This window comes from Mesoplodon mirus (assembly GCF_964341445.2).
Source record: "Mesoplodon mirus genome assembly, chromosome: 14".
Classification (NCBI taxonomy): Eukaryota; Metazoa; Chordata; class Mammalia; order Artiodactyla; family Ziphiidae; genus Mesoplodon; species Mesoplodon mirus.
Window position 1 is genome coordinate 13,242,742 of NC_138990.1, and position 72,089 is coordinate 13,314,830.

At 43.5% G+C, this 72,089-nt stretch overlaps 1 long non-coding RNA gene across 1 annotated transcript; it reads left to right on the forward strand.

Moving 5' to 3' along the window:
- Positions 1 to 5,904: 5,904 nt before the first annotated feature.
- On the forward strand, positions 5,905 to 8,740 carry LOC309815562. The gene is made up of 3 exons (XR_014295892.1): positions 5,905 to 6,007; positions 7,396 to 7,515; positions 7,642 to 8,740. It is a non-coding gene; the product is annotated as an uncharacterized lncRNA (long non-coding RNA).
- The last annotated feature ends 63,349 nt before the right edge of the window (positions 8,741 to 72,089 follow it).

Here is a 72,089-nt window from a genome sequence, read left to right on the forward strand (position 1 = left end):
TGTGGGACCTTAGTTCCCTGACCAGGGATCGAACCCGGGCCCCCTGCAGTGGAAGCGTGGAGTCTTAACCACTGGACCACTGGGGAAGTCCCCTAAAATCCTTTAATATGCTCTCTAGGTGGGGAATTTTTTCCTCTGTTCTCAAGGTCACCTTGAGGGGAGGAAGCTTCCTCTCCCCTTCCCTGGAGGGTTGGGTTGAACACTTTGTTTTTCTCCACTCAACTTGCTGACCTGCCCCCAGAGAGGAGCTGTGTCACGTCTGACTGGGGAGACTGGTGAGAGCCTGACACACGTTGGGCCACATTTGCAAGGAATGTGGCCACCATGTTGTTTTTGATAATGGTCTCTCTTTCTCATCCCATCTCAGTCTCACCCACTGGAAAGAACAGCCAGGACCACTCTGTTTTCTTTCTGGAGGATATGCACAGCTTGGGGAGAACTGGTCTCTCTTGACAGCCCATTTCTCTCCTGTCACATGCGGGACTTAGTGGCCAATACTTAGCAGACCCAACTCTCCCCTTTGGCAGCTCTAAGGGCTTCACCTGGGCAGTGATACTGGGAGTCTCCAGTTTGGTCTCTGGGAGCAACCAGGTTCCCTAATCCAGCCTTTTCACAGAGCTATGAACTTTGTGAGTTTGGGGTCATTTAGTCTTTATTTTCGTCAAGTTTCTTTCATGGAACTTCAGGGAAATGCAAGTTTTCTTGAGCACTGACTACCCACAAATATTCTTAGAAGTGACAACACTCATTAATGAGTTTGCCCTCCATGTCCTTGTTGTAGTGACATCTCATGAGCTACATTGGCCCCATTGTCCAGTCTTTGCTCCTCGATGTCTGGGGCCTCAGCTGGGGAGACACAGAGGCTGAGACCAGGAATCATCCAAAGGCTTGCCTGTGTTTGTGGCGATTGACGCTGGCCATTAGCTGGGACTTAAGCTGGTGCTATCGGCCAGAACACCTACACATGACCTGAGTTTTCTCTCAGCATGGTGGCCTCAGAGAGGTCATACTTCTTACAGTAAGTCCCCTACATACAAACAAGTTCAGTTCTGAGAGCATGTTCGTAAGTCCAATTTGTTCGTAAGTCCAACAAAGTTAGCCTACATACCCAATTAACACAATCAGCCATATAGTACTGTACTGTAATAGGTTTATAATACTTTTCACACAGATAATAAATAAAAACCAAACAAACACAAAAAATAAAGAAGACATTTTTAATCTTATAGTACAGTCCCTTGAAAAGTCCAATAGCTGGCATACCAGGGCTGGCATCGAGTGAACAGGCAAGAAGAGTTACTGACTGGAGGAGGGAGAGGAGGTGGGAGATGGTAGAGCTGAAGGATCGCCAGCAACAGGAGACGGAGGGCAAGCTGCAGTTTCACTCACGCCTGACGTGATTGGGCATGCCACCTCACGTTTGCATCTCTGAAAGTTCGCAACTTGAAGGTTCGTATGTAGGGGACTTATTGTACATGAATCTCTGGATTCCAACTACTCGGTGGAAACTGCCTCAGCTTTGATTACCTAGCTTTGGAAACCAGGTGTGACACTTTTGCTACACTCTTGAATGTAAATAAGTTCCAAGCTTGTGTGGATCAGTTAGATCCCACCCCTTGGTGAAGAATGTCAGGTTCTGGGAGGGCAGGTACGATCAGAGGTGTTCTTGTGACCACTTTGGAAACAGAGTCTACCACAGAACAATCAGGAGATGCAAATGACAGATGCCTCCTCCTTTGTCTGTCCTGTTCTACGGGGGGACACAAGGTAGAGAACAGCAAAAGCTGGGGGGAGTGTTCTCAGGAACCGTCAGTCATGGAAAGAGTGATGGGTTTCTCATATATTTGACCAGGAAATACCCGTGGAAGGCAGGAGACTCAGGGACCCTTGCTTTGGAACACTGCTTGCTGGCTACACACCCTGATCTGGACTCTTGAATCTCAGCTCTTGCAACGTGTAGCTAACATTGGTCTCCTTGTCATTTTGGGCTAAAAATACTGCCATGAAGGGGTGGTGATATAGGTTTCCATCAAAGTGCTTTGTGCAGAGCCTGCAACTTAGTACGTGTTCAATAAAGAAGGCTGTGGTTACTATCGCCTGACTTCCTCATAATCTTTACTGAGGGTCCCACACAGGGGACTAATGTGTCCTTTCTCTTCTTCAGACCTATCTGAAGATGGTCTATGTACAGGAAGAAGGTTTCTACCTGACTCCCGCACTAAGGGTTTAAAAAGTCGACCCTCACCCTTTCCAACTCAAGTTCCTAAGAGGCAAGGAGGTTTGGGATAATAATTTGGATATTATAGTATTTGTTCAAATAGATAGGAAACTGCCTTATTATAGGATTGAAGTATAGTTGATTTACAATGCTGTAAATCACTGTACAGCAAAGTGATTCAGTTATAGATATACATTATATATATATATATATATATATATATATATTTTCAGATCTTTTCCATTATAGTTTATTACAAGATATTGAGTATAGTTTCCTGTGCTGTACAGTAGGACCTTGTCGTTTATCTAATTTATATATAGTATTGTGTATCTGCTAATCCCAAACTCCTAATATATCCCACCCACCCCTTTCCCCTTTAGTAGCCATAAATATGTTTTCTCTGTCTGCCAGCTTGAATGCCAACATCAAATAAGCAGATGGTCCCGGCAATGTTTGCAGCCATTAAAAATCATGTTTTCCAAGAATATGTAATGACAGAGGGAAATATGATCTAACGTTAAGTGAATTGCTTCAATATTCAAAACTGTGTACCCAGGATGGTCTGGTGAGTCAGCTGTAATAACCACAGGCAGGAAGTGGGGTCAGCCAAACCCTGCTTATTCATTCTCACGGATAGGGAGGTGGGGAGGAGGTCCCAGCAGAAGGCACAGAGCCCTGGGCGGGGGGGGGGGGGCGGTCAGTGAACACCTGGTTGACAGGGTCAGAGGGGAAGGAGGATCTTGCTGAGCAAGAAGGAGTCAAGGCTGCTGGACAGGGATTGGGCAGCACCATAGACAAGCCTCCTCGCTGTGGACCGTGTTCCCAGGAGCCAGTCCGGTTATGTCATCCCGAACCTGTCCTACCCCTTGGACTGGAGGCCATCGGTTGCTGCCCTCTTTTGTGGCAGGTCCTTTAGGGTCCCCTAAGGTCCTGTCTACATGGTTCTTATTTTTATTTTATTTAAAAAATTTTATTATTATTATTTTTTTGGCCTCTCCCCGAGGCTTGCAGGATCTTAGTTTCCCAACCAGGGATTGAACCCAGGCCCATGGCAGTGAAAGTGCCGAATCCTAACCATGGGACCTCCAGGGAATTCCCTTATTTTGATTTTAGAGTACTATTTGAAAGGCAATGTGTATGCAGTCTAGTCCCATAACTAGAGGATCAGCTTCAATGAATCTCTGTGGCTTCAAAAATAAATTGCACATGCATTTTTCAATTGTCACCACTAATGGTTATAAATAACTTGCTTTGGGAAAGGTTGATCATATCTGTGGGCTTATTACGGTCATATGAATGGAATTTATGAACACAGATTTGGGTGGCCTTTGCAGACAGTGGTGCTGCTTTATTTATAGCTGTTGGTTTAGACAGAAATGGAAAGAAAGGAAATTGTCTTAAAAAGGTGAGGAAATGGAAAAGAACAAATTCTGGTTCAGAGGGACTGCTTTTGATGGGCCATTGGCCTATCTCAGCAGCCCCTGCAAACCCAGGATCACTTAAGGAGAGAATAAGGAAGAGAGTGAGGGGTTCAGGCTTCAGGAGCCTGCCAGCTCGGGGTTTGGTCACCTCAGTGGCTTCTTGGTATTCAGGCAGAGGGCATCCTAACCTTTGCTTCCCTTTCCTGCTTCCTTCCTTAGGTATTATCAGGCATCACTGCATTCATTGGTGCCTGTCTAAATTCCTTCTGAGCGAAAAGTTTTGGACATTCTTGTAAAAAAAAAAAAAAAAAAAAAACAGGAAAAAGATTAAAAAAAGAAGCTTGTGTGATTTCAGAGGAATACTTGCTTACTTTTGAAAATATGCATGTTGACTCTTTGCTATAAATCCTTTTTTTAATAATTTTTTATTCTTAAAATGTTGTAGATTCATGGGAAGTTGCAAAGATGGTGCAGAGAAGCCCCATGTGTTCTCCATCAGTTAACCCCCCCGGTTACAACTTAAATAATTCTGGTACAATATCAAACGCAGGAAACTGACCTTGGCACAATGTGTGTGTATAGTTTTATGCCGCATTGTTACACGTGTAGATTCCTGAAACCACCACAGCAATCAAGGTACAGAACTGCTCCATCGCCATAGAAATCCCCCCCGTGTTTCCCGATAGTCACACCCTTCTCTCCCCACAAACACTAATCTGTTTTCCATGTCTGTATTTTGGTTATTTTGAAAATGCTATGTAAATTGAATCATACAGTATGTGACCTTTTGAGACTGCATTTTTTCATTCGGCAGAATTCCCCGGAGTTTCAACCTGCGATTCCTTTTTATCGCTGAGTAGTACTCCATTGTGATGTTAATTTTATGCGTTAACTTGGCTAGGTCATGGTTCCCAGATACTTGGTCAAACATTATTCTATTTGTTTCTGTGAAGATATTTTTAAAGATGAGATTAACATTTAAATCAGTAGAATCTGAATACAGCAGAGGCCCGTAATGTGAGTGGGCCTCATCCAATTCATTGAAGGACTTAATGGAAAAAAGATTGACTTCTCCCAAGGAAGAAGGAAATTGCCAACAGACTGTCTTCAGATTTGAGCTACAACATCATCTCTTCTCTGGGTCTCCAGCCTGCCAGGTTATTCTGCAGATTCTAGGCTTGACAGTCTCCACAATTATACAAGCCAATTCCTTAAAATCTATCTATCTATCTATCTATCTATCTATTATCTATCTATCTTCTATCTAGCTCTAGAGAATGCTTACTAATACATTCATAGTATGGTTGTACCAGTACATTTAACCATTCATCCGTTCATTGAAGGACATTTTGGTTATTTCCAGTTTCGGGCTATTATAAAAGAAATAAGGTAACAATATAAATTTGTGTAAAAGTTTTTGTGTGGACATAAGTTTTTACTTATCTGGGATAAACACCCAGGACTGCAGTGGCTGTACTATTTTACATTCCCGCCAACAATGGAGGAGAGATCCAGTTCCTCCAAATCCTCATCAGCATTTGGTTTTGTCACTATTTTCATTTTAGCAATTCTGATAGGTGTGTAGTGATATCTCATTGTAATCTTAATTTGCATTTCTCTAATGACTAGTGTTGTTGACCATCTTTTTATGTGCTTATTTGCCATTCGTGTATCCTCTCCAGTGAAATGCTGTTCATCTCTTTGCCCATTTTCTAGATATGAGTCAGATATATGGTTTTGCAAAGAATTTCTCCAAGTCTGTGGTAAGCAAAATCTCAAAGATTTCCCTCCAAGATTCCTGTTCCCTGATTATTCAGTCAAACATTAATCTAGGTACTGCTGTGAAGGGAGTTTTCAGATGCAATTAAAATTAGTAAGTGAGGGACTTCCCTGGTGGTCCAGTGGTCCACAGCTCCCAATGCAGGGGGCCCGGGTTTGGTCCCTGGTTGGGGAACTAGATCCTGCATGAATGCTGCAACAAGAGTTCACATGCCACAGCTAAGACTTGTTGCGGCCTAAATAAATAAATATTTAAAAAAACATTAGTAAGTGAGTGATTTTGAAATAGGGAAATTATGAATTATCTGGCTCAATGTAAGTATGTGAGACCTTAAAGGTAGAAGAGGAAGCAAGCAGGGGACAGAGAGAGAGGGGGGAGGGAAAGAAGAAGAAGAAAAGAAGAAGAAGAAGAAGGAGGAGGAGGAGGAGGAGGAGGGGGAGGGGGAGGGGGAAGGGGGAGGAGGTCAGCATGATTTGAAGTGTGAGAAGGATTCAACCCACCATTGCTGACTTTGAAGACGGAGGAAGTGGATCACTAGCAAAGGAATGCAGGAGATGTCTAGAAGCTAAGAATGACCCCAGCAAGGTAATGGCAACATTAATCCTACAAATGAGTGAAACTGAACTCTGCCACCAACCAGAATGAGTCTGGAAGATTAATCACCTGGGTCTGTAAAGGAGCACAGCCCTCCTGCTAAAGGAGACCTAGAGCAGAGAAACTAGCCTAGCCTACCAGACTTCTGACCTACATAACTGTAAGAAAATGAATAGGTGTTGTTTTAAGCTGTTAAATTTGTGGTAATTTGCTATGGAAGAAATAGAGAACTAATATCCAGTCTGTAGTTTTTCTTTTCATTCTCTTAACAGGTCTTTTGAAGAGCAATAGTTTTTAATTTTGATGAAGTCCACTTTATCTATTGTTTCCTTTCATGAGTTGTGCTTTTTGTGTCAAGTTTAACAGTTCTTTACCAAGCCCTAGATGCTGAAGATTTCCCCCTATGTATTCTTTAAAAAGTTTTATAGTTTACATTTGAAATTTAAATATATGACCTATTTACAGTTAATTTTGTACAAAATTTGAGATGTGGTTGAGGTTCTTTTTTTTTTTTGCCTTTGGATATCCAGTGACTCCAGCACGATTTGTTGAAAACTCTACCCTTCCTCCATAGAACTGCTTTTACACGTTTGTCAAAAGTCAGTTGGTTGTTCTTGTGTGGGGCCATGTTTTGGTTTTCTATTCTGTTCCATTGGTTTATGTGTCTATTCTTCTGACAATACCTCACAGTCTTGATTACCATAGTTACATAATGTCTTAAAATTGGGTTGAGTGACTTCTATTTTATTCTTCTTCCTTGAAATTATTTTACCTATTCTAATTCCTTTGTCTCTTCATACAAATTTTTGAATAATCTTGCTTATATTTACAAATATTTTGCTGAGATTTTGATAGGAATTACTTTAAACCTGTACATCAATTTAAGGAGAATTGATATCTTTACTATGTTGAGTATTACAGTCCATGAACATAGGGTGTCTCTCTATATGTTTATGTTTTTAAATTTCTTTCATCAGCAGTTTCTAGATCTTAGCATACAAGTCTTATACTTATTTTGTTAGATTTATACCTAAATATTTCATTTTTTAAAGGGATTGTAAATGGTATTTTACGTTTAGTTTTGGTTTCCATGTATTCATGTGAAGATATAGAAATACAATTAATTTTTGTATGTTAATTTTTTACCTTGAGACCTTGGTGAACTCCCTTGTTAGTTCTAGGAGGTTTTTTTTTTGGTAGATTCCATAGAATTTTCTATGGAAACCATCACGTCATTTGCAAAGAGCAACACTTTACTTCCCTTCTGATCTGTAAGCCTTTTATTTACTTTTCTTGCCTTATTGCCTTAGCTAGAACTTCCAATACTATGTTGTTAATAGTGGTGCGAGCAGACATCCTTCTCTTGTTCTTGATCTTAGGTGGAAAGCAGTCAGTCTTTCATCATTAAGTTTGATGGTAGCTACAGTAAGTCCCCTACATACAAACCTTCAAGTTGTGAACTTTTGAAGGTGCGAACGTGCGTTCACATGTCCAGTCACGTAAATTAGTTCACGCGTCTGGTGTACGTTGTCACATGCATGCATCCTCTACAAGTGGTTGTGCTTTTGTGTACTTTACTGTACAGTACTGTATAGCGTACAGCAGTACAGTATCTTTATTTCAAGCCCAGGATGTCTGGAAGCAAGCGTAAAAGCAGTGGTGATGTAGCTGGTACTGCTAAGAAGTGCCGAGCAATAAAGATGGAAACAAAAGTGAAAATAATTGAGAGAGTGGAGCAACAAGAGGAAGAAGAAGTAACTGAAGAACCAAAGAGATGAAGGAAATGACAAGGGAATTTTCTTTATTTGAGGAGGCACTGTTAGTTTTTGAGACACAGGACCCGAACCTAGAACGGTACACAAAGATTGCAGCAGCCGTTCAGAATGCAATCCAGTACTACCGTGTCATCTATGATGAGAAAAAAAGAGCTACTACCCAGACATCACTGGCTCATTTTTTTCAAGTGGGTAGATAAAATTGAATGCAGCAAGGAACCAGAACCTCTGCCGTTGAAGTCGGGCATGAGTGGAATTGCAGCTTGTCCTCTCTCTCCTATTGCTGACAATCCTTCAGCTCTACCATCTCCCACCTCCTCTTCCTCCTCCAGTCAGTAATTCTTCTTGCCTGTTCACTCGATGCCAGCCCCGGTATGCCAGCTGTTGGACTGTTCTACTGTACTTTTCAAGGGACTGTACTCTAAGATTAAGAATGTTTTCTTTATTTTTTGTGTTTGTTTTTCATATATGATTTGTGTGAAAAGTATTATAAACTGATTACAGTACAGTACTATGTAGCCGATTGTATTAGTTGGGTACGTAGGCTAAATTTGTTGAACTTACGAACAAATTGGATTTACGAACACGTTCTTGGAGTGGAACTAGTTCGTATGTAAGGGACTTAAAGTATAGTTTTTGATAGATGTTGCTTGTCAAGTTGAGGAAATTCTCCTCTATTCCTAGTTTTCTGAGAGCTTTTGTCTCAAACAGGTACTGAATTTTGTCAAATGCTTTGTTCTGCATTAATTGATATGATCTTGTAATTTGTCTCCTTTCACCTGTTGATGGTGAACTACATTGATTGATTTTCAAGTATTGAACCAACCTTGCATCTCTGAAATAAACCCCACTTACCATGTGGTATTCTTTTTATATACTGCTAAATTTTATTTATTAATATTTTGTTAAGGATTTTAGCATCCATAGTCGTGAGATACATCTGTCTTGTCTGTAGTTTTCTTTTTTTATACTGTCTTTGTCTGGTTTGATATCAAGTAATACTAGGTTCATAAAATAAATTTCTATTTTCTGGAAGAAACTGTAAAATTTGTGTTAAAATAAAAAAACTTCCTTTCAGTGAAATCATCTGGGCCTGGAGATTTCTGTTTAGGAAGTTTTAAAATTATGAGTTTAATTTATTAGTTATAGGGCTGTTCATAGTATCTCTTTCATCTTGGATAAATTGTGGTGGTTACTACTTTTCAAGGAATTTGTTCATTTCATCTAAATTGTCAAATTTATGCATGTAGTGTAGTTTGTAATATGTCCTTATTATCCATGTGATATCTGTTATATCTCTTGTTTTATCCCATTTCATTGATGATACTGGTAATTTGTATTTTCTCTTTTTTGCCGGTCTTGCTAGAGGTTTGTCAGTTTTATTGATCTTTTCAAAGAATCAATTTTTTGTTTCATTGATTTTCTCTATTGACTTTCTGTTTTCAATTTTATTGACTTCCGCTTTTTCTGATTTCTGATGCACCCCCTCAACCCCCGCAGGAAAGATCTGAACTGTGTCATGGAGATGAAAGTGAAGAAGTGGTTGGGGGTGAGGAAGATACTTCCATCCCTACATTTGGAGAGTTGCTGATGGGAGGAGGGGATAGGTGGTAGGGAACAGCCCATGGAATGGAGAAGGTGTTTCCAGAAGATCCTGTGCGTTTGCTCTCCTTCTGTCTCCAGGCTGCATTGTAGAGTGAGTTGGAGGCTGTGAGGAGATCAGACCACCCCAGACGCTTCCCGGACTCTCTTGAAGGGGATCCTGAATCTATCAGGGCTCTGGGCACTGGAAGACACAATCCCTCTTAAACCTTTAAACCAGTCAGGAAGAAATGGAAGAGGCTGAGACTCTTTTAGCCTCCTTGTCTTGGATATGTCCCTCCCACTTTCAGCATCCATCTGGAGAATTCTGGAGACTCCTCATTTGTATTTAAAGGAATGTTTGCATAGGAGGATTCTTTCTGAAAATGTTTGCATTTGGGGACTCAAATCTCCTAACTGGGCCCAAGAGTTCTTTCTTGTTTGTGGAGGTAAGGTGGCCTGGACAGCGCCCAGCCTGACCTCCTTCCCTGAAGTGGGATTTGTCTGTTCTTAAGCCTGCCCAGGGTATCAAGGGGGTGGGGGATGGGGGTGAGCACTGCCCACAGCACAGCAGGGCACTCCATCTACTTAGGAAGACCCAGGCTGCCTTTCACATATAACCACGCGAAGGGAAATCTTCCCAGACCTTTTGGAGTTCACACAGCCCTTATAAAATGGCATTTTGATGAGCTGAGCATAAATGAATTGGAAACATTCAGATAATATTTCCCCAGGGTTTAAAAACCAAGGAGAAACGTGCTTGGCAAAGGGTCCAAGGGACTGGGCCAAGAGTTTGAAAAATGATTTGAGATTTGTGATGAACTCAAACTACCACCAGTTTCTCTCGTCTCTGCTTCTGCAGAGAGCCCTGCAGAGGGGGCCTCAGGCAGGAGGGGAGAGCTCCTTTCCCAGGCAGGAGAGAGAGCCATTTCGAAACAATTGTCATCTAATGTGGGGCTTTCTATCTGGGCTGAGTTTGCTATCAGATCTGTCCACCCACCCATGCATCCATCCATCTCTCTATCCATCCATCCAGTGAGCAGTTATGAAGCACTCACTGTGTCCATTGCTCTGGAAAGACAGAGGTAATGAGCCTCAGCACCTGACCTTTCAGATCTCAGCATCATGGTGGGAGAAGCTTGAAGACAGGCAGGGTCTACAGGAGTCAGGGGAAGAATGGTACCCCTTTGAGACTGTCAGGATGATAAGCTTGCCAAAGTTTCCAGTGTCACCCAGGTGGGGAGTTAGGATGCCTCCAAGTTGGACTAAGGACCCACAAGATGAGATGCCATTTGGGATGGAAAGTTAAGGAAGGGGTTCACCCTACACTTGAGCCCAAAGCTGTACTAAACCTGCTCCAGGACAGTGGAATCTAGACATGACAGCAGTGGGAGGGTCATCTTTGCTAGGGGAGAGCCCCTCCCTCTAAACACTGCCCTAGGACCATTGCTCGTTACCCCATGCAGCCTCCACCACAACCCTATGAGGAGATACTCTTGTCCTCCCTTAGAAAAAAGAGGCTTAGGGTGAGGAGTCAGCCCAGGGTCACCTGGCTGGAACGAGGGGAGCTGGGACCTCAATCTGGGCTCATTGGCGCCTGCACTAAGTGATGGGGCACCTCTCTAGCAGGTGAGAGCAGAACCGGGGCACCAGTTGCTACAAAATCCAGGCTCTGCCATCAGGCTGGGGATGTAGTGTTTGACCTTAGCCAGGAAGGGCAATGGCTGAGAACGGCATGTCTGTAAGCTGCAAGGATTTGCCGGCCCAGGGAGGTCTCTTGGTGCACCTAAATCCTTGTTGGTGCAGAAGACAGAATCCTGGAAGAGATTTGGAGGCCATGGGATCTGATTTCTAATTACACTGACCCATCCTGTCCCCAAAGGGAATTTTTCATACATGGACTTTTTTTTTCTCTCTTAGACACGATTATGTTTTGAGTCTGTGGTATAAACTTAAATACTGGGGAACCTAAGACGAATATTTCAGCCTTTTTTTCCCCTTGCCTATCCCTTACTCTCGCCATCGTGCCCTGCTGGGCGAAAGGATTCTCTGAGTGACGTGTGCACACTGGCCTGCTTCTAAATATAGAATCACCACAGCTATAAATGCGGACCAGAGCAGGGGTGTGGTTCCGGCGATGGAAGCACCTGGAAAGCAATGGTGTTTGTGCCCTAATTGTCCAGACTGAAGAATGGCTCTTGGAAAAATTCCAAACAAATCAAAGTACTGTATAGATTTCTCTTGATATGTGCAGTGGTGGCATTACTGGGAGAGTCAGTGTATTTTAAGCCATGTTAAAAAAAAAACCACAACACAATGTTTACATGTAATACGGGGTTCAGTTCAGGCTCAGATAATAATGAATGGATTTTCACCTACACAGATGTCATGAATGACGTTCGAAAATCACAGGGGACGTGGCGTGATTCTTTGTTGTGAAGGACTGTCCCGGAATTCCTGATTTGTATCTGACAAATGCTGTCAGAGTCCCTCCCCCATCATGGTGACAACAGAAAAGGCCCCATCGACTTCCTAAATGTCCCCAAGGAGGCCTTGCCTCCCTTGATGAAACCCACTGGCATGAATGAGACATTTTGGAAAGTATTCTCAGGTGGGCTGCAGATACCACCGCCTCTGTTTGCTAAAGGGATGCTTCTCTCTTTCCACCTGAGAACACAAGACTGTTTTAGAAATCTAGAAACTTCTGAGACCCATCCAAAATTAGCCCCTTTGAAACACAACATGTTACAATGGTTTTCCTGGACAGGTGATGTTTTTCTTCGTGTATTGCTCGAAATGAGAAAATGACGGTCACATTCCCAAACAACAACCAACAGAAACACCTTGTAAAACAAACTGGTGCTTTAGAAGGCCAGCTGCTCTTAGCGCCCGAGCTTATACAAGTGTTGCCAGTTTCTAAATATGGGGGTGTGAAAAATCATATGTTTCACCAGCCCCAATCACCATGGGGTTAAAGGCAAAATTCTGTCTTCAGAATCCTTGGCGTGTCCTCTGATGTCAGCAAGCCCCTCAGGCACAGCGTCTGGGTGAAGATGCAACAGCGTGAAAAAGTGCTTGGGCTCTTTTGGGGGCAGCACTTCTGGGGATTCTGAGGCACCTCCAGGTTTCAGAGTAGGCTGGGTTTTATGTTGGTCTCTGAAATTTGGCCACAGAATAGATTGTCAGCTCCAAAATAAGTTTCATTTTCTGGCATATCGAAATAATTAGAAGAGATCTTTTCCTGCTCTTTTTGAATCAAGAAGATAATGAGGCCCAGTGAACCAAAGCCAAGGTGAGATCTGAGTGTGAAAGGATCAGGGGACCCTGTCCTTGGCCAGACTGCGACAACCACTCGTCCCTGGTGTCCCCAGCAGGGACTGGGGGCAAAGCTGGGACACAGTCAGTGTGCTCTGTTCTAGACTCGGTTCCATCCCAGTTAAGAATCCAAACCTCTTTGGGAGCTGGCCCTTCCTCATCAGGAAGGTTGTCTGCATAATACAAGGTTAGAGCTCCTGCTTCTGTACCTGGCCTGGTGATAGGGCCCAAGAGAACAGGAAAGAAAGGGAAGCTGGTTCCTCGCAGGAAGAACCCCTGAAGGTGACCCAGCAGTTCTCCAAGCCCCTGTGCACCACAGGCTGTGCTTCTGAGGTGCCTTAATGGTCAGAGCTACACATGGCTGGAGCTGGCGCGCTGGGCCTTGCATGGATGCAGGTAGCCCCGGATGCAAGGCCGCTCTCTTCCTGATTCGCAGAGCAGGTTGTGAAGTTCGGACCAAGAAGGACACCAGTTCTATGTTGGAACCACACCCAATCAACTCACTCTCAGAGGTGTGACAGCAAGGCTGTAGCCTGAGGGTTTGGGGGGTGAAGGTTGGACCTTTAGTCCCTACGGTGCTCAACTCTCTTCCTCTTTTAATCCTTATCTCGCCACACAGTCCTAAGAGGGAGATGCTATGAAGCCCTTGTTACACACCAGGAAACAAGGCCCAGGAAGGTTAAGTGACTTGTTGGAAACCTGCCAAGCCCCAAGGAAAGGCACCAAGATGCAGCCTGCTTCCAAGCCTGCAGCAGAGCTTCGCTTTCTGGAACCTGGCAGAATCAGCCTCTTCTGATGATGACAAACCTGGAGACCCAGGTTCTGGGACCTGCTGGCCGGGGGTGGGGTGGGGGGAAACTCTTCATGCAGCTGCAGGCCTTCCCTGAATGGTCGCAGCTCTCCACTTCCAGGTGTGGCCGGCTGGCGCTTCCTGCCTGGTGGCTGGGTGGGGCATGTGACCAGTGCTGGCCAATGAGCTGCGAGCCAGTGACGCTGTTCACTTAAGTGCTGTGTGACCCCCTCCAACACGGAGGTGGGCAACATGTGGGGTGGAGGTCTCTCTATCTGTGGGATCCCTGAGGGACCCCAGCGAGCACCTAGTGGTGGGGCTACAGTTGAAAAAAAATCAAGGCCCTCCCAGCTGTGGGTATCTGTGGGGTTATCTGGTGGAAAAAGCCACAGCCAGAGAATTGGGCATCCAGGGAAAGTGTTACTCAGGGAGATGCGAGCAATTCTAGGGAAACACTGCCTGAGTCGAGAGATTCCCCTCCCGTGGCTGGATGCAGCGTGGATCTAGGTCATTATCAAGGCTCTGCCGGTGCAGGGACCAATGTGGACTTGAGCGGTGGAGGGGTAACATGTTCAGTCTTCGCCACGTCTTCAGTGCATTTTGCAGAATGAGTTAACGTATGGTCCTCGGCCGTGTGGTTTACACCAGGGTTCCTAAAACTCTGCTGTGCACATAAATTCTCCGGAATCTTGTCGAAAGCCTGATTCTGCTTCAGCAGATCTGGGGTGGGACCTGAGATTCCACATTTCCTCTGGTCTCTCAGGTTGTCCCGATGCTGTCGGTCAGGACTGCACTTTGAGGAGTGGGGGTTTAGACACCAGAGCGCCTTCTAAGAGCAGTGAGTGGGGGTGAGATGATGGGGTCAGACCCACCTGTGCAGGCCCCGGTGGTCCCCGGAGCACCACCTGGTGGCTGGGGGTGCCTGGGGGTGTTCTGATGATGCTAATAGCTGGTGAGAGACTATACTGCTGGGCCTGCACAAACAGGTTTCAGGGTAGGCTGGGTTTTATGTTGGTCTCTGAAATTTGGCCACAGAATAGATTGTCAGCTCCGAAATAAGTTTCATTTTCTGGCATATCGAAGTAATTAGAAGTAAGAGATCTTTTCCTGCTCTTTTTGAATCAAGAAGATAATGAGGCCCAGTGAACCAAAGCCAAGGCACTGAGGTAGGTGGAATCCTAAGATGGCTCCCAAGATCCCTGCCCCTGTGCACACACACCTTCTCCCAGCTATTCAGTCAAACACTAACCTAGGTGCTGCTGTGAAGGGATTCTTCAGATGTAATTAAGGTCCCCAGTCAGTTGAGTTTAGGGAAAAGAGGTTACTCTGGGTGAGCCTGGCCTAATCAGGCGAGGTCTTCGAAGACAGATGTGAAGTGTGAGAGGGATTTGAGAAGGAGATTTCCTTTGCTGGTTTTGAAGGTGGAGGAGGGTGTGTGTCAGGGAATTCACTTGGCCTCTTGGAGCTGAAAGTGGCCCCTGGCTGACAGCCAGCAAAGAAACAGAGATGTCAGTCCTACAACTCAGTCATCCAACCACCTGAATGAGCTTGCAGGTTGAATCTTCCCTAGAACATCCAGAAAAGAACGCACCCATCTGATGCTTTGATTTCAGTCTTGTAAGATCCTAGGCAGAGAACCCCTCCATGCCAGCCATGGACGTCTCACCTAAGGATCTGTAAGCTGACAAATGAGTGTTATTTTAAGCTGTTAGGTTTGGGATGATCTGATATCCCAAATGACTTGAAATAGGAAACCAATACAACCACAAGAGGAGATCTTCATGACCTCAAGGACTTTATGGTGGCCCCGTGCCATAGAAAAGCTGTGTTCATCTTTTTATATGGACCTTATGGGTCAGAATTGTCACAGATCAAGTGACTGGAATTTGAAAGGCATCGTTTTTCTACCTTAAAGCTAATTTTGTATGTAAAATTTGGTTTCTTCTTTTTTTCTTGTAGGAAAAAACGTAAGACCATATATAAAGGGAAGAACTGTTATTTCCTTAAAGTGATTTGCCTGGTAAAGACAATTGCAGTATTTTAAGTACGATATTTATGTTTTTCTGTTCAGTAAGGAAAATATGGTTTGAAAAGATTTGATAACCACGCTCACAAAGAGAGATGGGGGCGGGGAGTGGAGGCGGGGGGCCGAACCTAGGTCAGAATATTGTCATACATTCTGTTGACTTTTTCTGGTTAAATGTTATTCAGGTTTCTAAAGATCTCAGTTGCTTTCTTAGTCAGTCAGGGCTGCCATAACAAAATACCATAGATGGGTGGCTTAGACAACACACATGTATTTCTCATGCTTCTGGAGACTGAGAAGTCAAGATCAAGGTACCAGCAGATTCCGTGCCTAGGGGGGACTCTCTTCCTTGCTTGCAGATGGCTGCCTTCCTGTTATGTCTTCCCCTGGCCTTTCCTTGGTAGGTGCTAGTGGGGAGGGGAGAGTTGATGGGGAAAGGAGGGAGAGAGAGAGAGAAAGAGGAGAAGAAGGAGGAGGAGAAGAAGAAGGAGAAGAATGGGATGAAGGAGAAGGGGAAAGGGAAGAAGATGAAGAAAGAGGAGGAGAAAAAGGAGGAGGAGGGGGAGGGGAAGAGTGAGAGGAAAATGGAGCAAGAGGAGAAGAGAGGTCAGCAGAGGGGGAGGGGGGAGGGGGACAGAGAGATAGAGCTCTCCTGTGTCTTCCTCTTCTTATAAGGGATCGTCACGAGAGCACCGCCTGATGACCTGAGCTCAACGTAATCACCCCCCAAAGACCCCCACCTCCAAAAACCATCACATTGGGGGTTGGCACTTCAACATCTTAAATTTGGGGGGCGGGTCACAAACATTCAGCCTATAACAGTTGTTTGGATAAGAGGTATACAATAGTCAGTTTGATTACCCAGATGTGTTGGGGTAGCATTTTGCATGAGAGCTACCAAGAAAGACTCCTTGGAGGCACATCTTATTCCTCTGGGCCCCTAACTGCAGTCAACAGGGAACTCTGACTTGGCTGGTATCAGACTTTAAAGATTCTGAAGAGATTTCAAAGATGGGACTTTCCATGGATGATCTTACAGACTCTGCAGACTCAACCCAGTTTCCAAATAGCGCAACATTATTTATCATTATTACTATTTCATAATTGCCACGGTGATTTGTGTTTTAATGAGGGCACAGGTGGCTGATTTGGGAGAGAGTCCATGTTTTTTTTGTTTAATTCTAAGTTCAAGTTTTTCAACAGAACCGCCTTACTTTGGCGGAGCACTGCAGCCCCCTCTGCTATCTTTCCTCCATCTCCGCTCCCTTGACTATCAGAGGAGGTAATGGCTGGACCTAAGTTTGGGTGTTGTGAGGGGTCATTTAGGTAAAACCCATGTTGAGCGCTTGACTCGGGTGTCATTGAGGGATCTATCTAGACCCATGTCATCAGCAGAAGGTTGGGGGAAGTTGGGGAAGGGGTGATGTGGCCCAGTTTGATTTGAGGTGTAGCAAGCTCTGTCTGTGGTGGAGTGCAGGAGCATTACCCATAGAAAGGACCACAGAGGCTGGGGAGCACCAGGCTGCCTTCAGGGAAGGGGACCTGGGAGGCAGAGGTGAGGGACCAGGTGGTAGACTCGACGTGGGTGGTGCAGAGGACAGAGGAGGCAAGGCTCGCAGCCAGGACACGTGGGCAGATGGAGGGAGGAGCAGGGGGAGGGCACAGCAGAGAGGGGGCGTGGCTTAGGCTCCAGACTTGATGTATTGGATGCTCCTAAGAACCGTTAGCCGCAGAGATTTAGATTCTGTTGGGAAAATTGTCTAGAGCTAAGGAGAGAGGCAGGGACGGGCTATGGAGAGCCACTGATAATTACACTTTTTTTTTTTTTTTTTTTTGCGGTATGCGGGCCTCTCACTGTTGTGGCCTCTCCCGTTGTGGAGCACAGGCTCCGGACGCGCAGGCTCAGCGGCCATGGCTCACGGGCCCAGCTGCTCTGCGGCATGTGGGATCTTCCTGGACCGGGGCACGAACCCGTGTCCGCTGCAGTGGCAGGCGGACTCTCAACCACTGCACCACCAGGGAAGCCCTACAGCTTGCATTTCAATATCCACATGAGTAAAGTGTGGATACTAATTTCAGGAACACTATTGCAAATTACACGGTAGTATGAAAATTTTCATATGTAGCACCAGACTAGCGCAAAGCTGGGATTGCCCGTTTACATGATGTAAGAGTAATGAAGCTGGCTCCGGTACTCTTATTTTTCTCCACCCAAGACCAGATCCAGGACTCAGTGTCTTTCCAGCTCCCCGCAAAGAAGCCAGTCCTATGAAAATATCATGCATCACTAAACTCTACTGAAAGTTTCCAGGGAAGGTGCAACTCACAGTCACCAACTGGCGCATCGGGGCTGGTCCCTGCACGGTTATTTTTCTGACTCCTTCTTGCCCAGCCTGGCTCAGTGGCTCCTCCCCTCCTCCAGGAGATCCTTGCTCTCCTTCCAGTGTGTGGAGTTGTGGCGGGAAGCAGCTGCCCAGCCGGGGGCCAAGTCCCCAGCACCCCTGGCATCTAGATGGGTCCCCTTGACCAGTCCTTGCCAGTGAAACCAGAGAGGACATGATGTGCATCACTTCTTGATCCAAGGGGTTGTCCACTGGGTGGACGCCACCACAAAGTGAAGGATCCTGGATCCCTGAATTGCCATATGGAAGGCTGCCTGCTGACCATTCATGGCCTGTGAGCAAGAAAGAAGCTTCCAGGGGAAATCTCTGAGCTCAGAGGCTTATCAGCCACAGCACTAGCTTCCCCCCTCACGCCATCCCCGATGCAGCTGCCAAGTCTTCATCCCTCATTGCCAGGAGGGGCTTGGTTCTGCCCCAGCTCCAATCCCAACAACATATCCCAGCCCTGCACAGTGCTCAGTGGAACACGTGGTGGCCCAGGGAGCGGGACCCTCTCCTTAGAGGGTGGCCGGGATTATAAACAACCCAGAATTGTTCTGGAGAAAGTTAAACTTAGGCAAATATGATGTTTCAGGATTAACTGGGGATGGCACGGGGCAGGGGGACAGCCTCGAGGTGCTGAAGGATGCTCTGCATCACCCAGCACACGCCTAAGTCCTGCTCCTTTCTATAGCTTCCACACTGCATCCCCTTCTGCCACTTAGAAAATGCCAGCATCACTTTTATCCCTGACGTGACTTAATGTGACTCATTCCATTCTATGAGAGAGCGTGTGCTGAGGGGTCTTGTTTTCTGGGGAACTTAATTTTTTTTTTCACCTGCTCACCTGAAAAATTCGGTCCTAAGTACAAGGCCATGGTACCAGTGACGTGACCAAGATTTCTACCCCATCGCATCTGAGTAAAGGACACGCGTCTCTTTGGCACTGCAGCATCACTAACTCACGTGGGGTACTTGTTTCCCCACTTAGCTGTGAGTTTTTAAGCTCTCTCTTAAAAAAAAAATTAATTAATTAATTTTTGGCTGCATTGGGTCTTCGTTGCTGCGTGCGGGCTTTCCCTAGTTGCGGTGAGCGGGGGCTACTCTTTGTTGCCGTGAACGGGCTTCTCATTGCGGTGGCTTCTCTTGTTGTGGAGCACGGGCTCTAGGCGTGCGGGCTTCAGTAGTTGCAGCACACGGGCTCAGTAGTTGTGGCTTGCGGGCTCTAGAGCGCAAGCTCAGTAGTTGTGGTGCATGGGCTTAGTTGCTCCGCGGCATGTGGGATCTTCCCGGACCAGAGCTCGAACCCGTGTCTCCTGCATTGGCAGGTGGATTCTTAACCAGTGTACCACCAGGGAAGCCCAAGCTGTGATTTTTAAAATGACGATGTAAGCCTGTGGTTTTTGATCCTCATGTTCATTTAACTTGATGTCCTCTTAACTGTGGCCACTTTTGAACGGAATAGTGCTTTAGTATGTTTTATAAGGCATCAGTTATTTTGGCAATTTCATTCACTGATTCATTTATTCAAGTATTTAATGAGCAGATATTTTATACCAGGAACTGTTAGAGGCCCAAGGATCTAACAGGAAACAACCCCCAAGTTTTTTTTTTCACTTTGTAATTAAGTTGTAATAAAGTTTACGCTATTTCTTCTTACCTTCAGGTTTGCATTCTGCAGCTGTGTTTGATGCTGGGAGAAGGTGACTTCTTCAGAACCTGGCAGACGGGGCCTGGAATTGTCCATCTGCCCCTGAGTTTTCCCTGAGTGGTGAGGGCCATGGGACTGCTGCCTGCTGGTCTGTGTACGCAGGACGCTTAACCAGAGACAACCAGTCAGTGAATTACTTATTTTGCATGAATCATGCATCACTGTTTTGCATTTTATAAATCAACTCATGTTAGTGCAAATTTATCACACTCTTTTTGGTTTATCAAATACCTAAAAAAAAAAAAAAATCGCTCCATTTCCCAAGGCAACAGCATCCTGGTCCCTCCACCCCTGAGCTTGCTTCCTTCTTCTTCGGCTCACCAACCCACTTCCCCAACTCAGCACCATCACATAACAGAAAAGCACAAGCTTGGGGCACTTTTAAAGGAGTCCTGACTGCCTAGGAGAAGGCAAGCAGAGGACAAGATTTGGGGGGGAAGGTGGGCCGTGCAGGGCCAGAAGTTAAGCCTCCCACGAAGGCCAAAGGCAAAGCTCTATTTGTCTCCATTTAAGCACAGAACCACTTTCATGGATTTTGTTGAGGCCCGTCCTTACTCTTATAGGGCTGAGATGTGGACATGTTCACATTTGCATTTGCTGATTTAAAATTGGAAAAGCGGGGTGGGGGGCTGTGATGAACTGGGAGATTGGGATTGACATATATACACTAATATGTATAAAACAGATAACTAATGAGAACCTGCTGTATAGCACAGGGAACTCCACTTCGCTGAACAGTAGAAACTAACACAACATTGTACAACAACTATATCCCGATTAAAAAACAAAAATCAGAAAAGATGGCTATTTTTAAAGCAATCAGAACATGGTTATTCTATCTGTGATTCTCCGCACAGATGAAAATATTTCTTCCCATCTGTCTGGGGCTCCATCACTGGATGCCCCCAGTGGGTGGGAAATACGAGCGTAAACTTGAACTGGCTTGGCTTCATCTGTTGCATGGGGTGATATCCATCCCCCAAATGCAATTTTGCAAGCATCTGATTCTATGTGCGTAACCAGGGTTACAATCCCTGTTTTACGTCAAAATGTTATGAATGAAAAATAGGGGAAAGTCTTATTGCCACCAGAGTTACGATGCTAACTTTGAATAGGTAGGTCTTTAAAAATTCTTTCAGACTTACATTTTCTGATGATAAAAGTGATATATACCCACCTTCCAAATGTGGAAATCAACAAAGCACTAAAAAAGAGGTCAACACCTCATATGATCCCAGGAAGGATTTGCGTTCTCACCAGTTTTATTTTGGGCATCCTTAATTCACGAAGACATTTCCCACCTTCTCCCTCTATGTCTTTAGAGCAATAATTCTCCCCTGTTTCTTTCTTGGAATCTCCTGGATGCATTTGTCCTCTCTCTGAGGATGCTCTTGCTGAGAGAAGGGTGTTTCCCAGATAGGTGAGCTTTGGGACAAAGCTATGTGGAGCCCACCCCAGACCCCCAGGGAAGGCAGACCTTCTTAAAAAAGGACATTCAAGGCAGTTCCCAAGGATGAAGAAGGGGACGGACAAGGACCCTGGAAGGCACACCTGTAATAAAATTAAGACCTCCACCTGGCAAGCATGGGTCCAAGTGCTTGATGAGAATGAACTGGGTCCCCCACTGGTGCAGTGATGTCCCATTGCCGATACCACAGGAGGGGTGAGGATGGCTGAGCACCCAGGGGGGTTTCCTGTGTCAGGTTTGGCCAGCCGGGGTGTTGCCCAACCTGTGTACCCTGGCATCAATCACTCTTGTATGGTACCTGAGTGCCTGGCAGACAGTAGGGACCTGATAGTTTTTTATAGCCTAAATATAAGGTACTTTAAAATACCAACCAATAATTAATAGTATTGTAGGAAATGATGTTGTTTCTGAAGAGGAAAGTCCCCATGCTCCCCCAGCTCCAGAGGTCTGACTGCAAAATCCCTTCTCTGGGTTCCTCCATTCATGTCCAGGCAGGATGGCTAACTGTCTGAGTTTCTCGGGGTTTGTCACACCCATATGTGAATCACATACCTATGTGAGATTTGCCACCCCCAGTGTGCTCCCAGGGCCGTGGTGCTCTGGTGGTCAGTGCAGCCAAAGCCCACGTCACCTGCAAGGCCAGGTACCAGGCAGGCTCCTGCACGTGGCTCCAGGAGCTGGGCTGGGCCCCTGTCCTCAGCTTGCTTCTCAGGTCTCTGAGGGATATTTCTTTCCATGAGTTCCACAAGCTCTTGTTTTATCTTCCTTTGACTTATATTTTAAAACCATCTGAGAGCTAAAATACTGCCTGCCACATCAGTAAACAAAGGATGTTGCAGCCATCAAGCCATCACATTACAGCCTCCTGGACTTTGAGCCCTGAGGGAACTCAGGATGAGAAAGCACAGGCTGCTGGCCCCAGGTAGCTGAGGTGCAGATCAAAGGAACGATTCCAGTGACCCCAGACTCTTGCATTTTCCCATACATAGAAAAGCGCTTAATTCCTTGACGTGAGATATCTGGTTTTCTTTTATTAACAGTAACCTTTCGATGTTCCAACTACCTGGTCTTTTGTTGCAAAAACTCCTACATACCCTGGCTTTCCCACCTCCACCATAGACATGGCACACACAGCCTCCACCACCATCACCACATCACCACTAATGCTCTTATCATAACACCCACTACTACTGAGGCAGGAACTAGATGGGCTCCAGGTTAGACATTTACAGCCAGCCTCCTGTTTACACCTCCAGACAGAAATAACAACGGGAACAGGGTAAATAGCTGGACTCTGTCTCCAGTTGACACTTTAAGATAACAGTAATGGCAGGGGCACAGAGGAGCTGAGTCCTGCCCAGATAAAAGATAAAGAGACCACATGTATCTCATTCTCTCAACTACACATGCACAGAAAGGCTCCTTGGGGGTCAGTAAGGGAGGGGGCGTCATCCCATAATAGGTGGTATCAACCTTCTCATGGGTGTCTGTGCTGGAATCCATCTCGGAAAAAAGTTGCACGCGCATGTCGGGGAGGGCCCTCGGGCAGGAAAAAGAAACCAGATAAGTGGCCAAAGGTAAACAAAGACCGGGAAGAACTGCCCTACATAAATGACTTAACCGATTGGTTACTGCGCTGTGTCTCTGCCTTGCTTCTTCTTTTTTTTTTTTTTTTTTTTTTTTTTTTGCGGTACGTGGGCCTCTAACTGTTGTGGCCTCTCCCGTTGCGGGACGCACAGGCTCAGCGGCCATGGCTCACAGGCCCAGCCACTTCGCGGCATGTGGGATCTTCCCGGACTGGGGCACAAACCCGTGTCCCCTGCATTGGTAGGTGGACTCTCAACCACTGCACCACCAGGGAAGCCCCTTGCTTCTGTCTTAAATAAGCAAACTGTTTCTCTGTGCGCTCTCCCACTTGCTGTGCTGGGTCTCTGATATTAAGCTTTGTACCTGTGTTTATAATTTTTGCCTCCTTGAAACCTTCTTGATTCCAAAAGGCGCAAGAGCCGGGGAAACTTTTCTTCTAGCCTCTAGTCTCTAGTGGTCTAGTGGCTAGGATTCCTGGTTTTCACCCAGGCTACCCAGGTTCAGTTCCTGGGCAGGGAACTAAGATCCTGCTTCAAGCCACTGCTCACTGCTGTCTCCTTGAGCTCACTTCCACCATCGCTACAGTTGCCACCGCTGACACTAATTCCACCTCCATGACCACATCGCCACCACCATCGCCCAACCCACTTCCCCCACCACCATTACAACGACACCATCATTCCACTGATGCCATCACCACCCCAATTACATCACCTTCACACAGTTAAACCACCGCATCACCACCACTGGTCACCACGCTCACTCCACATACGGGCAAGACTTCATAGCAGAGGTTTACAAACCGCACTCGAGAAACCCCCAGGCTCCGATGAGCCTCTGAGGGGTGGAGTGGAAGTGGGGACGTGGAGGTCACTAAGCAGATGGGGGTCCAGGCTCGCCCTCTTCCACTTATGGTTCAATCCGAGAAACCCTCATTATTTGCTTGTCCTATTGGAGCTCCTAATCAAATTGCATCGGGGTCCTCAGGTCCTAAAAACCGTTTAAGCCACAGGACGCACAGTGCTTCAGTATATACTTTGGCACATTAATGAGTTTCTTCCAAGAAGCGTTTATGAAAAGGCACATGTAAATGCCCAAGGAGGGCGCACAATCAAAGGAGAAATACAGGGCCTCCCTGGTGGCGCAGTGGTTGAGAGTCCGCCTGCCGATGCAGGGGATACGGGTTCGTGCCCCGGTCTGGGAGGATCCCATATGCCGCGGAGCGGCTGGGCCCGTGAGCCATGGCCGCTGGGCCTGCGCGTCCGGAGCCTGTGCTCCGCAGCGGGAGAGACCACAACAGTGAGAGGCCCGCATACCGCAAAAAAAAAAAAAAAAAAAAAAAAAAAAAAAAAGGAGAAATACAGTGGGTCTGTTTGTCACTGGGGAGTGGGGTGGCTGTGGGAGGTGATGGGGAGAGGCCTGGACCCTACACTCCTGGGCTGGTACCCCGGAAGGCGGCTGGAAGGAAGGTAGAGGGGAGAAGAAAACTTGAAGGCAGCAAAGTCCAAAACTGTTTTTGTTTCTGATGTGTATTCAGGATGCGATAGGTTAATCTAAGCTTGGAACAGCTGGGAGGCTGTGCAGTTTCCTGCAGGACTCGGCGTGATGACAGGCTTTCCCTTCCAGCCCTGCCGCCCACCGCCTGGCCACTCTGCCCCCATGCCAGGATAGGCGGGATTTTCTGGGAGGGTTTCTCCCTCTGCATTCATTCTGAACATCTTATCCTTGGAGTTGAGGGCGTCTTAACTCTTTGGGATGATAAGTGCTGGACAGCTTTACTGGATAATTCTCTCCCTTGAAATTTTACTCTCTGGGGAAAAATACATACTCTCCTTAGATATGAAACACATCATGTTTTATTAAAATCCAGGCTGGAAACAGATCTGAGACTTCCAAGCAGGTCCAGCACTGATGACAAACCCTTCATTAATCTACTCAACAATTGTCTCCTTGCCCTGCTGTGTCAGACACGGTCACACCATGAGGCCAGTGTGAAATCGCCCACGTTCCAGATGCTAGCTGAAGTTTTCTTTCTTTTTCTGCTCCGAGGAGCAACTAGATGGGCATAGGGGTGAGGATGGGGGTGTTGAGGCCGGAGAGGGATGTGTAATGAGGGAACCAGACCCCAAGGTCTACTTCTGGGGTGCGAGCTCACATGCCTACAGGCGGCAGGTGGTGGGTGCAGAGGACAGCTGTCGGGCGGGGGTGGGGAGCTCTGGGGGACATAGAGCTCGTGACCCCTCTCAAAGGAACGAAGCCACTCCGCTCCGGCCAGTCCTTGTCATGGGAAAATGAGAGCCACTGTTGCTCTCATCTCAGACGGTCTGCTTTTGCCCGCCCCCGCCCCTGCCTGAAAGAAACTACACTCTGAATTTTTTAAAATGCAAAAATGCCTGATTTTTAAGCATTGACAACGTATTACTTTTTAAAAATGATAATACTGTGCAGGTCAAATGTACACATTTGGGAACGATAACTGGCCTCCAGATAGCTGGTGTGCTTTCTCTCCGTGTTTTAACCAATAAAGGACTTCTGGTCTCCAAGTGAATGTACAGGGAAAATGTCAGACTATCTATGTCTAAAGAGGACTTGGGTGGTGAAGATCCATGTTTCCCGACGCTGACAAACCTTTACGAATCTGTTGGGGAGCAGCCCTGATCTAAGATGCTTTTGGTAGGTCAGGACGCTCTAGGTCCTTTCTCAGTGCAACAAAGTGTTGTGCTCAGAGCACTGGTCATGGGGTTGGGGGCTGGTATTTTAACTGTCACCAGTGCTAATTGCCCCTGCCCCAGTCACCTGTTTATTACCTGTAAAATGAGAGAACTGGGTGGGGTGCAGGGATTTTAAAATGTGTATGTGTGTGTGTTTAACACTCTTATTTAAAACTCGGGGATTCCCTGGTGGTCCAGTCGTTAGGACTTGGTGCTTTCACTGCCAGGGAACTAAGATCCTGCAAGCCTAGAGGCATGGCTGAGACAAGCAAACAAACAAACAAGCTCAAAACCCAGCAAATGATGCAGATGCATTAAGAGCTTCTGCAGAGAAGGCAGGGGGAGGGGCTGCAGACTCAAACTCCCCTCCCGCACCCCAGGCCATATCTCTTCCAGAATCTTCACTCTGAGTCTATGTTCCCTCATGCTCCTCTAAGAGCCAAGCTTTGGGGGACACACATTTGGACGGATGCCTTTAAAGAGGAGGGCTTGGCCAGAGCCACTTCTCACTTCGAGAGGAGAATGGAAAGTCCAGAACTCAAGGCAAGTCACCTTCAGAGGTAAAACCTATTTTCCTGGTGAGTTAGAACTCCCACTTCCACTAAGCAAAGAAATACAGCCTAAAGAAACTTCAGGAACAGGAGACGTGGTCTTGGGGGAGGCATGGGTCCAGGTACTGTTTGGCTATCATTCATTAGTGAAAAATCACAAATTCAGTCCTTAGGACTTTGATGGAAAAAATTATATGGATTATGTCCTGCTGGCAAACCGGGCCCTGGCAGTGCCAGTTTTGTGCCAGTCCAGCTCCTCCTGTTGTGCATTTGGCCTTCAGAAAAGCAGGGACCACAAATGTTGATGTGAAATGTTGAGGATAAGCTTCGGTAGAGCCAGTAGAGGGAGACAGCCTTTGGAGTGAACTCTGTTCTCAGACGACATTTGTCACAGGTGCCCGGGTTGTTACCAATGAACCTGCACATTTGTGGAATTAAAACTGAGGCTAAGAGCTTCTGATCAGCTGTCATGGCAATGATGATAACAGCTATTTTGAACACTGTAAGTGGATTTCCTCATCGGATCTGCACAACGACGCTCTGAGCAAATACTCTGACAAATTTCACGGAGGAAGACCCCTGGGATGACAAAGCAACAGAGGTGGGAGGAGGGGGTCGGAGTCCCCACCTTGACCTGTTGCCAGGCCCACGCTCAAAGCTGTTGATGCTCCTGTGAAGCCAATTCCTGCTTATCCTACTGGCCTATAGTATTTGTGAGGGGCTCTTGGCATCCTTGTCCGTAGTATCACCGACAGAATCTCTGCTTCCTGGGGGATGAACAGAGTGATAAAATGTGACACAGGTGGCCTCCCAGGTGGCTGCCAGCCCGCAGTTCCTTGAGGCCTTTCTGCTGGCCCAGCCATTTCCAGGAGGGTCTGCAGTTCACTTCCATCAGGGCTAGATCTGCAGAGACTTCTGGTTTGTCCTGTCTGTTCCGCTTTCCCTGGCAGATTCTGGGTTGACTCAGAAGCTGAGTGCCAAGGTGGCGACTAAAAGTGCCTGGTTGCCCTGAGTTATGGACTGAATGTCTCCCCTCCAAATGCATGCTTCCAAGTCTAAACCCCCTATGCCATGGTATTAGGAGGTGGAGCCTTTGGGAAGTGATTAGGTCATGAGGGTGGAACCCTCATGAACGGGATTAGTGTCCTTGAATGAAGAGACACGAGAGAGATGGTCTTTCTCTCTCTCCACCATGTGAGGCGGTGAGGCTCCAGCAAGACAGCAAACCAGGGAGGGACTCTCACCAGATCCTGGGTCTGCTGTACCTTGATCTTAGATTTCCAGCCTCCAGAAATGTGAGAAATAACTTTTTGTTGTTTAAGCCGCCCAGTTTATGGGATTCTTGTAGAGCAGCCCAAACAGACTAAGACAAGTGGCCTCCATTCTGCAGGAGAGAAATGCAAAGCTGGGTCCATCTTTTGCCTTCCACTGGCTCTCTGGGACCTTGTCACATCTTGTAACTGTAGGAGGCGGTCACGTGGGCAGGGTGGCTTCTCCAGGTGCTGAGTAAGAGGGCCTGGGTCCTCCTGGGGGCTCCCAGGAACGGCAGGCTGGCTGGGAACTCAGGGAAGGAAGAAGCTCCAGACAGAGCAAGAAAGGGCAGGTGTTACCTGAGAAAGAAAGCAAGGGCCCAGCAGGGCTGGCGGTTTGAGGCCTCAGCCCAGCCTGGAGTTGGGGCCAGATGGGACACTGCGAGAGGCTGCCAGCAGCTGGTGTCTGCAGTTCAAAGCTGGTCCCAGAGTAAACATCGGAAGTTGTCCTTGGGCCAGAAACACATGTTTTCACAAATGAAACAAAGCGAGGCTTAGAAATGATTATCCCCAAGAAAAGAGGGTTGTCCTTCTCTCTCCCATCCTGTTAGTCCCCCTCCCCAGATTACAGTGAAAATGGCTGTGGGGCTTCCCTGGTGGCGCAGTGGTTGAGAGTCCGCCTGCCGATGCAGGGGACACGGGTTCGTGCCCCGGTCCGGGAAGATCCCACGTGCTGCGGAGCAACTAAGCCCGTGAGCCATGGCCTCTGAGCCTGCGCTTCCGGAGCCTGTGCTCCGCAACGGGAGAGGCCACAGCAGTGAGAGGCCTGCGTACTGCAAAAAAAAAAAAAAAGGCTGTGGTCAGGGCTGTGCGTGGATGCTTCTTGTACTGGCAGGAGGTACAGTGTGAGTCACACGCACTGACACGATCTAAGTCCCCTGCTCCGTGATTTCCTTTGGCAGAACCGACGTCACAAATGCGAGAGCTCTGGAGAGACCCTCGGCATTTTCGTGTTGAGATGGGCTTTGGAAAGCACCTGCTTCATGCCCTTCATTTCAGAGACAAGGCCTGGAGGACCAGGAGAGCAGGGGGCCCTGACCAGGGCCACACAGTGAGCTACGGGGCAGAGGCGCCAAGGAGCTGGAGCCAGAGGCCCAACTGAGGTCACGGCTGTGCCGTCTACTAGTTATGTCATCTTGTGAACACCTGCACTCTCAGAACCTCATTTTCTCGGCTGCAAAATGGGAATAATAACGGCACCTATTCTAGCGTTTTGGTGTAGCCTGAATAGGTAAGAGCACGTTCAATGCTCAGCACACTGCCTGGGATATTAATCAATTTTATTCTGCTATTATTAGTGGTTTCAATGCCTTATTCATTGAAATGATTAGTTACTCCTCCTTAAGGGTTTATGATTCAATTTAACAAAGATTTACTGGATCCACACCGTGTAGCCAGTAATGATGCCAAACGTATGGCAACTCGAAGGTTTTAGCCTGGTCCCCTGGAAACCTGCAGTTTCCACCTGGAGGCAGGAGTTGAAGAGATGGCAGTGGGTGTGGCTTTGAGTGTGGACTGGAGGGGAAGGGGCGGGACCTCTGAGCACAGGAGGAGCCAGGGGAGGAGGCCAGGAAGGGTGATGCTTGCAGAAGGAAAGCCAGGAAAGGGAGCCAAGGAAGGAGAGAGATTTGAGGGAGAATATTAGTAGGAAGAGGGCTGGGGCAGGGAAGAAGCTGACAGAAAGAGAGTTGGTGTCTCTTTATGCCATTGAGTCGAGACCTGTTGTGTTCTCCCGAGGGAAGAAGGAAGGGTGGGGCTTGCCTTCAAAGCTTCCATCCTAGAAGGGCACCCAAGGATAAGAAGTCTTGGGCAGGGAGCCCATGGAGATGGCTTTGTGCTCTTGGGGGTGAGATTATAGCCATTCCCTCACTATAATCTCTTTGGATTCTTTAAGCCTCAGTGTCCTCATCTGTAAAGTGGGTCACTAATAGCACTGGCTTTATAGGCTGTTGAAAGGACCAAATGGGGAAATACACAGCAATGACTTAGGCCCAGGCCGAATACATGTTTAATACACGCTTGCCCTTCTGTGTAGGCTTCGGTTTTCTCATATTTAAAAAGGAAGATTACAACAGCCTTTCTGCTCTGGAAAGAAAACGAAAAGGGCCATGTGTGGGAAAGTCATCTGGGAATGTAAACTTGCAATGTACTACTTATTGTTGGAGGAGACCTCAGTTCAGTTTTGTTGGGGGGATGGGAGGGGGGCACATCAGGGACACGGGGAACTTTATGCGTTGAGTTAGGAGAACAAGATACAGACTCACACGCTGGGTTTTGAAAGGAAAAAAAAAAAGGTCTGAAAGAAAGCTGCATGTTTTCCCAACAGATTTGTGGAAGGAACGTAAAATCCCCCATCACTGGCCTCCGGTTTAATAAAAGAAAGGGAAACTTGATTTATGGGCCTGCCGACTGTATCAGCCACATGCAGTAACATCAGTGAGGTGGGAGACGTCATTCTGGGCAAACCAACCTTTCAAAGTGGGAGTGGGCTGCTTGTTAATTACCAATGCCTGCTAATCTTGAAGGTAAGCCAGGAGACTTTTGTGAAACTACTTTCCTAGCAGTGACAGTCGGGTGCACATACTGCTAACAGAGCTTCACGTGTGTTCTGCGCATCACGTTATTGATGGTGAGTCTTTCGAAATTGTGTTTCCAAATGTTCCAGTTTGAGCATGATGCTTTATGCCGGCTGAGAACTCTTTTTATTTGGGGAGAGGGTAGATAAGTCCTTTCTGAGTTTCCCATTGTGAATTTCAGCCCGTAATGGGCTAGGCTGTTTGCCCCTCAGTGATGAAATTACCCGTGAACCTGCCCCTTGGGGCTCCCTCAACAATCTGGTACCATGTTGAATAAGATGAGGACGTCCCGGAGCTGGAGAAGGTATATGGTGGTTGTGACCCCATCGAAAGGCAGACGTTCCATCAGAGAGAAGCTGGTGAGAAAGAGGCTAGGGAGGGAATTCCCTGGTGGCCCAGTGGTTAGGACTTGGCGCTTTCACTGCTGGCGATCACTCCTCGGGGAACTAAGATCCCGCAAGCCGGGCAGCATGGCCAAAAACAAAACAAAGCATAACAAAACAACAACAACCAAAAAAACCCTTAAAAGAAAAAAGAGGCTAGGGAATACGATGGCAGCCCTTCATCCAGGGGCTGGGAGGGATGGAGGGTGCATCCATTCCAATGCAAATTCTCTGCCACCAACTGCGTATCCTACAATTCTCATCAATTCTGCATTACTCAGATTTAGTGCAGACCCCACAGGTTCGGGGGCTCAGTTCCACAAGCCCACCCACCACTCCAGACACCAGTTGCAAGTCCTGGGTCCCCAGGCTACTCCCACTTCAGTCTGACAACAATTTGGGGGTCCCATGACCCTCTCTTCAGGTTCCAAAATTTGCTAGAATAAGTCACGTTGTTCAGGAAAGGGCTATACTTAAACAATCACCACTTTCTTTTTTTTTCTTTTTTTTTTTTAATGAAGATGTTGGGGGTAGGAGTTTATTAATTTATTTTATCTATTTTTGCTGTGTTGGGTCTTTGTTTCTGTGCGAGGGCTTTCTCTAGTTGCGGCAAGCAGGGGCCACTCTTCATCGCGGTGCGCGGGCCTCTCACTGTCACAGCCTCTCTTTTTGCGGAGCACAGGCTCCAGACGCGCAGGCTCAGTAGTTGTGGCTCATGGGCCTAGTTGCTCCGCGGCATGTGGGATCCTCCCAGACCAGGGCTCAAACCCGTGTCCCCTGCATTAGCAGGCGGACTCTCAACCACTGCACCACCAGGGAAGCCCAATCACCACTTTCTTATAAAGGATACAAAGGAGCAGCCAGATGAAGAGATTCATAGGGCAGCAAGGTCTGGGTTGGGGGTGGGGTGGGAGGGTAGGGTGGCAGGTGCAGAAGTTTCTGTCCTGGTGGAATCAGGGCGTGCCACCCTCCTGGGACATCAACTAGGAAGCCCCTCAGCCTCATTGTTTCAGGTTTCGTCTGGGGTTACATCACGTAGGCGGGCTTGAGTTAACCATTGGCCACGTGATTGAACTCCATCTCCAGCCCCTCCCTGGAGATTGGGGGTGGGGCTGAGAGTTCCAACTCCAATCAGGTGCTGGGCAAGGCTCTGCCCTCTCAGAACCTGGTGGTCTTTCTTGGTGAAATGAGGATGGTGACAGGATCTGTCCTTGATGGTTGTCATCCAGATTCGATAGAAAAGGCCAGTGAAGGCTGGGTGGCCTGGCACCGCAGGAGCTCTGAAAGGGCAGGATTCAGGGTGATGCTGAGAGCTCGAAGGGTATGGACAGCAGAAACACCATACTGTTAACACATCCCCCAAAAGCCCTTAAAGCTCTAAAAAGGTAAAGTTAGGACACATAACTTTGTCAATATTTGGAACTTGTTGTCTTGAGAGAAGGTCTTGGTTGAAAATCTAAATAGCTTGGAGACCGATGAGAATGATGATCATTAGTACCCAGTCAGCCTTGATGGGCCGTTAGGGGAACAAGGCATTTTCGGGGCCATTTCCCTAATGGACTTGTTCTGGGAGGAAAGGCCAGGTCCTTCTACAAACATCTTGTGTCCAGGACTATGAGGGACATATCCCAATCTAGATAGCCCTTAGACTTGACCTTGATGGCCTTTCTTAAGTTATTATGATTCTCTTTATTACCCTCATTGATTCTTAGAAGGAGAAATGAGCTCTGCAAACACTTTGCCATATACTTAGGAAGTTGAGTTGATAACTGTGACCAGAAGTATCTTTTGGATATAAAATATGCGGCAAGTGAAACCCAGTTTTTCCCTCACTTCATCCTCACCTGGGCAACTTCACTGCTAAGGCGTTTGTCATGGGAGCCCCGGGGCTGTGCAAAGGAAACAGAGCTCTAGGCCTTTGAGCAGCTTAGTCAACAGAGACAGGATTTAGGAGATGGGACTCCTAAATCCAGCTGTGCCCGTACACGCCTGAGCACCCTCGGAAAATGAAGTTCCAATTTCTGGACGTTGGTTCCTCAATGCAAATCAAGAGGATTCGACCAGATGGCATTTATTCGTTAGTTTTCCGGTTCTCAGCGCCTGTGACACGGATGAGCCCACCACCGTGAATGATGCTGCTTCCTGAGCATTTAGCACATGCCAGGCCTGGAGTCATCACTTCCCACCCCCAGCCTCATTCTCCCTGCTGGTGACTTCAGGAAGCCACACCTTAACCTCCTTTGCGGATGAGGAAATTGAGGCTCAGAGGCTGAGTCCACTGGGCAAGAGAGAAGAAGCTAAGAAAGAGATAAGGGGAAAATTGGCTTCATTAAAAACTGAAGACCAGTGAGAGAAGCTGCAACAGAAAGATGGGTGTGGTGGAAGACAGCTGGAAAGCTCTACAAAAAAAAGGGAGAGAGAGAGAGAGACCCCCAACCACCTGCGTAAGAGACTCTGCCTGGCTCAGGGCTGGCCCTGGCATCCTCATCACTTTCTGCCCAGGAGTAAGGGATGGTCCCCGGGTAACTCGGGAGCCTTGGTGATGGCCCTCCGTAAAGAAACAGTTGGACCTTTGCCCCGTGGCTGATAACAAAACAAAGAAACATTCAAATAAGGTGACACGGAACAGAAGTGGGGGCCATGGCAAGGTTATCTGAAGAAAAACAGAGCAGGTTTGTCTGTGGGCCGTGGGAGGATCGAACACTGAAGCTTTCTAACCTGCTCTCTGCACAGCTCGTTCCCCCCAGGATTATCTTGAAGGCAGGAGCTGGGAGAGGGAGCAGGGAATTGAAACCATTTGGTCTCAGGGCTGAGAGTGTGTTTTGCAGGTTTGGCAAAGAAATGTTCAGTCATTACTTGTATTAACCCTTGCTTGGAAAACAGAGGGCACACGCTTTGGATAGGCAGAAAGGCAAGGTGGACAGCAAGGCACCAGGCCTGGGAGGCTTGCAGCCTGGTTGAAGAGAGCCACGCGTCTCCTTGCCTTTTTAGTAGATGACAATATTGTGTCACTTCCGCTGGGGGGTGATGGATTAAACGTACAGGTGGTTGCCAAAGTAACAGATGGTTCCTTTCCATTTTGCCTCTTGAGGGGCTTACTTTCCTGTCTCATGTTTCCCCAGCACAGCGCCCCTTACCTCTGTCCCCTGCCTTACCCACCACCTCGCCAAACAACAAGCACGATCCAGGCAGAAACCGTGGTACTTTCGGGCTCCGTAGGAAGGTTTGGGTCAGAACTGGCCCACGCCATGCAGAAGGCTGAGTGCCTTCTTGCGGGTGGCAGGTCTCTGCACTGTGGAGGGTCCCAGCCCATTGCTGGAGAGCTGGTAACCCCAGCAGCACCCGCCGTGGTGCTTAAGAAACTAATAAAGAGAATAATAAGTTTCCAGAGCAAGACTCTTGGGGGAGTGATTTACCCATAGCATTACAAATAAGCCTTAAAGGAAGAGGGAGAGAAGCTCAGGCATTTTTTTTTTTTTTTTTAAGAAATCTGGTCTTTAATAACATTTGTAAACCTCTTCACCAACGGAAGACCCTTGTGGGGAGAGAGGCTTGAAAAACTCTTTTATGAGTCTTGCCAGTTGTATTCTTAGAAGTTCTTTTTTCTCTTCTGGTAGAAAGGCTTAACGATCTTTATGTTTTGCAGCATCTATTGATCGGATTTGGGTTAAAAAAAACCTCAAACCTGTTCCCTGAGGTTGGCTGACTTCTCTTTTCTTTCTAAAAAAAAAGGAACTTTTGCTTATCTAAAGTTGGGGCAAAACAGAATCTAAGACGGACGATGGTGGTTCAGAGAGAAACCCAGCGACCAAGGCAAAGTCCAAGATTGACAGAACCAATGTCTGCTTAGGAAGAAACAGAGCGAAACACTGTGAAGTGACACTTCAGGACGACGGCTGCTCTAGAAATCCAGCAGAGTCTGAGGTTATGACCAAGTGTCAGCAGAGAGCACACTGGTGTGAGATCTGAGCATTATGTTTTTTTTTAACATGTTTATTGGAGTATAATTGCTTTACAATGGTGTGTTAGTTTCTGCTTTATAACAAATTGAATCAGCTACACATGTACATATATCCCCATATCTCCTCCCTCTTGCGTTATTACTATTATTATTATTATTCACGAAGGTTAAGAATTAGCTGTGCCTGTATTGACAAAGAATCACTGAAACATCATTTTTTGAACAAAAATAAATACCAGAGCTCTGGTTTCCCTTTTGAAAGACTGTGGGCGTGGTGCGTGGGAGGGGGGAAGGGGCGAGTTGGTGACGGGTTGTCAACGGTTAGAAGCATCCCTGGGCAAGTTCCCCCCTCCCAGGGCAGAACCCTCAGATGCTGTTTCTGGCTGTAACCGCCTAACACGAAAGCGTGGTGTCTGTGCTGGTCACTGAGCTGGGCGCAGTATGCTAATTTATTTAAATCTCACAGCAAGCCAGTCAGTAGGTTTAACTGGCTGGGTTTATGGATGAGGAAAGTGAGGTTCAGAAAGGCTGAGCCACCTCTGTGACGTCACCCAGCTGTGAGCAGTGGAGCTGGGAATAGGTTCAAGGCCATCTCGGCTCCCTGTGCTGCTGGGTAATCTGCACAGAGTCCCCTAACCCCCGCTTCCCTGCTTTTTTTTTTTTTTTTTGCGATACGCGGGCCTCTCACTGTTGTGGCCTCTCCCGTTGCGGAGCACAGGCTCCGGACGCGCAGGCTCAGCGGCCATGGCTCACGGGCCCAGCCGCTCCACGGCATGTGGGATCTTCCCGGACCGGGGCACGAACCTGTGTCCCCTGCATCGGCAGGCGGACTCTCAACCACTGCGCCACCAGGGAAGCCCCCTTCCTTGCTTTTAAGGTAGGGCCTTCGATGCCAAGCTGTCCGTGTTTGGGCAGCTATGCAGATGTTGGGGCCGTGTTTCCACATCTGACCCAAGAACTTGATGCTTGATGCACGTCTGGGTCATCAGTACGAGAGCAGGGAGTTTGGGGAGGAAAGACCAAAGAGGGGAATATGATTTGCCTTCCTTGTCATGGTTCAGGACTCAGTGTGGCTAGAGTTTTCCCCATGTGAGAGGCAGGCGTCTGGTTTTAACTAGATGATGAGCATGGAACCTCCAGTAGAGTGTGTGTCCATCAGGAGGAAATACTGCGATTGATGGAATTGTTGGAAATCAGAACCATCATTTTATGTCTTGCGCTGCTTGGGGCAACATTTTCCATTTACGCAGGACTTTGTATTGTACCGGTTTGAGACGTGATATTTTGTAGATGCCATCTGGAAAAGAATATGGATGTCCACCAACAGTGGAGACCCATGTTCCCTTCCCTGGGAAGGTGATCCTTGAGGCAACAGTGTCCTTCCACTTAAGGCACAATGTCACAGAGAGAGAAACCCAGCGACAAAGGAAAAGTTCAAGATTGACAGAACCAATGTCTGCTTAGGAAGAAACAGAGCAAAAAACTATGAAGTGACACTTCAGGATGACAGCTGCTCTAGAAATCCAGCAGAGTCTGAGGTTATGACCAAGTGTCAGCAGAGAGCACATTGGTGTGAGATCTGAGCCTTTTTTTTAACATCTTTATTGGAGTATAATTGCTTTACAATGGTGTGTTAGTTTCTGTGTTAGCTATAATATTATCCCCTTTTATTCCCTTTTTGTCCTTCTGGAATCAAGGACTTCAAGCTTTATCGTAAAAAGGAGCAATTCCCTCTGTGGCCATGCTTCTTTGAAGGAGTTGATTCCATCAGCTGGAAACAGAAAAGGCTGACGTGAGTGACTTGAGTGGCTTTCACAGCCTGCACACTAGAAAACAACGGGCTTATTAACCTCGGCACAATTGATCTGTAACACATTCCAAATTGTGCATTGACTTCTTTACCACGATGGAAAGCTGATATCTTAGAAATCCCCATAAGTGATAAAGACAAGGTCCCTTTTGGAAAAGAAGCTGGTATACCTTAAGGCAGACCTTCGCAGTTTGGAATAGTTCAGGCTCCATTGATTTAGGCCAAGTTACATCCCTGGGCTAGTTTACATCTGTGTTACATCCCACCTTCTAGCCCTTAGAAGGTGCAAGGAATACTCATGTAATGCCCCCCCACCAACCCGCCCTATCTATATGCTTTGGAATGCTCCAGAAAGAGAGGAGGGAGGAAGAGGTCTCAACTGTATCAGCTAGGCGGCCAGTTCTGCCAGGACACTGATGAACAGCTTCTGAGGCCCATGCAGAGCTGCTTCAAGTGGTGTGGCATCAAAGCTTACGGAGCCACCGTCCCATAGAGCAGTGGTTAGAAACACAAAAGCAAGCTATTCTCATTAACTACTGAGCATAGTCTGCCCTTGAAAAAGTTCTCCCTGGGGGAAGACCTTTTTCTAGAGGTGGTAGTAATTCAGTTCTTTTTTTTTTAAAGTTATTTATTTATTTATTTTTGTCTGCGTTGGGTCTTTATTGCTGTGCGCTGGCTTTCTCTAGTTGCGGCGAACAGGGGCTACTCTTTGTTGCAGTGTGAGGGCTTCTCATTGCGGTGGCTTCTCTTGTTGTGGAGCATGGGCTCTAGGCGCATGGGCTTCAGTAGTTGTGGCACGTGGGCTCAGTAGTTGTGGCTCACGGGCTTAGGTGCTCTGCAGCATGTGGGATCTTCCCAGACCAGGGCTCAAACCTGTGTCCCCTGCATTGGCAGGTGGATTCTTAACCACTGAGCCACCAGGGAAGCCCAGTAATTCACTTTTATAGAACAAAGAGCAGGATTTGGTGCTGAGGTTGAATACAACTTTTACAGTACATGTGAACCTCTTGAAAAGAGCATCATTTATAGGTGATGAACTTTTGTTGTTTGTAGTCATTTCCATAAGAAGTTTGAGATTAGTCTTTCTGTTAGCAATGTGATGTCTTTAGGGGGACTCAGACTTAGAACTGAAGCCTCTTTCTCTGGAACATACATTTCACCCTCTCTGCGTGTATTCCGTGATTTGGATTTGAAGTTCTTAAGAGTATTTCTCCAGAAATGAACCCAGTCTTGCAGAAGCTGACTTTGGGAATCTGTAGGGGTGACTTGGACTTGGATCATCAGGAGGTGGTAGAGTGGAGAGGTGAAGCAAGTGGGGCAAATCCCAGCTTCACTATTAACTAGGAATGGCAACTTGGCAAGATGCCTACTTTTTTGTACCTCAGTATTCTCATCTGTGAATTGGGGATGATGCTGGTAAGATATGCTTCATAGGTTGATTGGGAGGATTAGACAAGCTCATAATACATATAAATTGTGACGAACACTGCTTGACACAGGGTGTACACTCAACTGGGCTAGTTAGTGATGTCATCGAAGTGGTTGTGACAGTTCCAAGTAGCAGTAGAATTGTGTGTTGGAGTTTCGGTGTCACACGGTCACCTTCCAAAAGCTGCCTAACATTTCCCCCGGTCATCTTCAGAGACACTTTTAAAGTCAATTGCATGTATGCATATTCCTTCCTTTTGTGCTGTCAGAAAGAAAGGAGTTGGATATAGTTCAAAGCTATGGGGAGGAGGCCAATGAGATAAAGTTTTCTACGTGGATTGAGTCGGCTCTTCTAAATTGTCTGTCTCTGATACTCAGAGAAGCAGCTGCTCCATCTCAGCAGGACCAGCCCTTGATCCTGCCTGGCACAGTTGACAAGGGTGGGGGGGATCCTGGTTGTGCTTTTCGACTTTGCTCGCAGGTTCTGCTCAGCCTCACTCTCACCTGCCCTGCTATCCGCTCACACTCCTCCTGGTGCACTCGGGATGGCCTTTCCAATGCTTTTTTTTTTGGTGAACCATTTAATTTAAGTGTCACATACATGGAGAACAATGTGTGCATCGTGCTGAATTATTACAGAGTCAGCACACGCCCCCTAGACAAAGACTTTGAGCCTTAACAGCACCCAATATGCTCCCTTCCTGTCTCCTTCCAAGCATCAACTCCTCCAAAGGTAACTAGTCTCACTTCCTTCACAATAGATTGATTTTGCTGGTTTTATTACACTTTGGATAAGTGGAACCATACAGTATGTGGTCTTTTGAGCTTGGCTTCTTTTGCTTAATATTCCACCTGTGAGAACCCTCTGGGTTGTAGTTCTTTCTTTTCCACTGCTGTATAGAGCTCTATTGTATAAATGTATTCATGAATTCTTTTTATTCATCTCTTCTCCCTTTATGGACATTTGAGTTGTTTTCAGTTTGGGACCATTATGAATAATGGTGCCATGCACATGTCTTTTGACAAATATATGTTGGCATACCTGTTGAGTCTGCATCTAGGAACAGGATGATGGGTCATAGATGTGTTTATGTTCAGCTTCAGTGAACATTGCCTAACAATTGCCCAAAATGGTTGAACCAGTTGATAACCCCACTAGCAGTGTATGTGTGTTCCTTTGCTGAATATCTTTACAGATACTTGATACTGTTAATTTATTTTCTGGAGTGTGTGTAGTAGTGTCTCATTGTGGCTTTGATTTGCATTTCCCTGACGATTAGTGAAGCTGAGCATCTTTGCATGGGCTTGTGTCCCTCTGTATGCCTCTTTTGGAAAAATGTCTGTTCCAGTCCTCTGCCCATTTTTAAACCTTTTTTTAAAATGTTGATTTGTATGAGTTCTTTGTATATTTTTGATATTAACCCCTTATCAGCTATACCATTTGCAAATATCTTCTCCCATTCAGTAGGCAGCCTTTTTGTTTTGTTGGTAGTTTCCTTTGCTGTGCAGAAGCTTTTTAGTTTGGTGTAGTCCCATTTGTTTATTTTTGCTTTTGTTTCCCTTGCCTGACATATCCAAAAAATATTGCTAAAAGTGATGTCAAAGACTGTACTGTCTATGTTTTCTTCTAGGAAGTTTATGGTTTCAGGTCTTACATTTAAGTCTTTAATCCATTTTGAGTTTATTTTTGTATATGGTGTGAGAAAGTGGTCCAGTTTGGTTCTTTTGCATGTAGCTGTTCAGTTTTCCCAAAACAACTTATTGAAGAGACTGTATTTTTCCATTGTATATTCTTGTCTTCTTTTTCAAAGATTAATTGACCATGTAAGTGTGGATTCATTTCTTGGCTCTCTATTCTGTTCCATTGATCTGTATGTCTGTCTTGGGACCAGTACCATACTGTTTTGATTACTGTAGCTTTGTAGTATAGTTTGAAATCAGGATGTGTGATGCCTCTAGCTTTGTTCTTCCTTTTCAAGATTGTTTTGGCTATTTGGGGTCTTTTATGTTTCCATACAAATTTTAGAATTATTTGTTATAGTTCTGTGAAAAATGCCATTGGTGTTTTGATAGGGGGTATGTTCCCTCTATACCCGTGTCGTGAGAGTTTTTATCATAAGTCAATGTTGAGGTTTGTCAAAAGCTTTTTCTGCATCTATTGAGATGATCATATAATTTTTATTCTTCAGTTTGTTAACGTGGTGTATCACGTTGATTAATTTGCAGATATCGAATCATCCTTACATCCTTGGGATAAATCCCACTTGATCATGATGTATGATACTTTTAATGTATTGTTGAATTCAATTTGCTAATATTTTGTTGAGGATTTTTGCATCTTTGTTCATCAGTTATATTAGCCTGTAATTTTCTTTTTCTGTGGTGTCTTTGTCTGCTTTTGGTATCAGAATGATGCTGGCCTTGTAGAATGAATTTGGAAGTGTTCCTTCCTCTAAAATTTTTTGGAATAGTTTGAGAATAATAGGCATTAACTCTTTAAATGTTTAGTAGAATTCACCTGTGAAGGTGAATTACTATTACTTCAAATAAGTTCTCTACCCCTTTCTCTTTCTCTTCTCTTTCTGGGATCCCTAAGGTTAGTATGCTTGATGTGGTCCCAGAGGTCTCTTAAACTGTCACCATTTTTTAAAATTCTTTTTTTCTTTTTTCCTTTTTTCTCTTCAACTTGGCTGATTTCCACTACTCTGTCTTCCAGTTCACTGATCTGTTCCTCTGTGTCATCTAATCCAGTGTTGAGTCCTACCAGTGTATTTTTATTTAGTTACTGTATTCTTCAGTTCTATTTTGTTTTTTTTTACATTTTCTAACTCTTTTTTAAACTTCTCATTGTGTTCATCATTCTCCCAAATTCATTGAGCATATTTATAATCATTACCTTTTTATTAGATAGATTGCTTATCTCCACTTTGATTAGTTCTTCTTCCAGGGTTTTATCTTGTTCCTTTGTTTGGAACATATTCCTTTGTTGCCTCATTTTTCCTAATTCTCTGTGTTTATTTGTATGTATTAGGTTGGTCAGTTATGTTTCCTGATCTTGGAGAAGAAGTCATAAGAGATGTCCTATGGGGCTCAGCAGCACACTCCCCTCTGTACATCAGAGCTATATAATCTAGGTGTGCCCTATATGTGGGCTGAGTGGGCACTTCTGTTGATGCATGTCTGACTACTGTGGGTGTGCTGGTAGGTGGGGCTGGCCCCTGGCCTAACTGCCTGCCAGGAGCTGCCTCGTATGAAGGCTGCCAGCCACTGGTGGGTCCCAGTGCAGCTGGCTGCAGGTCCTGGGGGTCCCAGAGCTGGTGCTGACCAGTTTGTGGGTGGGGCTGGTCCTGCGGTGGCTGGCTGCAGATGCTGGGGTGTCTGGGGCTGGTATCATCCCACTTGTGGGTGGGTATCAACTCACTCGTGTGGCTGCTGTGGGGCTCATGGCCCTGGAGATGGTGCCAGCCTGTTGGTGGGGGGGGCCAGATCCCAGGGCTACTGGACGTGGGGCCAGGGGTTCTGGGGCTGGTACTGGGCTGCTGGTAGGTAGGGCCAGGGCCTGTGGGATCTCGGGGCTTGTGTCAGTCCACTGGTGGGTGGGCTGCGTCCTGGGTCTGCTTGTGGGAGGGGCTGGGTCCCTGTTCAGCTGGCTGCTTGGCCTGAGGGTTCTGGGACTTGTGCCAACTGGCTGGTGGGCAGGTAAGCCCATGACCTTAATAGACTAGAGGAAGGAATCCAAAGTGGCACTTGCCAGCACCAGTGTCTTTGTGGTAGAACGAGTTCCCCAAATGGCTGCCACCAGCATCTAGGTCCCCAAGGTGAGTCCCAGTTGCCTTCTGGGTCTCTGGGAGGCTCTCCAAGATCAGCAAGTAGGTTTGACCCAGGCTCCTTTCAAATGACTGCCTCTGTGCTGGGTCTTGGAATGTGTGAATTTTTGTGTGCCCTTTATGAGCAGAGGTTCTGTTTCCTACAGCCCTCAGGCTCTCCATATGCAAGCCTCACTGGCTTTCAAACCAGATGATCTGGGGGCTCATCTTCCTGGTGCAGGACCCTGAGGCTGATGAGACTGATGTGGGGCTCAGACCCCTTGTTCTTTGGTAAGAAACTCTGCAATTATGATATCCTCCCATTTGTGGGTCACTTACCCAAGGGTGTGCTGTCCAAGTGTTTGAGTCTTGACTATACTGTGTGTTCACTCCTCCTACCCATCTCATTGTGCTTCCTTCCTTATACCTTTAGTTGTGGAAAATATTTTCTGCTATTCTTCAAGTCGTTCTCATCAATAGTTGCTGTGTAAATAGTTGTAATTTTGGTGTACCCATGGGAGGAGGTGAGCTCAGGGTCTTCCTACCCTACCATCTTGGCCACTCCCCTGAAATACCACTGATTTTTGAATATGGATTGTGTATCCTGTAACCTTGCTGAGCTTGTTTATTAGTTTTAATAGATTTTGTTGCTGTGGATTCTTTAGGATTATATATATAATCATATATATCTATATACATATATGTATATAGATATATATACACGACTATGTCACCTGCAAATAGATATAGTTTTACTTCTTTTCCAATTAGATACATTTTATTTCTTTTCTTCTTGAGATTTAGTTGATTTTTCTTTCCCTGGACTGCTGCAAGCCTTTGATTAATTTCCAGAGTTCTGAAAAAGTTGATTTTGAGAAATTTTGCCAGTTTTATATTGCTTTTCTGGAGAGGCAAACTTTTGGAGGTCTTTACTCCTCCACTTTTGCTGATGTCACATCAGTCTTTTAATTGGAACATTTGTTTTATTTCCATTTTATATAATTATGTTCATCTTATAATTTGTTTTCTATTTGTAATTTGTTTTATGTTTCTTTTTCTCTCCCTTATTGCTTACTTTTGTATTAATAAAATATTTTTATTGTCCAATTTCCCCTTTTCCATTAGATAGTTATTTTTATATTCTTGGCCTTTTATACTTGAATATAAATAAATATTTTTTTCATCATTTCTCAGACAATATTATTACCTTGAAACAGTTTAACTTTGTTTACTCCTCTCATGCCTTTTGTGCCATTATAGTAATCATGAATTTTAATCCTACATATATTTTAGTTTCCATAAGACATCATTATTGTTTTGTACAATTAGTATTTGTTTACATTTACCCACATGTATGCCTTTTTCCTTGCTTTTCTTTGGTTTTGTGGTTTTCTTTTCTTTTCTGGTGGCAGGGAACATTTTCCTTTTGCTAAAGAGTATTTCTTTCAGTGTGGGTTTTCTTCTGATGAATACTCTCAGGTTATTGTTGGAGGGACTTGAGGTCTGAAAGTGCATTTATTGTGCCTTCAATTTTGAAAGATATTTCACTGGGTATAGAATTCTTGGTTGTATTTTTTTTTTGTCTTTCAGCATTGTTGTTGATCAACTGTAAGCTGTTTTTGTTAACTGTAAATTTTTTGTTTTTGATTAACTGTAAGCTGTTTTTGTTAACTGTAAGTCTCACTGTTGCTCCTTTGAAGGTCATATGTCTTCCCCGCTCTGGCTGCTTTCAGGATTCTTCTTTTTTTGAGTTTTTGGTTTTCTGTAGTTTTACTGTAATATACCATAGAAGATGCTGTCAATGCTCCACATGTTTTCCCTGGAAGTCTTTCACCAGTAGGTGGTTAGATTGAGATTGAAGCAGGGACATACTGAATGACACAACAATCACAATACTTGTAATATTGATAAATTTGAAATAGACATAATGAAGTTTATTTTCGTGTGAATCTTAGATTCTTTTGTTCTAGAGAGATGATGAGCCAAGGCCAGTTCTTGGCATATAATTAGCACTCTGTAAATATTTCAATGAAATGTTTTAGTCAATCTTTGAATGAATGAATGGGCAGATGGTGGATGGATGGATGAATCAGAGCAAATTGATGATCAGGACAAATTGAAGAAAAGTGGGCTTCAGCTTTTGATCAGACAGTTATCTAGTTTTCTTGAACACGTCCCTGAAACTCTCTTGGGGCCACTTTCTTCAGGTCACTTTCTTCACTTGTAACAGGAGGGCATTGACGTGGAACATCTTAGGGTCCTCTTCTAACTCTACTGGTCTATGAAATGCCTGGCAACAAAGTATCTCTGTGCACAGAGCTCTGAAGTCAACTGTCTTGGTGGCTTCTCGGCTCACCTCAGGAATTCCAGACAGAACAGACTTGACTAATTTGTAAGTTTTTCTGCACAATTTCCTCACATCTGGGAGTAAGGCATTGACACTGGTTGTCCTGCTCCACCACAGATCAGACGTTTCCTGTGCTCCCACAGCTCCGGGTCAACATCTTTGCCTTCCTGCCCAGCTGTCCAGTCATGCAGCTTCCTGTGTGCTGCCTTCTTCACCTGTGCTCAACTCCCAAGTGCCTGGTATAACATCTGACACATGGTGGGAACTCAGTGAGTCATGAATAAAAGAATTATGTTCCTATATTTTTTTCCTGGGACAGAAGGAGCTCCGTGGCATAATCTTCTTATCAGGTGGAAACTTCTTTTTCTCCTCAAGATGTGGTTTATATGTAGTGGTGCGAAAGAGACCATTTTTAAAAAATAAATTATTTAATTTTTTGCTGCATTGGGTCTTCGTTGCTGTGCATGGGCTTTCTTTAGTTGCAGTGAGTGGGGGCTGCTCTTTGTTGTAGTGCACGGGCTCTAGGCATGCGGGCTTCAGTAATTGTGGCACATGGGCTCAGTAGTTGTGGCTTGCAGGCTCTAGAGTGCAAGCTCAGCAGCTGTGGTGCACAGGATTAGTTGCTCCACGGCATGTGGGATCTTCCTGGACCAGGGCTCAAACTTGTGTCCCCTGCATTGGCAGGCAGATTCTTAACCTCTGCACCACCAGGGAATCCCAAGAGATTGTTTTTTAGAAGGAAGGGAACCAGACTCCTTCAAATCTCTTCCTTGCATGTTAGCTATTAACTTATGGGGAAAGGGAGGAAGGACTTTGGCTCAGCTTCCTCCTTCAATTACACCCCTCCCCATGTCCCTGTGCTCTGCATTCCTGGTCTGGATACCACATCTCTCAGACTCGGAAGGCAAATAAGTTCCCATGCCAGAGGAAGATCTGTTTGTTCGGGAGAGTGTTGTGTGCAGGTGTGAATTGGTGCTTGCTTGAGTTCTTGAAATCTCACCCAGCAGAGCTCACTCGGCCCCTTATCCATAGCTCTCGGCAGCAGCAGTTCTACTTTTGGCTTCTTGTATTTTCTTTGTTCCAGTCCACTGAAAGCCTGTGAGACCCTGACTGCCTCATATGTTCAGCCTACTGAGAGGGGAACCTGTCACTGTCCATTGCTTACTTTTCCTGTATAGGTTATTACAGAATATTGAGTAGAGTTCCCTATGCTATATAGTAGGTCCTTGTTGTTTATTTGATATGTAATAGTGTGTCTATATTAATCCCACCCTCCCAATTTATCCCTCCCCCCACCTTTCCCCTTTGGTAACCATAAGTTTGTTTTCTAAGTCTGTGGGTCTCTTTCTGTTTTGTAAATAAGTTCATTTGTGTCATTTTTTTTTTAGATTCCATGTATAAATGATATCATATGATATTTGTCTTTCTCTGCCTGGCTTACTTAACTTAGTATGATAATTTCTAGGTCCATCCATGTTGCTGAAAATGGCATTATTTTACCCCTTTTATGGCTGAGTAATATTCCATTGTGTATATATATACCACATCTTCTTTATCCATTCATCTGTTGATGGACACTTAGGTTGATTCCATGTCTTGGGTATCATAAATAGTGCTGCAATGAACAATGGGGTGCCTGTATCTTTTCAAAGTATGATTTTCTACAGATATATGCCCAGGAGTGGGATTGCTGGATCATATGGTAGCTCTATTTTTAGTTTTTTAAAGAACCCCCATACTGTTCTCCATAGTAGCTGCACCAACTTACATTCCCACCAGCAGTGTAGGACGGTTCCCTTTTCTCTACACCCTCTCCAGCATTTATTATTTGTAGACTTTTTAATGATGGCCATTCTGGCCAAAGTGAGGTGATACCTCATTGTAGCTTTGATTTGCATTTCTCTAATTAGCGATGGTGAGCATCTTTTCATGTGCTTTTGGGACATCTGTATGTCTTCTTTGGAGAAATGTCTATTTAGATCTTCATTTACTTACTTTTCAAGTAGAAAGTCCTTTCTGTGGCAGCCTTTACCTACACTGTGGGAACTTAACCTTCCTTAAACCTGTTTTATTTGAGGAAAAGATGTTGTGGTTTTCAACCTTGTCTCCATCTGCTCCAGATAGGCGACCTCTGATGGACTCCTCAGAAAGTCAATGACAAAGATTCCTCACCTGTACCAATGACAGCAGTGGATGTGAATGAAAGCTCTGGCCCCCGGCTTCAAATCTGGACCTCATGGTCCACTAACTGAGGCATCTTGGGACAGGATCCTGTCTCAGGCTCTGTTTCTCCATCTACATATTGGGGACTTATTGCTGCGAATAATAAATGAGATGGTACACGTAACAGGCACAGCAGCGTGCCCAACTCGGTACATGTTAATGGTTGGCATTGCTGCAGCCACTGAGACTTGGTAAATATTGAATACCCATTTCTTCCTCTCTTCTTGGCCTAGAGGAGTTTGGATAACAAGTCAGATTGTGATTTCTCTCTTTACTTCAGCAATCACAGGAAGAATCTAAGCCCAAAAGTCAACTCTTCTGACGCCCCCGTGGTTCCCAGCAGAAGTTGCCAGCATGGGCCTCATGGAAAAACCATTACAAGCATCCCCTACTTTTCAAAAGTTCAACTTATGCCATTCCACTTTTACAAAAGACCTACATTACTACCTGTTTTTGCTCATCGAAAGAAATCCCAAGAGGATTTTTACTTTTTTGGAAAAAGGCAGAAAGTTAAAGTAGCGATCAGCCTGTGTTTTGCTTTGAGCCGTTAGAGGCAGCGCGCACCCCAGCTGCTAAAGTAGCACCACCTAGTGCCTTCACCTGGAACTACGCTCAGCATCTCAGCATCAAGCCGCCATAGCTTTGAACTGTGTCTGCCAGCCTCTGTGCTTGATGTCGATTTATTTTAAGCGTCTATTAGCAAGATGGGTCCTAAGGTAACTGATTATTTGCTTTATGCTACTTCTGCTTAAGAAAGGTTTCCTAGGGACGCTCCGTTTTTGGATAGCGGGGAGGGGGGCGGTTTGGGAGGGGAAGTACCCTTTTAGGAACTCTTTACTTATTTGTTATTTGCTGAACTGAAAGTTCTTCATTCTAAAGACTGCCTACATTTCACGAAATTGCAGATTACCTTCTTTAAAATAAGATGAGGAATTTCCTTTGGAGACTTTAGCAAAGTCCTGTGGGAAGACAGTGATCTGGTGGAGCTAACACTCCGTCTTCATAGAAAATCAAGGTTCCTCCGTGGGTCACAGTTGCTGTGTCACGACCGCTCTTTGCAAAAGGAGGAAATAACATCAGTTATGAAAAACGAAAAGTCATTGAGGGATTAACGTTGGGTGAAACCCCTTTTGCAATTCAGTAGATCGCAGTCTGCAAAACCATGGTGTATTATGATGATTGTTATTTCATTTTAGAATTCTGAGAATTAGTGACAGAAAAGTCAGAGACTGTGACTCCTTCGTGTCAATTTGTGATGTTTGTCATCTTGATCTTCCTCAGATAGTAAAAGAAACCACACCACACATGAGGGATTCTTTTTTACCCCCTCTGTTAACCAAAGACTTTTTATTGTAGTTTTATATATGGTATGCTTGACTTTCTTTTTTAAAAAAGTCTTTCTAAGATGTTTAGTTTTGTTGAAGCCAATGGGTTTGATCTCCCATGGCAGGGAGTGCCTGGGGGTGTGGACTTTGGTTCTAACCCTTTCTTAAGTGGCAACCTTTTCCTATTGGAGGAGCAGTTGCTGAATTTGGAGACCCTTTTTCCCAGGGATGAGAGTCTAGAACCTAGCTCCCAGGGGGCTTAAGTGATCCCCAGACCGGGTCTCATAGCACGGCCCTGATTCTCAGCCCTGAGCCATTCTGCAGAAGGACGTGTGGATATCTCTGTACAGAGTGGGCATCTCTGTATGTGTGAGCTGACTAAGTGGACACAAGGGGACTTGATTAGGAAACATGAGTCATCTCAAGGAGTTAAAAAAAAAAAAGGAGAAAAGTGACAATTCTTAAATCTACAAAGCATGCTTATTTCGGAGTGAAACCAGCATTGCACTCTTACCATGTGTCAGGCTCAGGGCCCACTGCTCTCTGTGCATTAGCTCCTTTAGTATTCCCCAAAGTCCTGCAAAGATTTCCCCCTTTACCAATGTGAAAATGAGGTGTAGAAAGGTGAAGGGTGAAGGGCATTGCTAAAAGTCCTAAAACTTGTGAGTGGTGGAGCAGAGGCAGAGTCTTCAGTGAGCACGAGGGAGAGACGACCTTAAGATATAGCACAAAGGATTTAGGTTAGACACGAGACTCATTTGGGGAAAGTAAAGCTCACTGCAAGGCTTTGCAGTGAGTTACTGTGCAGTCTTCTGGATGCCTTTAAAAAGGCATAGGATGAATTTTGCAAAAGCCAAAAGATGAAAGCAACCCAAGGGTCCATGGACGGATGAATGGATAAACAAAATGTGGTCTATACATAGAATGGAATATTATTCAGTCTTGAAAAGCAAGGAAATTCTGACACTTGCTGTAACATGGATGAAACTTCAGGACATTATGTTAAGTGAAACAAGCCAGTCACGAAAGGACAAACACTGTATGATTCTGCTTATATAAGAGATACTTAGAGCAGTCAATTTCATAGAGACAGAAAGTAGAATGGTGGCTGATGGGGGCTGGGAAGAGGGGATATGGGGGTTATTGTTTAATGGGTATGGAGTTTCAGTTGTGATGATGACAAGAGCTCCATGGAGGGATGGTGAGATGGTCGTACAACACGGCGAATGTACTTAATGCTACTGAACCATACACGTGAAATGGTTAAGACGGTAAATTTTACGTTATGTGATGACCACAATTAAAAACAAATAGGATGGTTAAACACAGGACTTCCTGAGGGTGAGGGCTGGTCTCTAGGACAGGTTGTCGTGCCCTCAGATGCCGTGTCACATGTGCTGGGAGAACTGATGTAACTGTCCTGTCTTCCCCGGGCCTGGCCCATGTCCCCCGATGTTCTCTTAATTGTTAACTATTAATTCTGCCTCCTATGCTTAGCTCTTAATGTCTCACATGGCTGAGCATCCTCCACCAGGGCTCATCAAGCTTGTGCCCCTGGGAGTGGTGTTTTTGTGGGCAAGCCTGGCTCTGTGGTTTCTAAGACGTTGACTAGGTTTCGTGTTGCAACCCTGGGAAGAAGGATTAGGTGCTTTTTGCATGAAAAAAACGTTGTGGCCTGATTTACATGTGGGTAAGTTTTCAAGAATAATTACACACTAGACTCACTGTGGAATGTGTGCTCCAAAAAGGAAAACAAAGTGTGATGGTAGTTATGAGGCAGATGGAGACATCAAAGAGCTCGTACTTCTGTCAAAGTTCCAGAAATTTTGAGGCACAACTTGTGATGAATCAAAGAGACCCTTTAGGTCAGGATTCAAGTTTTGGTGGGAGACATCCTCCGTGAGTGCCTCCTGCTGGCACACTGAACTTTTCCTCCATTGCTACTTTGCAAATCTGCAAGGGTTCAAGTGCGAGGGTTTGTGCTTTTCTCTGCCTTTTCTCTTCTCCACGGCCCTTAGTGCAGACACTAGTGAGGCTGGTGTCTTTTTATATACGTAGTGCCTGTTTGTATTTCTCTTTGTGTAAATTGCCTATCCACACTGTCCTGTTAAAAAAAAAAAAGGTGGGGCTTCCCTGGTGGCGCAGTGGTTGAGAGTCTGCCTGCCAATGCAGGGGACGCGGGTTCGAGGCCTGGTCTGGGAGGAGCCCACATGCCGCGGAGCAATTGGCCCCGTGAGCCACAATTACTGAGCCTGCGCGTCTGGAGCCTGTGCTCCGCAGTAAGGGAGGCCGCGATAGTGAGAGGCCCGCGCACCGCGATGAGGAGTGGCCCCCCCTTGCCGCAACTAGAGAGAGCCCTCGCACAGAAACGAAGACCCAACACAGCCATAAATAAATAAATAAATTAAATAATTAAAAAAGAAAAAAGGTTTGTAATATATATCTGCTGTAATATAGATCTGAAAGTTGTTAGGAGAGTAGTAGATCCAGAGCATTCTCATCACATTTTTCTTTCTTTTTAAATTTTTTTAATTAAAAACATTTTTTAACATTTTTATTGGAGTAGAATTGCTTTACAATGGTGTGTTCATTTCTGCTTTATAACAAAGTGAATCAGCTATACATATACATATGGAATCCAAAATAATTTTTTTTAATTAAAAAAATTTTTTATTGGAGTATAATTGCTTTACAATGTTGTGTTAGTTTCTGCTGTACAATGAAGTGAATCAGCTATATGTATACCTATATCCCCTCCCTCTTGGACCTCCCTCCCACCTCCCATCCCACCCATCTAGGTCGCCACAGAGCACGGAGCCGAGCTCCCTGTGAGCTGAGCTTCCTGCGCTATATAGCAGGTTCCCACTTCTATCTATTTTACATACGGTAATGTATTTATGTCAAACCTAATCTCCCAATTCGTCCCACCCTCCCCTTCGCCCCTGTGTCCACATGTCTGTTGTCTATGTCTACATCTCTATTCCTGCCCTACAAATATGTTCATCTGTACCGTTTTTCTAGATTCCACATATATGTGTTAATATACGATATTTGTTTGTATAGTTGATTTACAATGCTGTGTTAGTTTTAGGTGTACAATAAAGTGATTCAGTTATGGATATGTGTGTGTGTGTGTATTCTTTTTCAGATTCTTTTCCATTACAGGTTCTTTTGTTCTTTTTGTATCTATATGAGAAGCTAGATGTTAATTAAACTCACTGTGGTAATCATTTCACAGTATGTGTAGGTCAAACCACTATGCTGTACATCTTAAACTTATACAGTGCTATCTGTCAATTATATCTCAATAAAACTGGGAAAAAAAGAAAAGAGAAAAAATTTTTAAAGACTTTGTTAAAATAAAATGATTATTATGCTTTACTAAGAGTGATAGAAAGCAATTTAGAACAGATTTTCTTTTTACAGTAGTAATAGCAAAACAGCAATAAAATGTTCTGGCTAAACTTTACCTGCTCTGCTTGAATATGGATGATCAATTTTATGTAGAAACTTTCTATAAGTAAAAACAGAGCACTGTAACATTTCTGGATCTATGTCATATGGACAGGAGGCTGTGTTAATATATATATATACACACACACACATATATATTCTTTATCGGATTCTTTTCCCTTATAGGTTATTACAAAATATTGAGTATAGTTCCCTGTGCTATACAGTAGGTCCTTGTTGATTATCTATTTTATATACAACAGTGTGTTATCTGTTAATCCCAAACTCCTAATTTATCCCTCTTCCCCACTTTCCCCTTTGGTGATGGTAAATTTGTTTTCTATGTCTGTGGATCTGTTTCTGTTTTGTAATAAGTTCATTTGTATCAATTTTAAAATAATTTATTTATTTTCTTTTTATTTATTTTTGGCTGTATTGGGTCTTCATTGCTGTGCACGGACTTTCTCTAGTTGTGGTGATCAGGGGCTACTCATCATTGCAGTGTGCAGGCTTCTCACTGCAGTGGCTTTTCTTGTTGCGGAGCACCGGCTCTAGGTGCTCGGGCTTCAGCAGTTGTGGCATGCGGGTTCAGTAGTTGTGGCTCACAGGCTCTAGAGCGCAGGCTCAGTAGTTGTGGCGCACGGGCTTAGTTGCTCTGCGGCATGTGGGATCTTCCCGGACCAGCGCTCAAACCCGTGTCCCCTACATTGGCAGGTGGATTCTTAACCACTGTGCCACTAGGGAAGTCCCTTGTATCAATTTTTTTTTAAATTCCACATATAAGCGGTATGTAATATTTGTCTTTGTCTGGCTTATTTAGTATGATAATCTCTAGGTCCATCTGTGTTGCTGCAAATGTCTTTATTTCATTCTTTTTGATGGCTGAGTAGTATTCTGTTGAATATATGTACCACATCTTCTTTATCCATTCCTCTGTCAATGGACATTTAGGTTGCTTCCATGTCTTGGCCATTGTAAATAATGTTGCTATGAACACAGAGGTGCATATATCTTTTCAAATTATGGTTTTCTCCAGATATATGCCCAGGAGTGGGATTGCATGTTCCTATGGTAACTTTATTTTTAGTTTTTTAAGGAATCTCCATACTGTTCTCCATAGTGACTGCACCAATTTACATTCCCACCCACAGTCTAGAGAGGTTCCCTTTTCTCCATACCCTCTCCAGCATTTATTATTTGTAGACTTTTTGATGGTAACCATTCTGACCCGTGTGAGGTGATACCTCATTGTAGTTTTGACTTTCATTTCTCTAATAATTAGTGATGTTGAGCATCCAGTATGGTTTCTTATATGGGATGTTAATTTCATGTAGCTGCAGACTACAAACAGTCTGCAGAGGCTGTGCTCTGATCAAGCAGTCGGCACCTGGAACACCATGACAACATCATTTTAGAAGAGGTTATGCATGGTGAGTTCCACATCTCTATCTAGACAGCTACTCATGTGGCTTTCTATCAACATAATACAATCAGGTTACTTATGCTGTGGGTTTTGGAAGGTTGTATTTCACTGGTGTATACCAAGTCTGGGCAGAAAACTAAGGAGAATGAATGCTGAAATCACGGACCTCTTTATTGACTTTCTTAGGGTAGAAAGAAAAGGGGAGGGGTTCTTACTTTTTTCTGATTAAATTATTTATAATTCTGGATGCTAATTCTTTATCTGTAATGCATGTTGCAAATATTTTGATCCATTCTGTGCTTTTAAACCTTATTTTTGTTCTTGTTGTACACAATAGAAAAATGTATGTAGTTCTTTTCTTTATAGTCTTTGCAATTTATTTCTACTCTACCTTAAATTTACAAAAACGTTTATCTTATATTTTTCATAATTCTTTTATAGTGTTTTATGTTTGTTCTTTGATTCATTTGGAGGTCAACTTTGTGTGTATGGTGTGAGGTAGGGATCTACCTTAATTCTGTTGCAGTAAACTTTATTGATTGTTCCAACTGAATTTATTTAATCTCCACTAACTTGAGATCCTATCACTTTTGTATTCACTTGCTTACACACACACACAACTAAATTCTAAATTCTTGACTCCTTTTAAAGGAGTCAGTTATTTAGCTATTGATCTAGTTTTCAAGGAATGAATCTTTAGTTTCATTTAGCAACTCATTTATTTATGCTTTTATATTTATTATTATTTTTATATTTATTAGTTCTGCACTTTTTTGATATTTTGTGGTTTTTGCTTCTTGAGTTGAATGCTTAGTGCATCATTTTCATTACATTTTTTCTAATATTTGCATTAAAGACTGTAAATCTTTTTCAGAATATCTCTCTGGCTGCAATTTATAGGTTTTGATATTCAATGACCTGTATTTGTTTTAAAATAGATCACAATTCTGTCTGTTTTTGTTTTTTATGTTAATTTATTAATTTTTATCAGGTAAGTGCATGTGTTTGAACTAATACTTTGCTACCAGCTTACATCACTTTTAAGAGTTAGACTAATATTGTGATCTTGAACGCTCTAGCAAACAGCTTGACAAAGCAAGACTAAATTAAGTCTTACATATATACATATATATTTTATATTTCAGTGACCACATCTCCTTGTTTTAGATGTAAAATTAGAAAATTTATTGTACACTTGGCTTACGTGGCCTATTGTATCCTAAGTTCTGGGCACACTCTCTCCTCAAAAGTACCATATTCAATAGCATTTTAAATCTAAAGAGAGTTTGATGATACAGGCTTTAAAACAAATAAGCTTAACTCGAACCAAGTGTTTTAGGACAAAATATGTCAATTGTTTACAGATTAGGTGTGAGAGAGGAGATGCAAATTCAAGGGACATTTTTTTGTCTATCTAAAATGTACATCTTTTACTCGCTTGAAGACCCCTTTATACAAGTAGCAAAATCAGCAGTCTTCTTTGATGTAATCAAAATATTCTAAAGGTACAAAAAAGGATCATGTAGAAAGAATAATGTAAAAGATACTTATTTTAAGAATAAAAGACTATGAAAATCTTTTATTATGTTCTGTACAGCCAGTGAGTTCCACAAATTTTCAGCGATATAAAGAAGAAAAGTAAAGGGTATTTATATCTAAATACCCTCTAACTACAGTTCTTGATTAAGAGGTGGGTATTCTAGGAGGGAAAAAGATACACTGAAAAAAATAACATACAGCAGTGGAGAATGTCAAGAGCAACAATCTGGGAGGCATGAGTAAATGACTTGGCTACGTCTGTTTTTTTAGAAGGTTATTTTAAGGTTCTCAGATGAATTGGGTTTTTGGGGGTCTTTTTTGCTATTAATTTATAATTTATGGAATTGAGTTCAGTGAAGGCGCCCCGTGAGATTTCTGCTTTGAAAAACCTGTTGAAGTTTTCTTTGAAGTCTGATAGTGGCCAATTTTTGTGAGGGTTTTGTGTGTTTGAAATTAATGTGTATTTTCTGCTTGTTGGGTATGCATTTCTCTATTCAGTTATTCCTGTTAATTATATTAGTGAACTCTTCTAGATCCTCACTTTTTGGGGATCTATTGTTGAGTTTTGGAAGAGGTGCATTAAAGCATCTGTTGTGAGGTAGGTTGACCACTTCTTGCCTTTCTATCAGTTTTTTAATGAAATATTTCAAAATTGGTTGTCAGGAGCATCAAGGTTGCTGACTTATATAAAATTTACTTTTGTATTAGATATATATTTCTTTGTCCTTTTTGATGCTTTTGTATTTAAATTCTATTGTCTGGAAGTAATATAGTTCCAGTGTCTATTGTTAGTATTTCCTGCTATGTTGTTCTCTTTTTAATCTTTTCTTTGTATCCTTTTTGCATCATTTTGTTTCAGTAATGTCCCCTAATCCCAGAATTTCTGCCTTTATAGAAGAATTTAACCTTGACTTTTTACTGATGTGTTTGAATTCATTCCTGCAATGTTGGTCTATGTTTTGTCTCTAAAAAGCTGCCTGTTTGTCTCTTTTTTAATTTAAAAAAAAAACCTTTCTTGCTTTCTGCGGATTGATTGCTTTCTTCATTTTAATCTGTTCTTTTTTATTCTAATACATTGAAAGTAATACCTCTCAATTCTATATTTTTCTGGTGATTACCATTAAAACTTTGATTTAGGGACTTCTCTGGTGATACAGTGGTTGAGACTCCACGCTCCCAATGCAGGGGGCCCAGGTTCGATCCCTGGTCCAGGAACTAGATCCCACATGCATGCCGCAACTATAAGGAGCCTGCCTGCCACAACTAAGGAGCCCACATGCCACAACTAAGAAGCTGGCAAGCCACAACTAAGGAGCCTGCCTTCCACAACTAAGACCCAATGCAACCAAGTAAATAAATAAATAATAAAAAACTTTGATTTACACATTGACAGTTATTTTCCCCTATTGATGTTGACTTAATTACATCCATATTCCTCATTCCCTCCTGTCCCATCTGAACAAGACATGAACCTTTTTACTTCCCCTGCTATCACCACTTCTCAGTTTGAGACCATCTGGGATAAACTTCAAGATTATTGTTAATTTTTTCCTACAGTCAATACCTATTTAGATATAACTCTATATTTTATTCTTTTCCTATCACTTTTTTTGTTCCCTGGCCATCTCTTAGATTATACTGCATTTTGCTGAAGGATATTTTCTAGTAATTCTTTCACAGAAGGGACCTGAATAGTGAGCTTTCTGTGTCTGTCTATTAATCAGGTGTTGCTGCATTAATGCTATAGAGCAATTAGCCCATGGTCCTGTGACTTATAATGACAAACATGTATTTGCTTACTTGTGGGTCAGCTGGAGTTTGGCTGCTTCTGGATAGGCTTGGCTGGGCTTGGTTCCAACTGTAAGTCAGATTTGGATCTGTTCCATGTATCTCATTATGGGAGAGCAGCTCCTGGAGGCATACTCTTCTCATGGCAAATGAAAGGAGTCCGAGAGGCTAAGCCAAACCACATTCCAAGGTTTTGCTCACACACGATTGGCCAAAGCAAGTCATATGGTCAAATCCAAAGCCAATAGTGTGGGGGTATAAACCTTACGTTCTCTGCTGAGATGTACTTCAAGGTACCATAGCCAAGGGAGGGAGTAAAGAACTGAGAACAACAATCCAACTTACCATGACATAACTGGAATTTTTCCCCCTGATACTTGAATGATAGTTTGGTTGGGTATAGAATTTTCTGTTCCCCTCTCCTCCTCCCATTCCTCCTCCTTCTTCTTCTCCTCATTTTCCCCCTTCTCCTCCCTCTGTTCTCTTTTTCTTCTTCATAAAACCTATCCTCTCTTATACCTAGACGATTTTACTTGTAAGTGCACAGCAGTCTCTTGCACTGCACACTTTCCTGATGTGGGAAGTCCCCTCGGGCTCACTTTTCTTTTTAATGTATCCTTTATCCCAGGAAGGGCCTGGAATTCTTTGTCAGCTGAAAGATGCATTCGTGTACTTGTTGAACATTGATTGAGTGCTATGTGCCAGGTGCTCAGGTGAGAAGCTGGGCATCTGAAGATCATTTGCAGAGGTCCTGCCTGGCAGGAACTTTTCATCCAGTAGAGTGAGACCTTTGTGTAGGGTTATGGTACTTACAAAATATACAATATGATGTCATTTCTGCTTACTGAGGTGGGGAGATGGATGGACTGCTTGGGAGAGAGTTTATAGTGGCTATGAGTCTTAACTGAATCTTGAAAAGTGAGTAGGCTTTTTCTGAGCAGTGGAAAGGGAGGCTGTGAAGGAGACAGTGGCTCTAGACCCCATTCCAGACAGTGGGGCAGTGAGTCTCCAGAAAGTGCTGAACAGGGGAGATATGCAGCTCCATGTGGTTTGGGGTTTCAGAAAGACCCATCTGGTAGCTGTGAGGAGGAGGGATTGGATGGGGCAGATCAGATGAGGAGCAGTGTCAAGAGGATGTTTAGAGTCTTGGAAGTTGGTCAAGAAACTAGTGCTCATGAGGGTCTTCCTGAGTTGGAACCTCTGTACGCACTCATGCACATGCATACACACAGACACTCGCGCACACTCACGTACACTCACACACTGTCAGATGCAGAAGCTGCTGGACCAACGTCACTGCTCAAGCTGGTGCCAGGTCGCATTTACCATGGAAGGAGAGTCCACGGAAACAACAGCTCCTGAGAGCCAGTTTCCTTAAAAAACCATCTTTTCTCGGAGCCCTTGGGGAAAGGAACAGGGCTGAGCCTGAGAAGGGAAGTAGACCCTCAAGGGGATATAATTGCCTATGTCTCGGCTGCAAAATGGGCAAAGTAGGCTTCAGCACAGTTAAATAATCATCTGACAGTTCAAGATGAAGCGATCAGTGTGTTTGGGGGAGGGTGGGGGGAAATATACATCCAAATAACACTTTCTATTGTGCATCAGAGGAGACGAGAAAGAGAAGGAGTGTGTTTTGTCTAGTCCTAACCTGTGTGCTATTAGTAAAGTTTTTATAGTCTTGGCAAAAGTTTACTAGGAAATCAGGGCGTATGATTATTTCAGGGACCCATTTGAATCCAAATAAGTGAGTTTAGAAGTATTTGGCAGTCTGTTATTTTTGTTCAGTGAAGTCACACATGTCCATTTACCAGTGAGACCTAATTCCAGGGCCTGGTTTTGGGCGTCCAGGTTTCCTTCTCAGTGACTGGAGGTCCCTGGCATGGAGCCTCATCGTTAAAATCTGGATCTAGGATAGGAGTGTTCTACGTTCTGGAAATGGTTTTATCCAGTATCTAGTTAATGCTAACTATAATTGGACTTAATTTCCAACAAAACTCAACTGAAACCCCCTTTCACTTTCATACTAGTTTCTTGCAGAAGAGTTACAATTGAGTTACCCACAGCACTGTCAGATTTTATTTTCGGTTGAAATGTCTCATGTTTGACTTTGGCACAGAAACAATTTCTTGTGGAGAGGGTCATAAAATATCCTTCCAGCTCTTCTCTTGTAATAGAAAAGTAGAAAAAAAGTATCTTCAAGTATCTTCACTTTTGTCTATTTTACCCAACAAGGACTTATTGAGTCCATGTCACAGCGCTTAAAACTGCTAGGTGTCGTGTGGGATGAGGTCTGTTTACAAAACACATGCCAAAATGCTTCGTTTTTCTAGAGGCCACTTTTCTAGCAGCCTTGATTATCTGGAACACAGCCAATAACAAAAATGTAGTAAGAAACAGCCACCGAACTGCCAAAATATTATCAAAACACCAAGTACCCAAGCTCTGGCTCATAACACACACATATGTTAGGTGCCCCTGACCAGTCAGTTTTACTCTTCATTTAGAAACAATGGAAACAAGCCTGGCTAGATGATTTCCCTGACCTTCAGCAAATTAGAACTAAGGACTGAAATGAGGAGCCTTCCAAAAGTAGGTACCCTGAAGTCAGAGTGACAACTGACAGGCTGACAGTAAGGCAGGAGAGAGGGGAGCTACAAAAGCAGGTAGAAGCAGATGGCAGGTAGGTCCACTTACTGAGCTGGACCACGGGCAGGAGACATAGTACAGTAAAGGGTGGAGGGCACCAGGAAGAATTCCAATTTTGATCCATTTCGGGACTGTACAACACATTGAGAAAACCGTTCATCCCATATGATTAAAATAAAAGCAACTTTGGGACTTCCCTGGTAGTCTAGTGGTTAAGACCCCGTGCTTTCACAGCAGGGGGCACGGGTTCGATCCCTGGTGGGGGAACTAAGATCCTGCATGCGGCACGGTGTGGCCTAAATAAATAAATAATAAAAAGAAAATAAAAGCAACTTTGAAACTTTGGATTAAAGGAAGATTCGCTCTTGTGAGACTTTATCTCAGGCTACCACTGAGAAACCTGTAGCCTTTTAGCAGAGGTACCCCATCATCATGGTCCAGGCAGTCAGCAAGTCCCTGAGGGTTTGCTTCTGTCTGGGTAGCTGTGGAAGCTGAGTGCAGGGCCCTGCACAGAGTGGACGGCAAGCATACCTGTTAGCTCTTCTGGTTCCAAAACAAGATGGAGTATACTCACTCTCCTCCTCTCCCCCAAAGTATAACCAAATACCCTGGAAATTATTGAAAAGACAATTATAAAAGGACTCAGAGCTGAAAAGGAGGAGGAGGACGGGATAGGGACCTCAGGACTTGAGAAACAACTATGCGGTGAGTTCCTTGGGTTTTCATTTTATCTCCTAGACTGCGTGCAGGAGAGGTCTGCAACCTGGAACTGCCAACACGAATAGGCAACAAACAGACAAACAAGAAAAGCCTGCTGTCTCTGGCCAAAGGACTAAGGAAGGAAGTCCAACAGAGATCTAGTGGGGACCCCCAGCGTCAACTCTACAACCACAGCCCCTGCAGGAGGTCTGATCTGTTTACAGCAGAAGCAGCAAAGCCTTGGCCATTCCAACCCCTGATCACAAGCTGACCAAGTGGGTGATCGCATGCACTCACAGCTGCAACAATGAAGCCCTGTGTCTGCCTGTGCTCTACCCAGAAACGTAAGGAGACCCAGGCCCGATGGCATCTGCCCTTTCCTCCCTGGATGGTCACCCACAGACAGTAAACAACCCAGAGAGGCACCTTCTGCTCCTGAAGAAAACATCACCATCGGTTGAGCAGGAGAACTAGCAGCACCAGAAGAACAAAATTGACAAGATAGCATTGTAAGTGCTCAAAAAACTAAATTGTCATGGGAACGAAAGCCCAAAAAAGTAGCACCGAACCTATAGTCTAAAACTAAACAGAGCAAGTGCCTACTAAAATAGAAGACTTAAATAGGTCAATATCAAATGATTAAGATTTCCAGGATACAGGGGGGGAAAAAGCCTTCATCATACCAGGAAAACCACAATTTGAATGAAAAAAGATAATTAACTGGTGCAATTCCAAGATGACTCAAACGTTGGGATTATTGGACAAGGATTTTAAAGCAGCCATCATAGAAATGCTTCAACAATCAATTACAAATCAAATTCTACTGGAACAAAAGAAAGAACAGAAAATTTCAGCAAACAAATAAATTATAAAAAAGAAGTAAATGAAAATGATAGAATTTAAAAATACAACAACCAAAATAAAAAACTTACTGGGTGGACTTAATAGTAGAGTGGAGATGACAGAGGATAGAAGCAGTGAACTTGAAGAGAGATCAATAGAATTTACTTAGTCTGAACAACAGAGAGATAATAGGCTGGAAAAACATTGGAGAGCCTCAGGGATCTTTGGGACAATAATAAAAAAGATTGAACAGTTCTGTCATTAAAGTTCTAGAGAGTAAAGCCTGAAAATGTATCAGAAGAGATAATAGCCGAAAACTCCCCAAATTGCAAAAGATATAAATCTACAGATTCATGAAGAGGAGCAAATCCCAAATAGGAAAAGCTCAAAGAAACCCACACCAAGACACATCATAGTCAAACTTGTAAAAACTAAAGACAAAGAAATATTCTTAAAAATAGCCAGAGAAAAATGACACATTACCTATAAAGGAACACTGACTTGAATGATGGTGGATTTCTCTTCTGAAACCATGGAGGTCGGAAGGAAGTAGCACAGTATTTTTCAAGTGCTGCAAGGAAAGAACCATTAGCCCCAAATCACAGTGAAGCTATCCTTCAGGGTTGAAGGAGAAAAACATTCTCAGATGAAGATAATTTGTTGCTAGCACACCTATCCTTAAAGAACGCCTAAAACATGGATGTATATACACTACCAAATGTAAAACAGATAGCTAATGGGAAGCAGCCACATAGCACAAGGAGATCAGCTCGGCGCTTTGTGACCACCTAGAGGGGTGGGATAGGGAGGGTAGGAGGGAGACGCAAGAGGGAGGAGATGTGGGGATATATGTATATGTATAGCTGATTCACTTTGTTATAAAGCAGAAACTAACACACCATTGTAAAGCAATTATACTCCAATAAAGATGTTAAAAAAAAAAGTCATCCTATCCAGGATATATCCCAGATCAGTTAAATCATGACCTCTGTGGGTAGAACCCAGGCATCAGTATTTTTTCAAAATGAAAATTTAGACTAACTCTTTTTTAAAAACCACAACAATAAATTCCAGTGTCTATATAATAAAACAACAACAACAAAAGAATGCTTAAGAAAGCTTTCCAAACAGAAGGAAAATGATAATGATAATAGAAAAAAGGCTAGAACCATCAGAAAGGAAAGAGCAATGGAATGGATAAAAAAAATAAACATAATAGGCTATCCTTCATCTTTCATCTCATGAGTTTCTTTAATCACATTTTATGGTTTCGTAGTCGAAGAAAAAGTTATCACACTGTTTGATGTGTTCAATATTTGTAGAGGGAATACTTTAAAGGTGATTATATTTATTAAATTGAGGTAATAAAGAGACCTAAATGAAAGTGAGATTTCTATACTTCTCTTGAAATGGTAAAGAATCAACATCAGTAGGCAGTGATAAGTTATATGCATGTATAATAATACCTAGAGCAACCACTAAGGAATCTATATAAAGAAATACTCTCAAAAACGTTATAATTTAATAAAAATGAAGCATCAAAAATGTTCAAGTAATGCAGAAGAAGCCAAGAAAAAACAAACAGGAACAAGAAATAGAGGGAACAAAACAGAAAACAAATAACAGATTTCTTGGATTTTCTACATAGACTATCATGTCATCTCAAATAGGGACAGTTTTATTTCTTACTTTCTGATCTGTATGCCTTTTGCTTCCTTTTCTTGCATTATTGCACTGGCTGAAACTTCAGTACCATGTTGAGTAAGAGTGATGAGAGCAGATATCCTTGTCTTGTTCCTGGTCTTAGCATCTGAAAGCAGTCTTTCATCTTTAAGTATAGTGTTAAATGTTGTTGTTAAACATTAGCTGTAAGTTTTTTGTAGATGCTTTTTATTAAATTGAGGAAGTACTTCTATATTTCTAGTTTTCTCAGTTTTCATCACAAATGGTGCTCAATTTTGTCAAATGTTTTTTATTCATGTATTGATATAATCATATGATTTTTCACTTGATATGTTGACATGATGGATTACACTGATTAATCTTCAAATATTGAAAAGCCTCAAATTCCTGGAATAACCCCACTTAGTTATGGTGTATAACTCTTTTTACATATTCTGCATTATGATTGCAAATATTTATTTTTTTTATTTTTTATTTTTTTGACATCTTTATTGGAGTATAATTGCTTTACAATGGTATGTTAGTTTCTGCTTTATAACAAAGTGAGTCAGCTATACATATACATAAATCCCTATATCTCCTCCCTCTTGTGTCCCCCTCCCATCCTCCCTATCCCACCCCTCTAGGTGGTCACAAAGCACCGAGCTGATCTCCCTGTGCTATGCAGCTGCTTCCCACTAGGTATCTATTTTACATTTGGTAGTGTATATATGTCCATGCCACTCTCTCACTTTGTCCCACCTACACTTCCCCCTCCCCGTGTCCTCAAGTCCATTCTCTACGTCTGCATCTTTATTCCTGTCCTGCCCCTAGGTTCTTCAGAACCATTTTTTTTCTTTTTTTTTAAGATTCCATATATGTGTGTTAGCATATGGTATTTGTGTTTCTCTTTCTGACTTACTTCACTCTGTATGACAGACTCTAGGTCCATCCACCTTACTACAAATAGCTCAATTTCGTTTCTTTTTATGGCTGAGTAATATTCCATTGTATATATGTACCACATCTTCTTTATCCATTCATCTGTTGATGGACACTTAGGTTGCTTCCATGTCCTGGTTATTGTATATAGAGCTGCAGTGAACATTGTGGTACATGACTCCTTTTGAATTATGGTTTTCTCAGGGTATATGCCCAGTAGTGGGATTGCTGGGTCGTATGGTAGTTCTATTTTTAGCTTTTTCAGGAACTTCCATACTGTTCTCCATAATGGCTGTATCAATTTACATTCCCACCAACAGTGCAAGAGGATTTCCTTTTCTCCATACCCTCTGCAGCATTTATTGTTTGTAGATTTTTTTGATGATGGCCATTCTGACTGGTGTGAGGTGATACCTCATTGTAGTTTTGATTTGCATTTATCTAGTGATTAGTGATGTTGAGCATCCTTTCACGTGTTTGTTGGCAATCTGTATATCTTCTTTGGAGAAATGTCTATTTAGGTCTTCTGCCTATTTTTGGATTGGGTTGTTTGTTTTTTTTGATATTGAGCTGCTTGTAAATTTTGGAGAGTAATCCTTTGTCAGTTGCTTCATTTGCAAATATGTTCTCCCATTCTGAGGGTTGTCTTTTCATCTTGTTTATGTTTTCCTTTGCTGGGCAAAAGCTTTTAAGTTTCATTAGGTCCCATTTGTTTATTTTTGTTTTTATTTCCATTTCTCTAGGAGGTGGGTCAAAAAGGATCTTGCTGTGATTTATGTCATAGAGTGTTCTGCCTATGTTTTTCTTTAAGAGTTTGATAGTGTCTGGCCTTACATTTAGGTCTTTAATCCATTTTGAGTTTATTTTTGTGTATGGTGTTAGGGAGTATTCTAATTTCATTCTTTTCAATGTAGCTGTTCAGTTTTCCCAGCACCACTTATTGAAGAGGCTGTCTTTTCTCCATTGTATATTCTGATTGCAAATATTTATAAAGGATTTTTACATCTATTTTCATGAGTGATGTGAGCTTGTACTTTTCTTTTTTAAAAATACTCTCCTTGGGCCTCCCTGGTGGCGCAGTGGTTGAGAGTCCGCCTGCCGATGCAGGGGATACGGGTTCGTGCCCCGGTCTGGGAGGATCCCATATGCCGCGGAGCGGCTGGGCCCGTGAGCCACGGCCGCTGGGCCTGCGCATCCGGAGCCTGTGCTCCGCAACGGGAGAGGCCACAACAGTGAGAGGCCCGCATACCGCAAAAGGAAAAAAAAAAAAAAAAAAAAAATACTCTCCTTGTTTTGGTATCAGGGCAATACTTGCTTTATAAAATAAATTGAGAAGAATTGAGAATATTTCTGGAAGAGAGTATATGAAATTGCTATTAAAACTTCTTTAAAGAAGGTTTTCTCCATTTATATAAAACCATGTAGACTTGGAAATATCTTTTTGGGGAGCTCCTAAATTTGACTTCAATCTCCTTAATAGTTGTAGGACTATTCAAATTATCTGTTTCATTTAGGGTAGATTGTGATGGTTTGTGCTTTTTAATGAATTGGTCCATTTCGTTGCCAAATTTATGCATGTAGAGTTGTTTGTAGCTTTAACCTTATAGACTTTTGAAGTTAACATATCTAGTGATGACTCTTCTTTCATTTGTAAAATTGGTAATTTGTTCTTTTTTCTTTGCTAGAATTGCTAAAGGATGCCAATTTTATTGATCTTTTAAACAATCAGCTCAGTTTCACTGATTTTCTCAGTTGTTTTTCTCCTAATTTCATTGATTTCTGCTCTCATATTTACTATTTCTTTCTGCTTGCTTTGATGTATTTTGCTCTTTCATTTCCTAGGTTCTTAAGGTGAAAGCTTGGATTGATTTGAGACATTTTTCTTCCTAATATATGTATTTGGTATTATAAATTTCCCCCTTTGCACTGCTTTAGCTCTGGCTCACAAATTTTCATACGTTGTATTTTCATTTTCATTCAGTTGAATGAATTTTTAAAAAGTCCTTTGGGACTTCCTCTTTGATCTGTAGATTATTTAGAAGTGTGTTGTTTAATTTCCAAGTGTTTTGAGATTTTCTTTATTGATTTATAGTTTCATTCCATTGTGGCTGGAGAACACATTGTATGATTACCATTCTTTCAAATTTGTGGCTCATTTATTGAAGTGAATTTGTTTGTTTGGTTTTTTTTGCTTTATAACAAATTTAATCAGTTATACATATACATATGTTCCCATATCCCCTCCCTTTTGCGTCTCCCTCCCACCCTCCCTATCCCACCCCTCCAGAAGTGAATTTGTTTTATGGCTCAGGATATGGTTTGTCTTGGCATATGTGGGCAATGGTAAAGAATGTGTATTCTGTTTTTGTTGGGTGGAGTGTTCTATAAATGTCAATTATATCTTATTTTTTGATAGCGTTTTTCAGTTTTCCTGTTATCTTTGCTGATTTTCTGAAGAGTTGTTCTATCAACTGTTAAGAGGGGGATGTGGAAGTCTCCAAAAATAATTGTAGATTGGTCTATTTCTCCTTTCATTTCTATCAATTTTTGTTTCACATATTTTATAGCTCTGTTGTTGTATACAGATTTATGATTGCTAAATCTTCTTGGTAGATTGATCCTTTTGTTATTATATAATGTGTCTCTCTGCTTCTGGTAATTTTCTTTGCTTTGAATTCTATATTCTGATATTAATATAGCTATTCCTTCTCTCTTTCAATTGAAGTTTGTAATATATACATATATCTCCACTGCTTTTTTTTTCAACCCTGCTTATATCATTATATTTTAAGTGAGTTTCTTATGGACATCATATAATTAGGTCATGTTTTCTGATCCACTCTGTCAGTCTTTGCATGTTAATTGGTATAACCATTTACAGTTGATCCTTGAACAAAATGGGTTTGAACTGTGTGGGTCCACTTATATATGGATTTTTTTCCCCAATAAATAAATACTATAATGCTAAATGATCCAAAGTTGGTTGAATCCACAGATGTGGAACGATAGATATGGAGGACTGACTGTAAAGTTATACACTGATTTTTGACTGCACAAGGGCCAGCGGCCCTAGCTCCTGCATTGTTAAAGGGTCAACTGTACATTTAATGTAATTATTGATTTGTTATGGCTTAAATCTGGATTTCTTTTTTGGTTTTCTGTTTGTTCTTTCTGCATTGCTCTCTTTTCCCCTGCTTTTCTGTGGATTATTTGAACATTTTTTAGAATTTTATAACTATAGAGTTTTAACTTTAGAGTTTTTGAGTGTATCTGTGTGACATTTTAATGATTGCTCTAATAATACATTATATGTACATAACTTATTACAGTCATCATTTTACCAGTTCAAGTGAAGTGTAGAAATCTTATCTGCCTTTATGTCTATTCACTCTCCCCACTTGTATTAAATATTAAGTATTTGTCTTAAATATTTCTGCTAAATATTTAGAACCACATTAAACAGTGCCATAGTTTTTGCTTCAGATGTCAAACATAATTTAGAAAACTCATGAAGAGAAGGAAAATCTATTATATTTACTCATTTTTTGTTTGCAAACTTTCTTCCTGATTTTCTAAGATTCCTTTTATCATTTCTTTTTTTATTTACAGAGCTTCCTTTAGCCTTTCTTTTGTGGTAGGTCTTCTGGCTACAAATTCTTAGTTTTCTTTCATTTGAGAATGTCTTGATTTCCCCTTCATTTCTGATATTTTTGCTACATATAAGATTTTTCTGATATTTTTTCTGGATTCTAGGTCGACAGTTCTTTTCTTTCAACACTTGAAGAATATTCCTCTTCCTCCTGGCCTCCATGGTGCCTGATGAGAAATCTGCTATCATCTGAATTGGTTTTCATCTATAGGTAAGGTGTCACTTTTCCCTTACTGCTTCAAGGTTTTTAAAATTTTGTTTTAATTTTCAGAAGTTTGAATATGATAGATATTTGCATGGTTTCTTTGTTTTTATTCTGTTTTGGGTTTGCTCAGTTTCCTGAATCTGTAGTTTATGACTGTTGCCAAATTTAGGAAGTTTTCAGTTATTATTTCTTTGAACAGCTTGTGATCCCTGTCCCTTTTCTTCTCTCTTTCTAGAACTCTGATGACATGAAAGACATACCTTTTGTTACAATCCCACAGATCCCCATGGCTCTGCTTATCTTTTTATTTTTATTCTAATTTTTCTCCATTAGTCAGACTGAGTAATTTCTATTATTCTACTTTACAGCTCACTGATTGTTTTCTTCTGTCTCCTTCATTCTGCTGTTGAGCTCATCCACTGAGCTTTTAATTTCAGTTACTGTATTTTTCAGTTCTAAAATTTATATTTGATTTTTTTTATATCTTCTCTTTCTTTGCTGACACTTTCAACTTATTTGCTGAGTGTTTTTATTTTTTCATTAGTTTAAAGTGTGTTTATAATTGCTTGCTGAAGCATTTTTTTATGATGGCTACTGTAAAATCTTTGTCTGGTAATTCTAACATCTCTGTTACTTCAATGTTGGTATCTACAGTTACCTCCCTGGCAGAGAGGGGTAGGAGTGGCTTATTACTACTCGTCATGTGGCCTCAAAGGACATCATCAGTGGGGGAGGGGAGGCATTGGCCTCGTTACCGCTGGGCTCTGGTGAAAATCGTGACCTTCCACTCTCCATTGAGACTACTCCAGCAGGGAAGAAATAGAAACTTCCCAGGTGGTTTCCATCAACACCACGTGGTGGTAGAGGGTGCTCCTTATTGCTTGGTGTGGGTGAAAGCCTCAGCTCCATACTCAACCTTACCTGACACCACGCTGACAGGGAGTTGGGGCACTTCCTTAAACTTGCCGAGGATGGAAGTCTAGGCTCTCCATTTGGCTTTTGCTTGGTAGGAGTGCAGCCATAGTTTTTTCTATGGTGTTTGATTGGAGTAGGATGTTTACCATCTAAAAGTTTTCTGTCTTGCTAGAATGTCCTTTCCTTCTCCTGTCCTTTGGTTAGAGAGAGCAGGCTTTTGCTGGGGCTATTTTTGTCTGTAGTCGTTGGTGTTTTCAGTTTGCTTGGCTTCTTCAGCTCCAAGTCTGGGGTATATGAGGCAAAAAGTTGATTCAGAGAATGCATTACTGTTTTGTTACTTGGGTTCGGAGTTCCGTAGTTTGTTTGCCTTCCCCCCACCTTTCAGAGTCTCTCTTTCTCTATATACATATTATACTAAATGTCCAGGGTTTGTAGTTGGACTTAGCAGAAGGAACAGGAAGAAGTACATGGACTTCACCTTCCTGTCAGCTGAAATTCTGGCATCGCATTTTTAACTCTAAGAAATGTTCTCAGTTTAACTAACTTGTGATTGGTTTCAGCCTGGTGGATTATTAATTTTTAAATGTGATCAAAATCCAAATAAAATACAAGCATCACTAAAGGGGCTGTATTGAATAGACCACCTACCAATTATACTGGTTTTGTGCACAGTGACTAGCTTCTGTGAGCACATCTTGTAATCGGAGCCCTCACTGTGGCTTTCTTCTTAGAAACCTGTGTTGAGAAACACTCTACTCCACGGGGCTTAAGTAGGATTAGCATCTACACATGTTGCTTAACAAAGCTTCACTTTCTGTGCAAACTGATTTATAACGGGGAAACCTACTTTTCACATCTCTTTTTAAACATTTTTAAATTAATTAATTAATTAATTTTTGGCCGTGTTGGGTCTTTGTTGCTGCGCGTGGGCTTTCTCTAGTTGACGCGAGGGGGGGCTACTCTTCGTTGCAGTGCGTGCGCTTCTCATCGCGGTGACTTCTCTTGTTGCGGAGCACAGGCTCTAGGCACGTGGGCTTCAGTAGTTGTGACGTGTGGGCTCAGCAGTTGTGGCTCGTGGGCTTTACAGTGCAGGCTCAGCAGTTGTGGTGCACGGGCTTAGTTGCTCCGCAGCATGTGGGATCTTCCCGGACCAGGGCTTGAATCCATGTCCCCTGCATTGGCAGGCGGAGTCTTAACCACTGCACCATCAGGGAAGTCCTTGACATTTCTTAAAGGAGCACATCCAGATAATTCATAACAAGCACATACTTAGCAGAGCTGGATTAGCAGGGGGAAAGGAAGTCATTCAGTAAAAACAGTAGGTCTGCCATGTGTGAGAAGGATGGTAGGTCCTGGAAGATGGAAAAGGAGAAGTGGTCCCTGATCCAGCAGTTCACTGTCTAGTGGGAGAGAGATAGTGCAAAGAGATGATTTCAGTGCAGTGGGATAGGTGCTAAAACAGAGGGAAGAAAAGTTCTAGACGTACCATGATGGAGAAGCTAACTGTCTGGAGGATGATTGGTACAGATGCTGGAAGGTATAACGGAGAGGCAAGAAGCAACATGTGGACTGAGATTCTGGGGACAATGACGGTGTGGAGGGAACAGTCGTGGGGGAGAGCCCATTACTGCTGAAGGACAAAGTGGTTGTGGAGCCATGTCAGAAGGCATGGCTGGAAATACAGACAGGGACAGATTACAAACAATCTGGATGCCCTGGATTAGTGAAAATTCTTTTTAAGTAGTTTCTTTAAAGAAAAAATGGTTTTGAGGAGTTAATGCTCTCTAAGTTTTGATTTGTAGATTTGTAATAGTTAAGAATATGGAAGCAAGACTAGGAAGATGCAAAAAATGGGAAACCCTGTTAGATGTGGAAGAAATGGAGGTGAGACCCTCCAAAGGTATTGTTGAGTCAAGAAAATAGAAGAGTAGGGCAGGGTGGAACACGTCTGCACACATGATGGGAAACGTTCAGTGGAAGAGGCATTTTTCTCATGGTGGGTGGCCCTAAGGCAGAGAGCCGGGTTCAGTGGAGAGCCACAGTCAGGCTGCTTTCTCTTTGGTGCAGTAATGTTTTCACAGGGTGATGCGTAGATGCCACGGGCTGCCTCATCATAGGGTGGGTTCCCTGTGACTGGAAGCATGCAAATGTTGGAAAGGTTGACCAGCCACCCACTGGGTTAGTTAAGTTATTTGAAAATATCAGTATCCGGTGGGGTAATTGGATGAGATGATCTCCTGGGCCGTTTTAAAAAAATTTTTATTGGAGTGTAGTTGATTTACAATGTTGTATTAGTTTCTGCTGTACAGCAAGGCGAATCAGTTATATGTATACATATATCCACTCTTTTTAAGATTCTTTTCCTACATAGGTCATTATAGAGTATTGAGTAGAGTTCCCTGTGCTCTACAGTAGGTCCTTATTAGTTATCTATTTTATATATAGTAGTGTGTATATGTTAATCCCAACCTCCCAATTTATCACCTCCCCTACCCCCCTGGTAACCATAAGTTTATTTTATACATCTGTGACTCTATTTCTGTTTTGTAAATAAGTTCATTTGTACCTTTTTTTGAGGATCTATGATTCTCTCCAAACTCCAAGTAGAGTCTCATGTAGAACAAAGTGGATTATGGGTAAATATTTACTGATAGGCCAGGTAAAAATCACGTTGGGATCAAAGCATGAAACACTCTATCACTGTCCATTCGGAGGGAAATGGACACTTCACAGTTTTCAGTATTTATGTTTCCTCCACATATCTTCCTTTTTAAAACCTTCACCGGAATTTCCCGCCCTTGCACGATTGGTCTGACTCCTTTAGCTATACATTGGGAACTTACTATGCGTTTAGCTAGGTGAACTCCTCCACATGAATCTAGGTTAGACCATGTCCCCAGGCATGCCAGCCCCAGAATCAAACTTGTTCCAAGTTGGGGTTATTTTGACCCAGGGCCCTTCTAACCCATTTCAGATTCAGTATTTTCAGGGTTAGGAGGGAGCTTAGCTAGCCATGGGGAGAAGACAGAGGCCAAACACACCCTTTGCAGGGAGTGACGTGCTTTCCTCCACTGACTGTTTTCTCAAATATTAATTCTCCCTCTTCTTCTTTTTCCCTTATCTCCTACCCATCTCTGGGACTGATTAATAATAAAAACGAAAATAAACAATAACCAGTGTACTGGATACTTATAGTGTTTGAAGCAATGTAATGCATATTTAATATTCTCAACAACCCTAGAAGTAGGTTTTAGTATTTTCATTTAACAGATGGGGAAACTGAGGCCCAAGGTGCCTAGGGAACTTGCCCAAGCTTGCAGCACGGGAGCCTCTGACTCCTGAGCCTGAATTATGGAGCGTCTCTCTTGTGAAGCCTTAAAGGTTCAAAGATCATTTGCTTTTGCAAAATGGAGTGGGGGGTCTCCCTCTTCTTCCTCCCCACCCAGATATATGGGACTGTTATGGGACCACCTCTGTGAAAAATGCTCCATCGTAAGTGTTAGAGTCGATGAATTTTCACACACTGAATACGCCCTTGTGACCACCACCAAGATCAAGACACAGAACGTGACCAGCTCTCCCGATGCAGGGTGACCACTGCTCTGACTGCCATCAACATAGATTAGCTTTGCCTGTTGTAGAACTCCTTAGAAATGGGATCAGTGTGCCCTCTTTTTTGTCTGGTTACTTCTGCTCAGAATCTGTAAAACCCAGTGGTGTGCTGGTAAATTGTCTTTCAAAAAATAATTTATTTATTATTATAAATAAATAAAAGAAAAAAGAAGGAAAGGAATAAAAGAAAAAAGAATAAAAATTTTTTAAAAAAAGCAATACAATAAAAAGAAAGAAAGAAAGAAAGAAAAAGTTCTTGTTTGTAGTGTTTGTCCATTTCAATGCTGTGAATACTCCCACCCTGGTGGATTTCAAGCCACCAATGATTTAACAATCAGTTTGCAAGATTCCAGAATATTCCACAGTCAGCTCTTACAAGCTGGTACAAGTCAAACCTACCATGTTATAGGAGTCATTCACATTGTGGTATATAGTTTATCATTCTTTCTCATTGTTGTTTAGTATTACTGTGTGAACACACGTGGGGCCTTTTCATTATGGCTTTTTGGCAAAAGTCGCTGGTTTTCGGAAAGAGCCTCTTTGGTGGATTCATTGCTGCCGGATGAATCCGGTCCTGTCTCCACTGTGCCGGCACCTTTCCTGACCACCGGCTTCGGCCTCAGCTCTCCAGACAGGAAGCACCGTACCTGCCCCACAGGCTTGTCAGCACTCTTGGCACTCAGTAGGCGCTCAATAAATCTTCCCTCCATCCCTTTCTATCTATTTTTCATCCCAGGGAGGGTGACTGCACCTCAGGTGAAGCCATGTGGAGATGTAGGGCTCGACACCCCTGCCTGGATCTCTGGGGTGTTTTGCTCTCCCACCCAGAGCACCTGCAGAATTTCTCAGCTTTATTTCCATGTGGTATCTTTGTTTTTTTTTCAATGAAAAAAATCTATATTAGAGTATAGTTGATTTACGTTGTGTTAGCTTCAGGTGTACAGCAAAGTGAATGTATACATATACATATATCTAATCTTTTTCAAATTCTTTTCTCATTTAGGTTATTACAGAGTATTGAGTAGAGTTCCCTGTGCTCTATAGTAGGTCCCTGTTGGTTATCTATTTTATATATAGTAGTGTGCACACGTTAGTGCCAAACTGCCAATTTATCCCTCACCTTTCCCGTTTGGTAGCCATAAATCTGTTCTCTTAATCTGTGAGTCTGTTTCTGTTTTGTAAGTAAGTTCATCTGTATCATTTTCTTTAGATTTCCATGTGGTCTCTTTGAAGAGGAGGAAGAGAAGGAAAAGAAGGAAGCAGGGAGGGAAGGAAAGAAAAGGACGGAGGAGGGAAAGTAGGAAGGAAGAAAGGGAAAGAAAGAGGGAAGAGAAAGAGGGAAGGAGAGAAAGCAGCTGTCAGATTTGTCTGGCCTGAAAGAAGACTTTTCTGTTACCAGTAGACCACTTGCTCCAGCTGCTGTGACAGGCCCAGGAAACCTGTTCACACATGAAAGTGATGTTTGCTTTGTTCAGTGCTGCCTTCTTGCCTCTAAATAGATCATCACAACCCAAGCATCCTCCGGAGAGATACCATCTGCAGGGGAACATGAAAAGGAAACCCTGGGAAAGGCAGTCAAAAGAGTGACACAAATGTGACAAATGAAGGTCACAGAGTGACAATCTGTGAATA